General features: G+C 42.6%; 4 protein-coding genes across 4 annotated transcripts in view; 3 read left to right on the top strand and 1 right to left on the bottom strand.

Annotated features, from left to right (window-relative positions):
- Positions 1-9,193: 9,193 nt before the first annotated feature.
- On the top strand, positions 9,194-18,448 carry LOC114241404 (pancreatic triacylglycerol lipase). The gene is made up of 6 exons (XM_028172231.2): positions 9,194-9,298; positions 13,689-13,740; positions 15,388-15,533; positions 16,596-16,838; positions 17,707-18,052; positions 18,334-18,448. Exons 1-6 carry the CDS (start codon positions 9,250-9,252, stop codon positions 18,389-18,391), a joined length of 894 nt encoding a protein of 297 aa, XP_028028032.2. The 5' UTR covers positions 9,194-9,249; the 3' UTR covers positions 18,392-18,448.
- Positions 18,449-26,703: 8,255 nt separating this feature from the next.
- LOC114241359 (lipase member H-A) lies at positions 26,704-31,136 on the top strand. The gene is made up of 5 exons (XM_089727578.1): positions 26,704-26,837; positions 28,265-28,451; positions 29,135-29,529; positions 29,873-30,206; positions 31,026-31,136. Exons 1-5 carry the CDS (start codon positions 26,801-26,803, stop codon positions 31,069-31,071), a joined length of 999 nt encoding a protein of 332 aa, XP_089583704.1. The 5' UTR covers positions 26,704-26,800; the 3' UTR covers positions 31,072-31,136.
- A 14,606-nt stretch (positions 31,137-45,742) lies between these two features.
- LOC114241358 (pancreatic triacylglycerol lipase) lies at positions 45,743-48,789 on the top strand. The gene is made up of 5 exons (XM_028172172.2): positions 45,743-45,877; positions 46,508-46,694; positions 46,966-47,360; positions 48,186-48,519; positions 48,700-48,789. Exons 1-5 carry the CDS (start codon positions 45,793-45,795, stop codon positions 48,743-48,745), a joined length of 1,047 nt encoding a protein of 348 aa, XP_028027973.1. The 5' UTR covers positions 45,743-45,792; the 3' UTR covers positions 48,746-48,789.
- A 993-nt stretch (positions 48,790-49,782) lies between these two features.
- LOC114241334 (sodium-coupled monocarboxylate transporter 1) overlaps positions 49,783-60,948 on the bottom strand; it is a 31,206-nt gene continuing 20,040 nt past the window's right edge. The window contains exons 4-13 of the mRNA XM_089727577.1: positions 60,291-60,342; positions 59,020-59,087; positions 58,591-58,745; positions 58,138-58,278; positions 57,441-57,659; positions 56,944-57,083; positions 55,980-56,107; positions 54,791-54,957; positions 51,150-51,312; positions 49,783-49,900 (exon numbers count right to left, since the gene is read on the bottom strand). Coding sequence (XP_089583703.1) covers positions 49,835-49,900; positions 51,150-51,312; positions 54,791-54,957; positions 55,980-56,107; positions 56,944-57,083; positions 57,441-57,659; positions 58,138-58,278; positions 58,591-58,745; positions 59,020-59,087; positions 60,291-60,342 — 1,299 coding nt within the window. The 3' untranslated portion in view covers positions 49,783-49,834. The remainder of the gene's footprint in view (positions 49,901-51,149; positions 51,313-54,790; positions 54,958-55,979; positions 56,108-56,943; positions 57,084-57,440; positions 57,660-58,137; positions 58,279-58,590; positions 58,746-59,019; positions 59,088-60,290; positions 60,343-60,948) is intronic.

The raw sequence follows: 60,948 nt of genomic DNA, 5'->3' as shown, positions 1-60,948 counted from the left end.
GACCCCGGTCCCGACCCCCTGCTCGGCGGCGGCGGGTTTCTGCGTAGTGAGGAGAGCTTTCCCTCACTCGCCCCGCCGCCTCCTTCTGCGAGATGGTGCACTCGCAGAAGTCGAGCATAGCCTTCCATGACTCATCGCTGCCAAGCATCGACGCCACGATGCCAGGCAGCGACAAGTCAGGTCCTATCTTTGCGACCAGGACACGGCGCTGCACCTCCCAAGCGGGGCAGACAGCGAGCGTATGCTCCGCCGTGTCCAGGTCGTGTCCACAATGGTGACACCTCGTCGTCGGCTCAGCCCCTATCCGGCGCAGGTACTTCCCGAAGCATCCGTGCCCGGTCAGCACCTGCACCAGACGAAAGGTGAGACGTCCTTCGCCACGATTCACCCAGTCATCAAAGACCGGGTAAACCGCCTCGACGGTCCGTAGCCCCCACGTGGGGTTGGCCAATCGCCTCGACCACGACTCGAGCACGGACCGCCGAGAATGGGCCTTCCGCGCCCGCAGCTCACCTTCGGGGAGACGCGCCACGCCCCGAGCACGAAGCTCGCTGCGCCACCGATAGTCGGCAGCGAGCGACTCCGCCTCCAGCTCCCATGGCGGCGTCCCCGCCAAAACACACGCCGCCTCGAAGGAGACGGTGCGATATCCGCGAATGACCCTGATGGCAACGGTGCGCTGCGGCCGGCGCAGGAACCGAGCCATAGTGGCCCGGTTGCGCGGCTCAGCCCACACAGGTGCACCGTACAGGGCCATCGATCGCACCACCCCCGCGTAGAGGCGGCGCACAACCTGATCCGGTCCCCCAATATTCGGGAGCAGCCGGCTCAAAGAACCGGCCGTCCCCATCAATCGGGGGACCAGCTCCGCAAAGTGAGCACGAAAAGCCCACCGGCTGTCCAACACGAGGCCGAGGTACTTCAACTGCACCCCGACCCCTATCCGGACGCCTCCAACCACGATGTGGGTGCCAACTGGTGGCGCCCTCCGCGGCCCGTGAAACCACAGAGCCTCGGATTTACTGAGCGCCACGTCGAGACCCAGCCTCCTTATCCTTCCGACGACGAGGGCCACTCCCGCTGTGGCGAGACGGGCAGACTCCCTAAAATCATCCCCCCGGGCCACGACCAACGTGTCGTCCGCGTAACAAATAACGCGGAGGCCCGGGAGGAGGGCGCCCCTCAGCACCCAGTCGTACCCGATATTCCACAAGAGGGGGCCGAGAACCGACCCCTGTGGAACACCACGCACGACCGGAAAACGATGAAGGGTCCCACCGTACCCGGTACATACGACCGACCTGGCCCCCAAATAGGACCCAACCAGCCGGCGGAGGTAGAGGGGCACTCCATGCCTCTCCAGTGCCCCCCCTATCACGGTCCAGGGCAGAGTGTTAAATGCGTTGGCGATGTCAAGAGACACCGCCAGCGCCACCCCACCCCGAGAAACGGCCTCGTCCGAGAGGGACCGCACGCGAAGAATTGCATCCACGGTCGAACGGCCCTCCCGGAAGCCGTACTGCTCCGCCGACAGGTCAGGCCCCACCCCGACCAGGTGCCGAACGATGCGGGCAGCCAGAATACGTTCCAGCAATTTTCCCGCCTCGTCCAGCAGCACGATAGGACGATACCCGGCGGCTGTATCCACCGGGCGCCCCTCCTTTCTCAACAACACAAGTCTACCCGTCCGCCAGAGCGACGGAAACCGTCCCGACTCCAAGCAGCCATTATATAGCTCAAGGAGCCGGTCCCCCAGGGCACCAAGGGCCAAGGCCAATACCCGGCCGTGGACTCCGTCCGGGCCGGGGGCCGTGTCTTTCGCAGTCATCTTGACAACGGCCACCCGGAGCTCTGCCTCGGTAATACGGGGCACCTCAGCAGGAGCTTGGCCGTCGACGGTGTCAGACGGCCCGCCCATAGCGGGAGGGACAAAACCCTCCCGCTCCTGCGGGAACAACCCCGAAACGATGTCCCGCAGCTGCTGGGGCTGGAGACGCTCAGTCATAGAGGGGGCCCACGGGCGCAACTTGCCGCGTACCAATTTGTATGGGCTCCCCCACGGATCCGCTTCGAGCGCCTCCAAGAGTCTCTCCATGTTCTGCTCCTTGGCCCGCCTGATGGCCAGCCGCAGGGCGTCCTTCGCAGCGCGATATTCGCGGTGCAGCCGAGCTTCCTCCTCCGCGAACGCGACGGGCTCGTCGCGCCGCAGGCGGCGGCGACGGCGGTGTCTAGTGCACCGGCGGCTCGCCCGAATGGAGACCGCACGCAGTCTTGCAATTTCGGGCGACCACCAGGGCGACTGTCGCCGTCCAGAGTGCCGAGGGCCGACCCGGGGCATCGATGCATCACATATGCGGTGCATCGCGCCCCGGAACCATTCGGCCTCGGTTTCCACATCGACAGGTTGTGGGCGCTTGGGCGCCCACGCCGCCACCATAGAGGCCTCCACCAGGAGCTCCCTGTTCAGGAGCTTCAGTGCCCACCTAGGGAATGACCGGGATGCACTCTGCGGGGGGTCAACCCCGCGGGCACCTGCAGCCGGCGTCGGCGCAGGGGCAGAAAGATCGTACCGGATATACCGGTGATCGGACAACGATTCCGCCCCCACCACCACTCTCCAGCCGAGGATGCGCCGTGCGACGGGCGAGCTCGCGAACGTCAAGTCCACGATAGACTCGCCCGCCCACCGCACGCAAGTCGCGATCGAGCCCCTATTAACGATACAGAGACCGACCGCGACCGCCCACTCCTCCAGCAGCCTACCACGAGCGTCCGTGAATGGGGAACCCCAAGCGACAGACTTCGCATTGAAGTCCCCCGCCAGTATCACTGAACGGGGAGCGAGGTGACGAGCGATCACCTCTAGCCCGTCCAGGAACCGCTCGAACTCGACGGTAGGCCGATTCGGAGAAAAGTACACCCCGATCACGACGATATTTTCTAACTGTACCGCGACGATCCCGGGGCCCCTGGTCACCATCGCCAGGGGGGGGACCATCGCGGTTCTTCTGATATGTATGGCCGCCAAGCCATCAACGTCCCCAAACCAACAGTCATCCGCTGGGGGAACGAAGTATGGCTCGGCGACCACAGCCACGTCAATTGACCACTCCGCCATGGTCTGGAGCAACATGTCCTGAGCCCCAGCGGAGTGGTTCAAGTTTCCCTGCAGGAAGCGATAGGTGTGATCCATTAAGACTGAACCACATCCATCGCTCCCTCCCCTACTCCATTGCCCCCGCTATCGGGCGCGAACGCCTCAGCGGGAGACAAAGTGCCAGCCGGTGCTCCCCCGGCCAACCGCTTCTTTTGACGCCGCTTAGCTTGGCGGCGCCGATTTCGTTCTGCATTCTTGCTGGCCGGAGGGCAGGCCTTGCCCCCGGCCCGGTGGTCAGCCTTGCGCCCGGCCGCCGCACATAATAAGCAATGCGGCGCAGCCGAGCACACGGCCGCCTTGTGTCCCGGCTGACCACAGCGAAAGCACAATCCGCTGCGGTCAACCGCACTCGCGCATTTAGCGAGGCAGTGCCCAGTGCTGAAGCATCTGAGGCACCGCCAGGCGCGTGGTTCGAGAAGGCGCACGCGGGCCGCTATCCAGCCCACGCGCAACCTGCCCGGTTCCCCCGACGGTCTCCCGGGCGGAGGAGCAGCCAAGGAGGTGGCCGCCTCTACCGGGCAACGCACCCAAACAGAGCCAGCCCCGGTATAACCGAGGCGCAGCTCGCCTACAGTTATATTCTCCAGGGCGCAGTTGCCCCGGGCGGCAATAGCCGCCGCCACCTCATCCTTGGTGGTGCAGTCGTCCAGGCCGGTCACTCTCAATTCAGCCATTTTGACCGGCCTGTGCACTCGAACCTCCTCCTCAGGCAGAACCGTACGGAGCTTCGCTGCCAGACGCTCCGCGATGCCGGAACTATCGGCACCGGGACACTCTAGTAGCTTGGCCCCATTGGCCGTCAGCCTACAGCGGAGGCCCTCCCCCGCCCCGATCTCGTCTAGATCAATAGCCGCGCGCGCCCGGGAGACTACATCTCCGTATGACACGCCCTTGGCCTCGGCGGCCGGCAGCAGCGTTAAGACCACTGCCGCCGAACGAGGCGCGCGCGACGACTTCTTCTTCGTCTTCTTTTTCTTGGCGGCCACAGGCGCTCGACCCTGTTGGGGAGCAGCCTGAGACGCCGCAGTGGCCGGTGCTCCACCCACTTGGGGAGCTGTCGGTACGGCCCTCTTGGCACCCCGCCGGGCCACCACATTCCACCCCTCGTCCATGTTAGACGGGGGCGGGGGCAGCGGACGGGGTTGAGGCGCTTGCGATGTGCACTTCGCGTTAGCGCCGCCCCCCCGCTTGGCTCTGTCTCGCCCCGGGCCCGCCCTAGTGGCTGGAGCCTGTACGGGGGTGGAGCGGGTCACTGCATCACCCGACACCGCGGCATGTGTAGACGCAGGCCGTTCAGCGTCACTAGCGACAATACGTTTCGCTTCGAGAGCCGCCAGCCCGCCACCCAGCCTTTCCATTACAGCCTGGACGGTGCGATCGATAATCTCGTCCAGGCTGTAGCAATTCGGTTCCGGCAGGCCCACGATCCGTGGCCCCGCGGATCCCTGCTGCCGCTCGACGGCCGTCGCCTCCCTAGACCGCGGCGACGGGAGACGCGAACGCCGCTGTACCGCGCGCGATGGTGGCAGCACGGGCCACGGGTCGCCAGCCGCCGCTGAGGGACAGGGACCCCGAGGGACCCCGGAGACCAGCGGCGACACCGCCGGCACAGATGCCGGAGGAGTCCGCGACCCAGCGGCACGTGGCAACGCGGGCGACGACCTCGTGGCGGCTACCCGCTTGGTAGCAGCAACCCTGCCATCGGGCCGCTGCTGCGCCTGTAGCTGTGCTCGGAGCCTCGAATTCTCCGCCATCAGCTGCACCACCTGGTCATTGGCGGAAGCAACCGAAGGCAGAACCTTCGAGACTCGCGAGACGACTTCCCGCAGCCTGCGGCCAGCAGCTTTGGTTTTGGCACTGGTCGCCGCATACGACTTGACGGTCTTCATGGCCCTGCCTATGACCAAGGCAGGGTCCCGAAGACCGCCCTCCTCCTCTTCTGTCGTCCGCCCGTCCAGCGAGGCGACAGACATCGACGCCGATGACGGCGCCGGTGACGGTGCGCCCTTCCCCCGAGCGGGTCTCCCTTTAGGAGGCGGCATCTCCTCCGCGGCAGAGGCCGAATCGGAGACTACCACCACTTTCTCCGGTGGGGCATCCGTGTCAGAGGACGACGTTTGCCCCTCCCCTTCGCGGGAAGAAAGTCCCCTCGACTTTCTCTTCCGCCTAACTTTCCCTTTCGGGCCAGCCGCCTCACAGTCGCTGACGAGCGCAGAGCGCGTCGAGCCAGCGCTGGCACACCTCGGTTCGACGGGTTTTCCGCTGCCCGTCGCACAGCCCCCTTCATCGTGGCATGCTTTGCCCCCCAGAATACGTGGGGCAGCATGCTCCCACCGAGGTGGAAGCACGGAGGGATTCTCCACCTAGAGTGGTACCCTCCTGGGGTAATTTTTTCGTTAAGTCTGCCATCATTTATTTATTCCTTTATTATTTAACCAGGGGTCGGTCCCCTGGGACGGCCCTCACGACTGGACACCCTCCAGCCACTCATCCCATCACCGGGCACGTCACAGGCTTAGGATTAGGGCATTTTTTATAGAGGTTTGCATCCTCGCGGCCCCTACTAGGCAGCGGCCCCCGCCCCCCACCAAGTGGGGATTACGGTATGGGACAACCCTTGGGACTAGACTCCCTCCAGCCATTCATCCCATCGTCAGGTGTCAAAAACTTGGGATTGGGGCATTTTTTATAGAGGTTCGCATCCTCACGGCTCCTGCTAGGCAGCAGCCCCCGTCCCCTACTCGGTAGGGATTGCGGTGTGCTTCTTCGAAGCCACGCCGGTAAACCGGTACCCCCCTTTGGGGGGCCTTCCCCTGTAGCCGCCAAGAGGCAGCCGGGGACATGGCAACCAGCGACCGGAAGGGAGTGCCCTCCGGTTCACTTCTCATCCACGTGGGGTCTACCATTACTGACAGACCCACACGTCTGACCACGGTGTGGCCACGCCGGCGTACCGGTACCCTCCTCTGGAGGGCCTTCCCCTTTAGCAGCCAAAGAGCTGCCGGGGACATGGCCTAGCATTCAAGAGGGCTCCAGAAGGGAGCCATCTCCCGCTTCACGCACCCTTTGTCCAGCAAAGGTGGGAAAACGGGAACACGGTGTGCAGTCCTCTTTGTTCGCGGCACCCCTGTGCAGACAACGCTGCTCCACGGTATCGGGGTGCACGCTTAAGCCCCACCGCCGCGACAAGGCGAGACCACGTTCGGTGGGGTCCGGTAACCACTTAACACTAAGTGGGCCGTTTTACTGGTGGTAGGACCTCTTGTGAGCCCACACGGGTAGGTACCACCACCCTGCCTATTTCTGCCGTGAAGCAGTAATGCGTTTCGGTTTGAAGGGTGGGGCAGCCGTTGTAACTATACTTGAGACCTTAGAACTTATGGTAGTTTTCTAATTACAGAGCATAATGCGACTCAGTGACGCACAATGCCGAATTATGCTGAAGGTTAATTGGAACGTGAATTAGTTTTTAAATGCATCAGCAGAGTGCGCTAAGTTAGCACAGTTTTTATTAACATTGAATATTTCTAAGAAACTACGACGAAACGAAAGCCTTACAATTTTTTTCAACATTACTAACGATAATATAAACAAAATTTCGATCAATGCCAACTTAAAGAAAAAACACTTGTCAATTTTCTGTCACTGAGTCGGTATCGATTGCGAGTATCACGCGAGAGCAGTACTTTTGAGAGTGCTCGATTGTGCGAAGCGTTGCTGTAGTTGGAACATTCAACGTTGAGCATTATGCCGCATAATGCGCTCTTGTGCTGTAATTGGAAAACTACCTATATCTCAAGGTAGATGGCGCATTTACGTTGTAGATGTCTATGGGCTCCAGTAACCACTTAACACCAGGTGGGATGTGAGCTCGTCCACCCATCTAAACAATATTTAAAAAAAAAGAGCTCGTCTACCCACCTAAGCATTTAATAAAAACGATAATCTATACTTAATATTATAAAGAGGAATGATTTTTTTGTTTTGTTTGTTTGTATTGAATAGGCTCCGAAAGTACTGAACCGATTTGAAAAATTATTTCACTGTTTGAAAGCTACACTATCCCCGACTGACATAGGCTATGTTCTTTTAAAAAAAATAGGGATCCTTACTAAAACTCCAATAATGTTAATATAATAATGTTAATTAATTAGAAAAATAATAAAAAATAGATAAAAACAAATATTATTTAAATGAAAATAAAAGTGCATTAAAATAATAATAATTATTCAAACTACCTTTATAATTTTATATTTTTAGAATCCTGACGCAAATATAAGTGTATAAATATAATGTGTGTGTATTATAATTTTTTGTTTAGATATTTTTGTTAAAGACCCGAGCGAAGCCGTAGCGGGCCGCTATATGATATACGTTTGAGTAGAATAAACATTTCAACGATGCGGCCGCTAGTTTGAAGCTGGACAAGCGGCCCGCTCCGGCTCCGCTCGGGTCTTTACCAAAAAAAACAACGATAACGACAAGATATTTGACGTTGTTTTATTTTTTAAAATAAAAGAACACTTGTTGCGGCATGACTGTAATAGTTAGACATATGCTATAACATATAACGGCCGTCTGGTGTAGTGGTAAGTGACATGGTCACTACACAAGGGGGTTGCGGGTTCGAATCCCGCCAAGGGAGGATATTTGTATGATAAATATAAATGTCTTTTCCAGGGTTATGGATGTATATTAAATATGTGTATGTGTATAATAAAAAATCTTACATTTATTTCCGTTATCTGGTACCTGTAACACAAGTTCTTTACGAACTTACCACGGGACCAGTTAACGTGGCGTGATTGTTAGTAAATATTTATTTATTTATTATTTATTTATTTATGCTGTCGCGACACTTTTTGTAAATAATAATGTGTTCTACAAAGTCGTAGTACATTATTTTATTCTATCATCAGTAGTTTTCGCAGGGCACGCGATGTAAAGAATATATTAAATAAGTCTTTTTTTTACACCTTGGGTTACATTATTGGAGTTTTAGTGAGGATCCCTATTTTTTTTCAAAATATGTTATAGTCTATGTCACTCGGGAATAATGTAGCTTCCAAATAGTGAAAGAATTTTCAAATCTGGTCTGTAGTTTCGGAGCCTATTCAATACAAACAAACAAACAAACAAATCTTTCCTCTTTATAATACTACTAGTATATATAAGCCATCGTTTTTTTCTTTCTTTTTCGTTAAATAGGCCAAAAAGTTCATCGCTATTCAGTTCACACTAAGGTCATCAACTATTAAATGGTTTTCGAAGCACATAGGTATCACAACAGGAAGGCTCACCTTGACATTAGTTAAAAATCCCATTACCTACCATAATATAAATGTTGTCTCACCCAAACAGGTCGGAAGGTAACTTGAGAATCAGTGGTAAGGTAAAAAATATAATCTATGGAGTTTTTTTTTAGTAAACCCTTTTCTATTTTCTCTCTAAACTCATTTCAAATTGTTTTTCTTGTAACACCTTTCAATATAGGTACACTACCGACAATTTTTAAACCTTCGCTTCAACAGAACGAGTCTAAATTGAACCAATCAGTTGTCTTGATTCTTGTGACTTCCAAAGGCGTATGATGTTTAATTATATATAGTTTATTCTATAATTTTAATGCTTAAAAACATTTTAACTCAGATCATAAACAAAAGTACTGATTGTGATAAAAATATATATATTTTTAATGCTTATCTCCACATTGTATCATTGTAATACAATTTTCATCCGTCAGGAAAACCAAAAATTGGAAAATACAAATGAAAAATTAAATCTTATCTAGCCTCGTTTTGGAGTAACAAATACTTTAATTGGAAATAAACAAAACACCGATAAAGCTAATTAAACGCTCATATCGACCATTAGACACTTATCATCGATGTGCATATTAACAAATTGTTATTGAATTGAATGCCTATACACGGTGCGAATTGAAAGGAAGCATGGAATCGATATCTGACAGATTTATTGTTAGTTTTACGTGCTATCAAATATGGATTAAACGTTCCGCGAAAGATGTAATCTTAGATAAAATTTGATAATATAAATTGGTTCTAATTTGAATTCAGTTGCAGATCGTGAAAATGTACGGACTGGTTAAGTGTGCGCTGTTACTGTGCGCTGCTACTGCAGGTACGAGATTCGAATATTCTTCTCAAACGCATCATCATCGAAATATTTACATTATTAAAAACACTAGATGATGACCGAGCTTTGCTCGTTTTTTTTTTTTTGTTAAAAATTGTATTATTATTCGCCAATAGATTGGAAGAGTTGATTATTGAAAACACGAATAAAACAACATTTTCTGAAAATAAATCGTAGCTAGATCGATTTATCGCCCCCGAAATCCCCTGTATACTAAATTTTATGAAAACCGTTGGAGCCGTTTCCGGGATTCAGATTATATACCTATATATATATACAAGAATTGCTCGTTTAAAGGTATAAGATTTACTCTATGTTTGAAATTACTATTAAATTAAATTAAAAAAATAAATTAGGCGTTTTAAAATTACTTTGGACACTCATTACTGGCACTCAAAAAACGGGCATGTGTGAAGTCCTATTACCGTCGTGAAGCAACCGTGTGTTTAAATTTCGCTATTTTGTGATCGGCGGGGTCGTTGTGGACCCTTACGGGGCTTCGGGGTAGACCCCTCTTTATTTTGTGATATCTACAGTCACCGGTAACTGCAACACTATGCAACAGATTCTGAAGTCGTCATGGTCCACAGTAGTGGTGCACTAACTAGGGGTCTCGACCATTGTGGGATCTGCCAGAGAATTGTTGGGGTATAGGGATCTTGGATCTTAGCTCGCAATATACCACTCTCTTCTGGTTCTGATAAAATTAATATGTTTTAATTAGACATAATGATGTTTTTATTCAACGAAATCGAAATAAATGCGCAAAATATGTATCGTATTTGTTTAGGGGTCGCCAAATTTTTTCTCTCTACTGAATTGGTAGTAGTAGTCGAAAAAAGTTAGTGCACCACTAGTCTACAGAATAGGACCGCTGTATTCGTATGTATATAGGTATATATCGTATTATCATGACGCATAACCTTATTCGAAGTACCGTTCTGACGCTGACTTCAGGTGTTGCCGAATCGATTCGAGGCCCAATATGCTTATTGCGAGTTTTTGAACTTCTCAACAGCGCCCATACGTTTGCCGCTAGGGTAGCTGTTCTTACTCCATACAAATTTAAGTCAGCTTTTACGCAATCGAGAACTTAAAAACTCGCATTAAGCACACAGGTCGTCGTGTAGGGCGACGTTTTTCACGAACCACAGTGCTACGACGACTAACCTGCAAAACGTGATTAGAGGGTTTGGGGGTGTCTATGTGTGTATGGGCCGCGTGAGCGAACACCACACTCGCGTATGTTATGACGGGTCGTATACGAATTTTGTAAAGTGTCACCTTATTCCGAAGGGACATTGTACTCCGCTTACAAATCATAGGACAAAGTCTGTCGAGAATAAACGCGACGCGATCGTGGATAGATTTTATGTGCGGGCAGAATGTCATCGACACATCCAGGGAGACTCCCGGGTACTTGACCTTCCTGTCCAAGTTGATTGGCCGAAGAGGGTGGTTGAGTGAGTGAGGTTTCTACGCCTAATGCGGGAGGAGATACAGTTTGAATTCCCCCTGTGAACAACTGTGCAAAACTTTGTCTAACACTTTTGCGAGTTCGAAGAGTTCGAATCGTTCTATACGGGAGTCTTCCCGTATAGAACGATTTTGGTCAGTTAAGCATATGTTAAGGTTACGAGAATGTGCTCCGTAAGGCGGTGCATCTGTTGTAGCCATGAGTTCGTGCAGAATCCGAATTCAGAATAGGAGCTCCGCGGTTCGTGAGGAACGTCGACTTACACGATGACCTTGCTCTCGAATCGATCCGAAAACACATGAAGTCAGCGTCGAAAATTTACTTCGATAAGGTGTATTATAATCGCCTTATCGTTGCCGCCGCTGACTACTCCCCGAATCCTGCTCATGGAGGAGCCAATCACCATCGACGCCCTAGACCCGTCCTTACGGATCCATCAAATACAATAACTATTGCATTAGAGGCCTTCAGCTCTAACACTAGGCAGGCAGGCAGGCTTAGGGACCCCAGTACTCACCGAACTCGACAAAGGGTTCGACGTGCATGCATGCATGAGTCTGTTGGGGTCTCCTTGGAGCAGCTCCGGGCAGCTGTTAGCAAATCCTACCCTTCCTGGCTGAGCCTTTACTCGTCCATCTGTCCCGGTTGAACTGGAAAGGCCTCCGGGCAACCAGTAATCCCCCAAACATAAAAAAACCTCGTTTGACGCCCTTAACGCAAAAGTGGAATTTCGGTGATTTCCTCCAGACCTCTTGTCTTTACGTTTTGGAAGATAAGCCACCACATGATTAGTGGCTCTCCAGAACTTTCAATAACCAATGTATTACAATTAGATTACAATTTAACAGTATTCATATGATATCTAGATTTAATGTTATATAAAGCACAGGTTCAAAAGATATTGGAAATTAATATGATGATAACTTCCTACTGGTTCTTTATACATTTTATCGCTTACAGACAACATTGCTATTAGATTTTCAATAGGAACTTCATGATCATCACATAAGCTAAACCAGATCAGTGTTCTTTTAAATACTTATCTGTATGCTATCAATTAAACATGTCAGTTATTTGGAAATATCTAGTCTGTCTCCATTGTGTAGTGTCAACCAGACCGTAATAAATAAAGCATGAATTAATGATAACGATGATACGTACTGCAATGTCATTATGAAGTTTTATTTTTTTAAATTTTTTATCCAGTGCTTCATATGATTTAAAAATTAACAACAAAATTCTAGTTTTTATTTATTACAACAATTTATATATATATTATATATATATATATATTTATTTATGTGATTTACTTTAACTAGGCGTTTCTGGGACACAAATGGGCATTGTCCTTTACGATTCTCTTGTAAAGCTATTTTCATACACATCACCAGGAATCTCATGATAGTCGATATAATGACGATATCTATAGCTAATTGATACTTATTTTATACAAAATAAGACGCATTAGCTATTTTTAATGCAGCTATCATATAGTCTTACACCTATCGTAATACTTCTGCAAAAAAATATTTCAACATATTTAAGGAATCTTCAGGCGCGTTGGATTTTCAATTTTCGGTTCACGATGCGTGATCACGTGTTTTAAGCAGTTACTTAATTAATAGTTCTCATTGTATTAACAGTATTACGGCACTCCCACCTTTCAAAGCTTTCAAGCAACGGTCACAGTCCTCGTCGAACCCGTCGATTACGACAAAGAGTAACTAACCCCTGTGTCTATACACAGCCCACTGAGTTTCTCGCTGGCTCTTCTCAGTGGGTCGTGATTCCGATCCGGTGGTAAACGCTACGAAACACTGCTACAAGAGCTAGGACTAATGCCCTTAGCCAATTAGCTAACACTAGTTAAAAAAAATCAAAGGAAAAAATATTCTTACAATATACATAAGTATACTATATATACATATTTATTATGTTCCCTGTTTACTTTATGTAGTACCGCACCAGTAGGCGCTTTTTTCCCTATCTATTCTCTGTTCGCCCAAGGGGCTATTCCAGCTACGCCCAGAAGGGTATGAGAGCTCACGGGCTCAACCTGAGAGAATTTGCTATTTCTAGCCTTAGCAAGAGCAGTGCTTCGCAGAATCTACCACCGGATCGGATCGCGACCCACTCAGAAGATCCTGCGAGAAACATAGTTGGCTTATCTTTTGTAAACGCGCTTTTCCATATATATTTACGGAACATATTTTTACGGAAGAGCTTTTACTGTACTTAGTATATTACTTATTTACTACCCAGATACCCAAGAAAATGTGAAAACACAGTTGAAATTACCATAACAAACAGTTTCCTGTCTTAGAAATCATATTGATCTACTTTGGTTCTAATGTATTTTAATAAACGGTCTTTAATTAAACTTACTCTTTCAGAGCAGCCATTAAATTTTTTTAAGAACAGAAGCCTACTAATTATAAATAAACTGTAAATTTAGTTCACTTTACCCTAAAACTCAATATAAAGAAGAGACAAGAAACGAAGATTCTCAAACGTCGGACTAATTAATTGTCAATAATACGATTAAAAAAAATTAAGCGTTATTTACATAGTGAATTTCGCTTTTGTAATATAGTTCAATTTAATTATTTTAATCCAGAAACAACCAAACATACTTTTATTTTTACTTTTTTTTTTATACTTTTTTATTTATTTTTATTTAAGATTAATAAGCTGATCAGTATCTGCACTTTTAATACTTCGTAAAGATAAAATGATTACAATATCTGTTCATAGGTAGAAACAAAGCATAATAATTAATCCAACAAATCTTTTAATCCAAGCAAAATGATATTACGATCTATTATCGATTTAAATTACGGTCAGTTTAATTTGATAATTAATGGCGATGTTTTTAATTTTATTCTTATTTTATTTCAGCGTGCAGTTTCAATTTGGGAGAACGGGATGTTGTATTTCACCTCTTTCATCGGTATGTAAAGGCTTATCGGTCTATCTACTAAATGTATGAAATAAAAAACTTCCACGGTCAAATACATATTATTATGCCTGGAGTGAATGTATCGAGTGACGCATCTAGGTGTTCGAATCTCACCGTTAGTCTTTTAAGAAAACACCTACTTAACATTTGTTCAGGATTGATTTCCACAATGGAGATGGGGGAATGGGTACACCACCTCGCCTATTTCTGACGTGAAGCAGTAATGCGTTTCGGTTTGAAGAGTGGGGCAGCCGTTGTAACTATACTGAGACCTTAGAACTTATATCTCAAGTTGGGCGATGCATTTACGTTGTACATGTCTATGGTCTCCAGTAACCACTTAACACCAGGTGGGCTGTGACATAGTCCACCAATGTAAACACAAAAAAAATTTTTTATCTTAGACAATGCATGATCACTAACCAAACAAAGACTGGTCTTATTCTGAGTGAATGTCTTTAAATACAGAAATACATTTTCGATATAATAGTACTACAATTATTAGATAAATAGCTTGTAATTATCGATATTGGTTTCAGATATACACACATATTTTTGTATATAATATTTATCTGTGTTTAGTCTTAAGTATGACGTCAGCTGATATTGATACTTCAAATCAATTCAGGAATTTTATCCATATCAGGAAAAAAACAGTCGTAATTTTCTAGTATTGAATTCGATTAAGCACTCACACCGCGATGTCAACGAAATGGCCAATTGCACGATGATAAAGTCTCAATTATATTATTTCCTTTCAAGCGGAACACGTGACTTCACTCTATTACCTCACAATGCGCTCTACGACTACGTGAAATCCTCTAAGAGCATTCGCTTATTTTCGGATGTAAATCCACAGGAGCAAACTTAATTACAGATTCATTAAAAAACAAAGATATCTTTCTAGTCTAGCTTTCGTGTGATCGGGGCTCCAGCCTAGTGACCGAGCAAACAACGGGCCACACAATAATTAACCGGATTCTCAACTTGCATATTAGTATATATATTGTAGAATAATTGTCATCTTCTAAATGACATGGCGTGCACGTACATATAACTTCGGGTAGCTTAAAGTTAAAGTGTCATTATTATTTTTTAAACTTTTGAACGAGCTCTTGGCCCATCTGGTGTTAAATGGTTACCGGAGCACGTGGACATTAACAAAGTAAATTAAGCTACACACCTGCCTGCGGGATTCGAACGCCGGTGCAGTTGTATCGCACGATACGAATGCACAGATCGTCTTATCCTTTAGGTCACGATGACTCCATGCTCATTATGGATCCTCCCGATCTATTAACGTTGCTTTTAGGTACCACAAACACCGGTCACCGTCCTCGTTGATCCAGTCGCTTGCGACGAAGGGCTCGACGAGCAAATTGAACCATAGACACAACCCGCTGAGTTTCTCGCCGTATCTTCTCAGTGGGTCGCGTTTCCGATCCGGTGGTAGATTCTGCGAAGCACTGCTCTTGCTATGGCCAGTGTTAGCAACACTCCGGTTTGAACCCCGTGAGCTCACCTACATGCTAGGGTGAAGCTGAATGCCTACCATAATTCTCATCGTCAAAGCCACAAGCTTTTTGAATTATTAATATGAATTAACAATATTATTATTACGACAACCTCAAATTTCAGGGGAAGCCCTCAGGTCAGTGAACCGTTGTTGCTATCCGTCAACTCTATTATGACTTCTTCGTTCTCCCTCGCTCGCCGCACCATCTTCACGATACACAATCACGGTGAAACTGTCGCTGGAAACTTCAACGCTTTCGTCATACCCGGTATGAGATTTTTTGTTAATTTACGGACTACCAATAAAACATCAAATGATAAATAAATAAAAACACACTGTGAATAGTCTTTAGAAGAAATCTAAAATTATATTCTAAATTAAAAAATATTTTAGTATAAGCATTCAAAAGCTACCCATATTACAGGATCCACATCAGATCAGCATAATATATTATTACCATATTATTATTGAAAAATATACAAAGTAATACAAAAATATGCAGAATACTAAGTTTCTTGATCATATAATAGCTAATAGTACTTATATACAGCTAGTATGTAGGAGATAGCTTTCATTACATTAATGAAGAAATTAAATAGCTACATAAGGCAGGCCGCGACTTGCCTGTGCCTTGGCACCGCTGCGTTTATCTACAAAGTGTTTCCATAGATATTTTCTGGCACATACGATCCGACTCTGGAATGAACTCCCCTCCAAAGTGTTGCTCGAGCACTATGATATTTCTTTCTTCAAACGAGGCTTACGGAAAGTACTTAGCGATATGTAGCGGCTTGAGTCTATCTCTTGCTTACCGTCATCCATGAGTTATGACAATCACTTACCACCGGGTGGACCGCATTATCGTCGGCCAACAAAGGCAATAAAAAATAAAACAAAGAAACCATGGTAAAGAGTGTAACAATGGTTAACTTACTCGTATATCAATGAATAAATCTATAAAAGTATTTCTATTGCTATTTGTAGACATGACCAAAATCATCATATCTTCACAATATTGTTTGTTATTTTCATTTTACAACTTCGGACACTGCGAAAACTATAGTATTCGTGGTCACGGATCACGTCAAAATTAGTTTTATTCCTCTTCTCTATAAATAGAGGTTTCGGTTTGAAGAGTGGGGCAGCCATTGTAACTATACTTGAGACCTTAGAACTTATATCTCAAAGTGGGTGGCGCATTTACGTTGTAGATGTCTATGGGCTCCAGTAACCACTTAACACCTGGTGGGCTGTTAACTCGTCCACCCATCTAAGCAATAAAAAAAAAACGAAGCGAAGCTAACATCTAATAAGCGATTTTCTTTTTCAGCTCACCTCGCCGCTGAAGATGTAAACGTAATCGCCGTTGACTGGAGTCCTGGATCGAAATTATACACCGAGGGTCTGGCCAACGCTCGTCAATGTGGTCGATTCATTGCTGAATTCATCAATATCTTGACTACAACCTTCAGCTACGATTCCGAGCTTATTCGCATTGTCGGACTTGGTCTCGGTGGACACATCGCTGGTATCGCAGCTAGAAATTCAAACCAACCTATTCCTCACATTATTGGTACGTGTTTTTATTTTTGTACCTCATTTTTATTCTGCATCTTACATTAAATTGTGTTATTTATTTTTGTCTTAGCTATGTAATCGTAAACATTGACTGAGACACACATTTAGCGTGTTTGTCATAGGTTGTTAAAAGCAATAAATTTTCAAAGAGGATCTAAATGTAATTAGAATCCTATTACTATTCAAACAAGGATCGATAAGTCAGAGAATCTACTCGTAATAACATTCAAATAAAAAAATTACAAAATATTGCAAGCTTTCTCAAGTTACTCCAATCAGAACAGTTGCAGGGGGTCGGGACCGGCGCCCTAAGAACTCCGGTCCGGCGTTTGGGGGACGGCGGGATGGATGTAATATGCTCTGCGTAAACACTGTCCCGGCGTTTCAATAGCTCCACCTGGTCTCCAGCCCGGTACGGAGTAGGGCGCTGGCTGTGAGCGACAGGAGTTTTTAGTGAGGTTCAACTGCCACATATCCCACCCGCTGCGCGGATGGGAATCCGGCGATTTTCTCCTGTGGGAAAAAAATCGGAACAGTTCCCCGCTATCGCTACTATCGGTAGTTTTTCCATTATTATTTAAAGGAATTAATGAGAGAATCATCGATCAATTTTTGCAAGATGAGGGTCAGGATTTCTGCTGTCGTTTCCATAGATAGACTCCGACAACCTATCAATTCGAGGCTAGTCGTGAGCTTTCATCAGCCTATCCGAGCTAGCAGTAAAAATACCGCCACCCTTTGTTATATCACATTGATGTCTAATTGCGCTTAGAATTTAGTTACCAATAGGTAAATATTAATACTAATAAGTAAACCAATAGGTAGTTCAAAGACTAAATTTAATTTTTAATCAAAAATTGCAGCTCTGGACCCATCTCTCCACGGTTGGACTCACAACCCTGAAATTCTCAATCCTGACGATGCTAATATCGTAGAAGTCCTGCACACAACAGCCGGGCTGATTGGTTATGACTATCCTTTGGGAGATCTCGACTTTTATCCCTCCGGCGGTAGCGGTCAAAGCGGATGCCTGGACGATGCCTGCTCCCATTCTTACGCCTATGTTTTCTACGCCGAATCTATCAGGCAAGCAGTAGAGGGAGGTAATGAGTTCGTCGGAACTGCTTGCAATAGCTACGAAGAAGCTCGCAACCTCAGATGTTCTGGACCCAGAGACGCCATCTTCGGTGGAATTGAAGTTAAAGAAGTGTAAGATCTTTGTTGTTATTTTATACTTTTAATTCGAAGCTTATTTGGGCGCAGTACGGCCCCTTATGTGTCATATGGTTTCCTACCAACACCTAACTTCAAGTCGTCATCCTATCTAATGCAAGTATTAAATTGTAATAATTTATGCATTGATCGAATTTTCATTGCATATTGCAGGAACTGTTATAGTTTTACTATCATATTAAATTAATTATATATATTTAAATACTATCGAAAACTATATATAACTGTTACAATAATAGCAATTTATTTGTTTACAGTGAAATGGGTATATACATATTCTTGACAAACATAAGGCCTCCATTCGCAAGAGATTGAGAAAAATACATTTTTTTATAATAATAAGAATATTAAAGATTGTTGCCTAATCAATAATTTTTAGTTTCATTTAATCGTTCATTTTTAACAAGGTAACCCAACAGACTCGCTGGTATTCAAATTTGAAATGAAGCTGCCGTTTACTCCAAAAACATGTTATAGGTATTATCTAAGAGTTTCCAAAAAGTTACAACTTACCAATTTTCTATTCAAAAAAGTATTATTGTGAGTTGTAATATCATAATTAGTAGTATCTAGACTCCATTCCAATTTATTTCTTGATAATTTCACAGCGGTGTCCGCTTTTGTATCGGCGCATAATTTTGCCTCACATACTACTAGGGGGGGGATCAAAAAGTAGTGAGAATGAGATAGAATATAATGACTATTGATAATTTAATAATTTATTTTTCTACATAGTCTCCGAGTCTCTCTACACAGCGAGTCCAGCGCTTTTCGAAGGCTTCAATCCCTTTAAAAAAAAAGTTTTGTCTTGGTCCCGCAAAAAGCTCTCCACGGCATCCATCACCTCATTATCGCCTTCGTACCTGCTTCCCCTTAAGTAATCATTCAATTTGGGGAACATATACAAATCACTAGACGTTAGATCTGGTGAATAAGGGGGGCTGATCAACCAATTCGAAATCAGCTTGCTGAATGGCAGCCATCGCAACTACCGACCTGTGTGCGGGTGCGTTGTTGTGACGAAAGAGCACGCCCCTTCAAAGTTTTTCTCTCCTTTTCTCTTTGACGGCATTCCTCAACTTGGGTATTAAAGCTGCATAATATTGGCCTGTAATAGTGGTTTCACGCTCCAAATAATCAATCAACAATATCTCTTCTGAGTCCCAAAATACTGAGACCATAACTTTGCCAGCCGATGACACGGCACGATACTACTTCGGGGTCAGTGATGATAGCCGTTTCCATTGCGAAGATTGCTGTTTTGTCTTGGGATCAAAATGATGGATCCATGTTTCGTGCATTGTTACGAAACGAGACAAAAAAATTCAGAATATTCTTGAAACTTATCCAACAATGTCTTGGAAATGTCAAGTCGATTTTGTTTCTGACTGTCGGTTAACATTCTCGGCACCCATCTTGCGGAGACTTTTCTCATATTCAAAGATTGTTTCAATATGGATTGAATACTTCCATATGAAATGCTAGTTTCTTGATTAAGTATCGGATGGTTAAGTTCGATCGCTCAATACAATTTTCTCGAAAAAACAAAAGAGAATCGAATTTTTTTTCTTTATTAATATTACAAATATGTATCTGAGCTATGCCTGCCAGTATTTTTTTTTCTTACCAAAAAGTATGTCGTTCTCACTACTTTTTTATTCCTCTTCGTACATTACTATCCAGATGCAATACCTGGATAATATTATTGCATCACATTAGCACATACATCTGTTGTATTATGTATAATATCATAGAACAAGGACCAACAGAACATATTTGACTGGTTATTTTCGTGACGTCAATAATGTAGACGTCGCATCTCAGCCTGAAGGTATTTGCTAACTAACATCTGCCCAAGCAAGGGCAGCGCTTAGCTGATCCAACTAGCACATCGGAACCGCGAACCACTAGGAAAACCATGTCCCTAGTCGGAGAGATGTTCTTACACACACGTACACAAGTTATGTTTTCAAACGTCATTAAAAGTCAGTTGTGGGTAGTTTTATTTTTACGATTAACAAATCATTGTGTTCAACATGCATTTAAGATTCAAATAAATTAGTTACTCGTTTTCGTATTGATGAACATCGATTAATTATGTTGTGGATGAAAGTATAAATAAAATGACGAATCAAACAAATGAAACGCAAAAAATAAATAAATATAAAACAAAACGCATTTTAAGAGAACCCTTCTTTCTTTAAGGTCTATAGAAAGAGTTTGATGCCGTCTGTGGTTTATACCTTACGCTTCACATTCCTAACGAAGTACCCGTCGCGTGCGGACGTGCTCACAGACCGCCCGCTCAGCCTATCATTGTTCACATCTGCCACCCAAGTGTTTCTCGGAAATTTCGACCTACGCCTAATTGTAACCCGCTTACTGCCTGGGAATATTGGAACCATCTTTACAATACCTGGAATCTGTCTACCGTCTACCGGTATTGTAGCCGCTCGGTTGTTCAAACTAATTCAATCGCCGCCCACTTCGTTGGGCCTCACCACAAAGCAAGTGTGTTTAAGTGTCGGGGCAGCCCCCTGGGCACACAGCGATGAAATCAACCAATGCTTTACTCGCAGAATTCATACGAGAAAACTACCCGTCGATCTCATCGGAATTTTCAGATTGTAAAGTTAGTGCCCTGCGAGTTCTTACGTTGTCGCTGTCGCGCCCGCCGTTCCTGCGTCTGCAATACTAAACCCGTGAAACTCCAGCATCGCGCATCGCAGCTTCCATCGTGCCTGCGCCATCGTCTACGGCCTCCGTCGTGCCAACCGTCCCCGCATCCTCTGAAGCATCTACACTTCCTTTGGCTCTGTCCGACTCTGATTGTTGTCCGAGTGATTTGCGCGGAATCCGAATTGTTCATCGATGAGAATGCCCTTGGATAAGAAGAAGTCCCTGAGGCTTTCATAGAGCAGACACTTATACAGTTTGCTTAAAGACATAAGGAGGCTAATCGGGCAGTGACTCGTCGGATGATCTTTGGCTTTACCAGGTTTATGTATGCCGAAAACGTCCGCTTCTTTCCACACCGCGGTAAACATACAGTTCGTCATAGCAGCATTGAAAATAGATGCCGACATCACGATGAGTTGGACGGGTAGAAGTTTAATAACGCGGTTAAGTATACCGTCTGAATCGGGAGCTTTGCGGGGGGACGTAGGTCTTTAACTTCGACTCGATTCGACCTCACTGTCTAACTATTTCTACATGAACAGGCTCCGCGGATTGAGTGCTGGGTGTGCATTGGGCATCCAATGTATCCAGGCCAGCAGCTTTGCTTTTTCGTCATCATCGAAAGCCGCGAGCTGACCTTATTTCTTTTTGTATCCGATTTGAGAGTACGACCTAAGCGGTAGTAAGACAGTTGGGAGGGCCCGCGTCCTTCTAAGAAATTAGACCATCTGGTATCTCGGATTGCGGTGATGCGAGATTTTACATCGCGTTGTAGGGCACGTATTCGAATAAGATTTTCCTCGGTAGGATACCTATCGTAAGTGCGGATCGAGGCGTTCTTGCCTCTAAGGAGTTCCCTAACCTAAGAGTTCCTAAAGAGACATCGTCGCACAATTTGAAGCGATGAAGGAAGTCCTCCGCTACAATTTGCTTCAACGACCTATCTAATGTCGAGGTGATGTGTGATGTTACGATGTCTATGGCTTCAGCGATATCCTGAGGGGAGGAGGTGGAGTCCGCGCTGAACGGGAGTGATGGTGGGTCAGATTCAGCCAGGCTAATTTCCAATATATCCACCACAGTTCTTCTGACGGGAACGGAATCGGGAGCGCGACCGAGCTTCATAATGACGGTATGGTGGTCTGAGTTGAACACTGAAACTACTTCGATCGAACGTATACACAGAGTTACATTTTTAGTAATGCTATATCGATTATATCCGGGCGATGCACGATAGTTAGTGGGTAGTGAGTCGGGGTTAGCGGAGCCACGATATCGAAAGCGAGATCATCAACTAACGCGTCCAGACAGACGTCTACCGTTAGAAGTTGTGGTTTGTGAGTTCCACCTGATGTGTTTACAATGCCGAGCAGCGCCTCGATATCACTGCTTAAAACGATCTTATCAAGTGGAAGATATACGGACGGGACAATCGGCGCGTGTGCGGTCAGTGAGATTCGGCACACTGATGCTTCGAGGTTAGCGAGCGCGGGAGAATCGAGGGGGACGCAATGCAGGACTCTTCTATAGTAAATGACGGTACCACCACCACGAGCAGTGAGCCTGTCGCGGTTTTTTGATCGCGAATGCATCAGTAGGCAGCGGCTTGGCTCTGCCCCTGGCATTGCTGAAGTCCATGGGCGACGGTAACCACTCACCATCAGGAAGGCCGTGCGCTCGTCTGCCTACAAGGGCAATAAAAAAAAGCACTTCGGGGGCGCGCGTGACACTTACGGGAAGAACGCCCGTATAATTGACAATTATGGCTAGGTGTGCCTCTCTTGTGTGGGGCTTCGACGGTGATTCCGGGAAGCCTACAGACCGTTCCGATGTTAAATATTTGCTTACCCCCGGGGGTACGCTGGTGGGCGACGAGAACCATGTTATATGGCTCCCTTCCGCGTACTGTGTGCATGCGGTGCACGGAGTTGACCGGTAGACATTGTTCCAAAAAGTCGATCTTGACGAGCTCGGCATCCAACTCTTTAGGGATGCCACGTATAACGGCACTGAGTTCGCGCTCCTCCCGGAGCGTATACGCATAGAAACTTATACGCTCCTTACGGAGGTAAGAAGAGAGGGCCCTATGGTCGTCGGATGTTTGAACCTTGATTTGGATACCGATAAGGTTACGGGCACACGTAAAATTAAGTCTTTTGGCCTTAAGGGCCAGGGAAACTCGCTCCCAAGCTGCCTTCTCCTGAAGGATTATCGGGAGAGGGGTCTAAGTTTTGGATTGCGTCACCGGACGCGGCGACGGTGTAGCACGCGATGGGGGCGCAACGGGAGTCGGAGGGCGGGGGCGCGACGCGTTCGCGGTTTTGCTAATTTTAGCGGCTACGGAAGCTCGAGACTCCGCGGCGCGCTTCTACCTTAACAACTTCAATAACAAAAACTCACAGAACCAGGATTCATCCACAATGCGTTTCCCGCAATCATTTTTACCAGACATCATCCGACCCTACAGGGAATCTAGCGACGTTTCGTTCCTCAAGCAAGTAATTGTAATAAAGTATCATGTAGTGGATAATAACTTGGCTGTGCCTCTGGAATTTTAAATGGCTACTGGAATATCTGCGATTTTATTATACATATTTGAAAACATTTTATATTATTTGAAAATGAAACCCGCAAAATTATAATTTGCGTAATTACTGGTGGTAGGACATCTTGTGAGTCCGCGGCGATGGGTACCACCACCCTGCCTATTTCTGCCGTGAAGCAGTAATGCGTTTCGGTTTGAAGGGTGGGGCAGCCGTTGTAACTATACTGAGACCTTAGAACTTATATCTCAAGGTGGGTGGCGCATTTACGTTGTAGATGTCTATGGGCTCCAGTAACCACTTAATATCAGGTGGGCTGTGAGCTCGTCCACACATCTAAGAAAGAAAAAAAAAAACTTCAGTTAAGGGAACAAATTAATAAGCAGAATAAAAAATGTTGTATCTATAAAATCGATCTTATCCGAATTACTAAAAATAAGGTTCACTTTAATTAAAACGATAAAAGTGATTCACTTACAATCAATCAAATTTTGTTGGTGCAAGTGACACTAACTACACTTATGTTATCATGTTATCAGCTAAAAATTAAGACGAATTGCTTTACGTGGGTCTTTAGTCCTTCACAATTTGATAAATAATAAATAAAACTTCAAATACCTACAGTAGAGAAACTTGATACTCGATGAATATTCGAGCAAATCATCATAACATGAAAAATTGCAATATATTAGTATTGTACAACATATTATATAATACTATTTAAACTAATATTATAAAGCTGAAGAGTTTGTTTGTTTATTTGGTTGAACGCGTTAATCTCAGGAATTACTGGTCCGATTTGAAAAATTCTTTCAGTGTCAGATAGCTCATTTATTGAGGAAGGCTATAGGCCATATAACATCACGCCAAGACCAATACAAGCGGAGCACCAATAAAGGATGCTTCAAAAATCGGGTTTTTTCCCTTTTCAGAGCTTCCGCTGCGTGCGTTGCGGAAACAGTTAAAGTTTCGCTAAAATAATGTATGACAAATTTGTTCCCCTTTAAAATTTCTAAAAAAATATTTATGTCTCTGTATCTGTATCTGTATCTATGTATCTTTGTATATTTGTATGTCATCTAAGCAATAAAAAAAATGAAAAAAACTTGTCTTTATTTTAAGGTTGACTCACTATAACGTTTTCTTATGATAACAAAAATTGTTCTAAAATAAAGCATTATTTGTGAAGGTGTTTTTATAAAGATAACATTAATCCTCGCCGAAATAAATACGTTATTCATTACAAGCATTTAATTTTAAAGAAATTTGCCCTCACTTCACTTCACAAATCACTTCAAGATAGGCTTTGAAAATAAATATATTTTTCCGGATTTCTCCAGAACCCCATCATCAGATCTTGATGATTACAGAACCAACCGGAAAGTCTACCCTTTCGAACAAAAAAAAATTTATTTTTTTATCAGAATCAGTTCAAGCATTCTCGAGAAATCGGTGAACATACATAGATAAAATAATGGTGGTCAAATTGATAACCTCACCTTTTGAAGCCGGCTAAAAACGTGATTTTGGTACGTTTACCAAAATATCATCATAGACATCTACAACATAAATGCCCCCACCCACCTTGAGATATGAGTTTTATGGTCTCAGTATAGTTAGAACGGCAGCCCCACCCTTCAAACCGAAACGCATTACTGCTTCACGGCAGAAATAGGCAGAGTGGTGATACCTACTCGTGCGGACTCACAAGAGGTCCTACTTGATTTTTATTACACGATGTTATTCCTTCAGCGTGGAAGTCAACCGTGAACATTTGTTTAGTACGTATTTCATTAGAAAAAATTATACCCGCCTGGGATTCGAACACCGGTGGATCGCTCAACACGAATGCATCGGACGTCTTATCCTTTAGGCCACGACGACTTCAGACTCGCGCCCTCCGAACATTCTTACCCCGATTAGCTCGGACTCTCAAATCGAATACGCTTGCAACTGTTCCCCCTCTCGTAGGCCCCTCAGGCTGGCTCGCGGGGTACGATGGCGACCAAAACGCAGAACTGCTGGCTGATACATTGCAAACCCAGTGCACCCCAAGCACTCAAAGTGCGGATCCCATGCATATAGAGTTAGTAGACAGTGAGATCGAACACTGAGCCTTCTTGCGAACCTCGGACGCGTTACCCCGATATAAGTAAAAGACCTGATTAAAGGCCTACGTGCTCGCAAGGCTCCCAGCTCCGTCAGTATATCCACGTTATCAAACTTTTATCCGCTTAACTCATCATGACGTTGGCATCTATTTCCAATGCCGCTATGACGAATAGTATTTTTCCCGCACTGCACTTGCTAGGGTTAGTGTTAGCAACTTCGTCAGGTTTGAGCCCCTACTAAGTTCACCTACTTGCTAGGTTACGCTGACATAGCATCTCAAAGCTAAAGAAATGAATGCCAGAATGATACAGCAGAACACATATTAGCGCGTTGCGCTGCTACGATGCTACGTCCCGGCCCTTGTAGATGGCGGCTTCCCCCGGTGAAGGTCATGGAGCGACCTGATGGGGTCGAGGCTGCGCGGCGATCTTGCAGCACTCTAGCGCTCTGCCAAGGAGAATTATCAACATCCTGATAAGAGAGCAACCGGTTGGCGGTGTATCACGTCCCGACCCGGCAGGCTAGTTTTGGTCCGTCTTAGTAGGCTGACGGGCTGCTGTACCGAGACGGCAGACGTTTCAGAGCCATTGATTCGCCTCCAAGGCTCCGTCGACCGGACGTCCTTGGGGTGAGCTACACCCTCTAGTTGTAGTGTTGACCGCGGTAACCTCCTTACCTCATCTGGATTCTGACCTCGGAGGGGATCGGACGAAAAGAGTGCAGGGGAGTTGCAGTGGGTAAGTTCCTGAAATCATCCTTGGGCCCGCGGTTTCGCAGTCGTGGACCAGCCCCACATACCCCGCGCACCGTCTAGGCGCGGGGACATCGTAGGAGGTTCGGAATCCAGTCCAAAAAAAAAGGAGCCAAGCCAAATACCACTTAATACTCTCCACAAAACTCGTTTAAAGAAGGACATGTCATAGCGCGCGGGGAAACACCATGGAGGAGAGCTTATTCCAAAGACGGAAGTTCGTGAGTATGCATTACATTAGAAAAAAATACCCGCCTGGGGACTTTGAACGTCGACATAGTCATATGGGTCGAGATGAGAATGGGCGTTTTATTCTCTAGGCCAAGACGACTATCATATTCTGTTAATTAAACGATCATTCAAATATTTTTTATGGTACTGCATAAATTTAACATCAACACTCTCGTTTCTTAATAAATTAAATTTTTAATGCACTTGAAATCAGATTACGCCTATAATTTTAATTATTCTTATCAATAAAAGTAATTTTAATTTTAAATTGTTTAATTATTTGTTGATAATTTCGACTCCTAGGAACGAATAATTAACTTAATCAGAGATTAAGTTGTACAGTTAATTAATTTTTTTTATATAAATAGTTGAATTTATTTGATTTCCATACATATACCGTTTCACATCATGAAACTCTTCATAGCGCTTGCTGGTTTACTTACATGTACGTATTGATTTTAATCCTATATACAAATTCTTGTTAATACGCTTTTCAGGATATTATCAAAATAACCCTTCTACTCATATCTGTTCATAAAATATTTATAACTACTGATACCATGAACTCAACGCTTTTTTTACAATAAAATCTATGTTTCTTACACTATTATTAATTGAAATTTATTAAGATTTATTTTCTATTTTTAGTTGGATTTTCTATAAAAGCGTATTTTTTTAGTTCTTTAAACTATTATTTATTTTTCAATTTATTTTGTTATTCTGACAACTGCTTTCGACGCGCACATAAATAATGTATTCAGTCTCCCGTATCTTAAATGGTTACCCGTTGTTAGTTGTAAACCATTTAAGATTATGTTTTAACCGTTTTCGCGTTTATAATTTTTCATGTTTTTGCCAATCATGTCACTATTCGGGTAAGGGTAAAAATCGGTACGTTAGACAGACTCAGTGAGCAATAGGCCGGCGCGATTTTAAGGCTCACCCTTACCCGAAATTTTAATATCTCTTAATTATCCTTCAAAATTGGTCAACTCGGTTTTTTTTATATTTTCTATTTCTGTAAAACCTCTTCACCTTTACACGATACGTCACCGCAATCCTAGAAATCACTGTTTGAACCGCCACCCTGAGATAGGAGGACGATAGACGGATGATCAACTATGAAGTAAATGGTCCCATCTTTCAAACCGGAATACATGACTATTTTGTGGTAGAAATAGGCACGATGGTGGTGCCTACCGTCACACGCTTAGAGATCTCCTGCCTTCAAGAGCAGCCTACCATCAGTATAATATTACATACTAGCTGTACCCGTCCGCTTCGCTGGGCATTTAAAACTAGCATTATTATTTCTCACCCCCACACAGATTTTCATCATTAACGCCCCCGCAACTGGTGTAGGGAGTCCAAAACTCATATAAATATTAGTACTAAATTAAGTACATATATTTTTTAGATGGATACCAAATTTCAAGTCAATCGGATGCATGGTTCAGTAGTTATAACGGAACATCCGTAAAAACCACTGTAGATTTATATATTGGTACAGATAATACATTTATTATTTCTGACTGACTCCATGGTGCAGTAGTTAGCGCTCCTAACTGTTCCGCCAAGAGTCGTGGGTTCGGTTCCCACATCGGGCAAACATTAATGTGATGAACTGACTTTATGTGTTCTTTGTCTGGGTATTGATTATCTATATGTGGATATATTTAAACGTGCATATATTATAAGTATGTATGTCAGTCTCTGGTACCGATAACACAGGGAATCCTCGTTTTGGGCCAGATGACCAGCTATTTATTATTATTTTATTTATTTATTATTATGCCCTACTCATTAACAAAGCCCGTATATGCAAAAGAATTTAGCCTGTAATTCACACTAACGATCCAGCACAAATTTTAGTATGCTCTGGAGTAGCTATCCCTACGATTCCCGGAGACAATAGTCACTATGTAGAGGGAGAAAGCCGTTACATCTGGATGCCTGATGGTGAAGGTGTTCCGCAGCTAGTGGACCTGCATGAACCCATCGACTATGAATTACTGGGCTCCAGAAGCGGCGCCAATAATCAGTACTGGCTTTTCACCAGGTTAGTTATACCAATCAATTTTTAATTTAAATTATTTTTTCTCAAGTAATAATTCATGTATATACATATTATTACTATTCTTATTGGGTCATAATCAAACACAACTTTTGCCATTCTGATAACCATGATAAAAAGAATCGTCCGAAGCTGGAATTGCCTCTTAGGCTACCAGCGAAGAGGTACGGAAAAAAAATACATTAAGTCTAAGCCTCAGTTGCTTAGATAACAGCCACCGTACCTTCATAACCTATTATTGCTTCATAATAGCATTTTTTTTATTGCTTAGATGGGTAGACGAGCTCACAGCCCACCTGGTGTTAAGTGGTTACTGGAGCCCATAGACATCTACAACGTAAATGCGCCACCCACCTTGAGATATAAGTTCTAAAGTCTCAGTATAGTTACAACGGCTACCCCACCCTTCAAACCGAAACGCATTACTGCTTCACGGGAGAAATAGGTGAGGTCGTGGTACCTACCCGTGCGGACTCACAAGAGGCCCTACCACCAGTAAGAGGTAATAAATGTTTTCATTATTATTATTAACAACGTAAATGCCACTCGCCGCCGTGACACCTGAAGCCAGTCTCAATCAAAATGTAAACCAAACAGTGCGAGTCTCTTTTCAATTTCCTAAAAATAAAGGATTCACAATAGAATGACTTTGAAATATTTGTTTCTAGACAGAACCAAAACAATCGCCAGGTGCTTGTGAACGGCAACATCAACTCCGTGAGGAATTCACACTACCGCGCCAACCGAGGTACCGTTGTCATCGTCCACGGATGGAACAACAATGGCAACACTCAGATGAACCCTCTGATCAGATCCGCCTTCCTTGCCGTTCAAGACGTTAATGTCATCGTTGTTGACTGGCACAGACTTGCCAATTCAAACTACAATACTGCCGCCGCTGGCGTCCCGGATGTCGGTCGCGCCCTCGGCAACTTTTTGGTTTGGCTCATCAACAATGCTGGAGGCAATTGGAACCAAGTGCATCTTATTGGCTTCAGTTTAGGTGCTCACGTCGTTGGTAATGCCGGACGCCAAGCCGGTGGTCGCCCCGCACGCGTTACTGGTAATTTTCTTTTAATTAAATTTGTAACATTCAATATACTATTTAAGCATTATTCTATCTATCTTATTTTATAGAAATATTTATTTTAAAACACAAACAAGTATTGAAACCATAAATGGTTATTGAAATAATTTAAATAAGCAGACGATCTCACGGTTCAACTTATTCATTGACTTGGTAACCGAAATCCATTCATATCTAAATAGGAATTACAATTTTCGAACCTAATAATCCTGTTATTAATGACAATTTTTTCACAAAACATAAAAACTAATTTTTATATGTATGTATTTTAAAAAAAAACTTCACTTGCAATTTTACTTATTAAAATTCTATCAACAAGGTTTGGACCCCGCCGGACCACAGTGGGGAGGAAACTCAAACGCACTCAACCGCAATGCTGGTCATTACGTCGAATGCATCCACACGGACGGGCGTGCTCTTGGTATTTTCAACCCCAGCGGCGATGCCGACTTCTACCCGAATGGCGGCAGGAACCCCCAACCCGGATGCCGGATCAACACCTGCTCACACGGTCGCGCCACTGAATTAATGGCATCCAGTGTTCGTACTAACCACTTGGTTGGAAGACGCTGTGGTAACATCTGGGAAGCCGAGCTTTCCAACTGCAATGGCGGAACTTTGCATATGGGCAACGGAAACTTTGGGAAGCGCGGGTAAGATAACTAAGACAGCATTTTATGTCTTGAAACACTAATTGAATATTCTAAGTTTTTCATATAACTATTAAAATTAAGGAAATAAGCAAATGCGGACCACGAACAACACCACGACTTAGGATCTATCGTCGGAGCTCATGGCTACCTTTACATGAACGTTTTCGCCTTCTACGAGACATAAAATTAAAATCCCAATTGTATTTTCAAACTAGAACGGGATACCGTCATTGCGGATCGACGAGAAATAGTAGTAGCAATGGCTCGGGTAGGATCAAAAGCCGAAGAGACAGCTATTTTTAAAATGATCTGATCCGAAATATTTTTCATTCACACACACTTTTAATATATTTTAAAATGATAGCCTTTTTTTGGAACTATTATCTCAAGCTCCCAAACACCTAAACTTTATTAACTCGTTCTTTTAACACACACATAAATAAATCATAATATCTAATATTCAAAGACCTATCCTAATGAAGCTTGTGTAGACAATTCGAAATGGGAATTATGCGAATACAAAAACGGAAATAGCTTCTTTTTTCTAGCTAATTTTCACATTAAATTCCTTAAATATTAACTCCTTTCGAGTTCATAAAACTAAATGCAATCTTAATATATATAAATTACGTGTCACGTTATTTGTCCGCGATGGACACCTAACGTGACGTCCAACGTCGTCAGGTTTGAGCCCCGTGAACTCACCTACTAGTTAAGGTTACGCTGAAATAGCCTCTCAAGGTTATCAGCTTAGGTAGGAAAAAAAGGGTCTGTTAGTAAAATAATATATCTGAGATTAGCCCCTCTTTTTTGTTACAGATCCGGCCTCTACGGTTTGAGAACTCGCAACGCCTGGCCTTTCTAAATCAAATGAGACAAACATATTTATATTATACTTCCAATGAACTAATAAATTATTTTTGATATCAACATTTTTCTTTTTCATTACGGATTACGACGCGCGACTGGAACTCACTTTTTAAGTGTAATTATCATCTATACTACTATATATTAATATTATAAAGCTGAAGAGTTTGTTTGTTTGGTTGAACGCGCTAATCTCAGGAACTACTGGTCCGATTTGAAAAATTCTTTCAGTGTTAGTAAGCTCATTTTTTGAGGAAGGCTTATCTAACATCACGCTAAGTCCAATATAAACGGAGCACTAATAAAGAAAATTTCGGGGTTTTTTGGGATTTTTTTTACCTTTTGAGAGAGAGCTTCTGCTGCGTGCGCTGCAGAAATGGTTAAAATTTCGCTAAAATAATGTATGACAAAACTGTTCCCCTTTAAAAGTTCTAAAAATCCGCGACAGCATATCTCTATATTTTAAGGTTGGCTCACTGTAACGTTTTATATGCTAACCAAATTTGTTCTAAAATAAAGCATTATTTGTGAAGGTATTTTTACGAAGATGATATTAATCACCATCTAAATAATAAGAGTTAAAGTATGAAATTACCGTTTTATTGTAATAAGTACTTCGAATTGACATAGAACCTTCATGGTTTGAGATTTTTGAGTGAAACTTTTTTCAAATGGTACCTTTTTTTTTTTTCCGGTAGCGGGCCGAACCTCCTACGAGGTCCCCGCGCAAAAGGGGCGCGCGGGGTATGTGAGACTCAACGATCTGCATGGTGTTGTGAGCAGACCGCGGGCCCAAGAATTTTAGGACCCACCCACTAAACGACTCCCCTGCACTCTTACACCCGACGTCCGATCCCCTCCGAGGTCAAAACCCGGATGAGGTAGGGGGGCTACCGCGGTCAACACTACAACCAGACGGCGCGGCTCACCCCAAGGACGCCCAGCCGACGGAGCCTTCGAGGCGAATCGAAGGCTCTGAAACGTCGGCCGTCTCGGTACGGCAGCCCGTCGGGCCGCCCAGACGGTGCCGCTGGTGTCCCGGAATACCCCGCTGGACCAGAACCAGCCTGCCGGGTCGGGACGCGATACACCGTCGACCGGTCGCTCTATTTACTCCACGGCAGCGCGCTAGAGTGCTGGTAGCGCGCCGCGCGGCCTCACCCCCTCAGGTCGCCCCTTGACCTTCACCGGGGGGAGGCCGCTACCTACAGGGGCCGGGACGTGCGGGCGTATTCCCGCCTCCGGCCCCCGGCTCGACGGCGATGGATCGGTGCGGAAAGGGAAGAGCTCTCCCTCTCTCGCTCCGCCGCCTCCTTCTGCGAGATGGTGGACTCGCAGAAGTCGAGCATCGCCTTCCAGGACGCGTCGCTGCCGAGCATCGTAGCCACGACGTGCGGCAGCGAAAGGTCCTCTCCAATGACCGCGACGAGGGCGGCGCGCTGCTCGTCAAATCCAGAGCAACGCGCCAATGTGTGTTCCGCTGTGTCTTCCTCGTCGCGGTCCGCGCAGTGGTGGCACTGCGCCGTCGGTTCCCTTCCGGCTATCTTATGCAAGTACCGGCCGAAACATCCGTGGCCGGTAAGCATCTTCGTCAGCCGGAAGGTGAGGCATCCGCGGTCGCGGCCCACCCAGTCCGCGAGAACCGGGCGGACCGCCTCGACGGTACGGAGGCCGGCCGACGGGTCTGCCAAGCGGCGAGACCACGCCTCCAGCACGGACCGCCGAGATTGGAGCCTCCGCGCTCGAACTACTCCTTCGCCGGGGCGCCCTTCCCCCCTAGAACGAAGGTCGCTACGCCACCGGTACTCGGCAGCGAGCGCCTCCGCCTCCAGGTCCCAGGGTGGCGTCCCGGCGAGCAAGCACGCCGCCTCGAAGGAGACGGTGCGGTATCCTCGGATCGCCCTGACCGCGATCGCGCGCTGCGGACGTCGCAGCGCCGCGACGTTCTTGCGGGTCAGGGCGTGGCACCATACGGGAGCACCGTATAGTGCCATCGACCGCACCACACCCATGTAGAGGCGGCGCGCCACCTGATCGGGACCCCCGACGTTTGGAAGAAGCCGGCTCAGAGAGCCGGCCGTCGCCATCAGTCGAGGGCCCAACTTCTCAAAGTGAGCGCGGAAGTTCCACCGACCATCCAGTTCGAGGCCGAGGTACCGAAGACCGGTCACCCCGACCCCGACGCGGACGCCTCCGATCACGAGGTGGGCACCCAGAGGCGGCGCTCGTCCCGGCCCGTGAAATAACAGAGCCTGGGTTTTGTCGAGCGCCACCTCGAGCCCCAACCGTCGGATCCTAGTGACGACGTGTGCCACGCCTGCGCACGCCAGACGGGCAGACTCCCGGTAGTCCCTCCCCGGAGCCACGACTAGAGTGTCGTCAGCGTAACAAATTACGCTCAGCCCGGGGAGGGGACCCCGAATGACGCCCCGCAGGACCCAGTCGTAGCCGATGTTCCACAGCAGGAGGCCCAGGACAGACCCCTGCGGAACACCGCGCTCGACCGGAAAGCGGTACATCACCCCACCGTGTCCGATGCACTGGATTTCAAATGGTACCTATGAGGTTCTTCTTTTAAAAAAATGTGCAACATTCGATTATCGACTTACAGTTGTTTTTTTTATTCACCTTAAACAAGAAAGATGGATACTTCGAAAATTCGAGTGATTTTTGAATATGAGTTCCGACGCGGAACTAACGCTGCAGAAACAGCTCGCAATAGAAATGTTGCGTTTGGAGAGGGGACTGCTAATAAACGTAACGTGCGATTTTGGTTTAAACGCTTTGGTGATGAAAATTTTGATTAGAAGAACGAACCACGTGGAAGACCGCCTGTGTACATGTGAATAACAATGAATTGAAAGAGATGGTGGAAGCCGATTCGAGCCAAACTACCCAGGAATTAGCGACATGGTTTAGCGTTACCTTACCAACAAATTGACTCATTTTGCGTCAAATCAATAAAATTAAAAAATTGAAAAAAAGGTGCCTCATGATTTGACTGAACTGCAGAAAGAAACGGGTTTTGAAACTTGTGTTGCCTTGTTGAATCGATACAGAAATGAAGGAATATTGGATCGAATGTGATAAAGAGTGGATTCTTTACGATAACCGTAAGCGAAAAATGCAATGGCTGACCCCAGGTCAAACGCCGCAATATCTTGCTATGAGTATTGTGATGAGTATGAGAAGATAAAATATCGCAGTTTTAAAATAACATCGCAGCGTAATTTTGATGTACAAGGCGCCGACCGGCCGGTGTGCAGCGGCACAGAATAAGAAGAATAACAAGAAACACCAGAATCGGTTCAAGCATTCTCGAGAAACCGTAATAGATTATTTATCTAATTTATATTGATTGTTTAAAATATTATAAAAGTAGAATCGGGGCACTCAATTAGAATAGAACTAGGTATCTTTTCACTATTGTAATAATTTCTAATCTTTTGCACAAAATATACAATCTTTGCTCTTAAATTTTCATTTGAAAACTCTTCTTTTCTAACATCTCCGTAGCGCCTGCTTTTGAATTGCGGTGTTGTCAGAATCTAGATATATTAAAACTATTTTTGCACTTATCTGATGTATGTAATGTATTAATTGTTTAATTGATGAATTTATTTTTTCCGAGATTACATGGTGAGCGAGCCGACTTAGCCTAATAGGTGTATGGCTCTAATCTATATACTTGTCGGGCCGTAAATACTGCTACAATTAAAAATAAAAATAAAATCTATTGCAAATAACATTTACTACTTTTACAGTGTGTTAGTTTAATGCATAAATATAAAACAATTTAAAGTATAAAAAGCTTATTCGAAGTGGTCTCCATTGGCTGCAATACAGTCCTTTAAACGTTGAGGTCAGTTATCAATAGAAGCACGCACTCTTTCCATGGGAAAATTTTTCACTGCCAATCGTACGGATTGTTTTAGGAACTCCAAATTATCATGGCGTTTAGAGCAAGCCGTACTCTCTAAAACTGACCATAAATCATAATCCAGCGGATTAAGATCGGGACTAGACGACGGCCAGTCTTCAGCTCTAATGAAGTCCGAAACATTCGTTTCCAATCAAGACTGCGTAGACCGAGCTTTATGACCTGGCACCGAGTCTTGCCGGAAGGACCATTCTTGATTATTGAACATGGTGTTGTTAAGGGGCTTCACTACCTTCTCAAAAATGGTATCTTGATACACTTGTGCTGATGTTTTGATACCTTTTTCACTAAAGTATGACTCAGTCACTCCTCCATAGCTAATACCCCACCAAACCATCACCGAAGTCGGATAGTGCTCACGTTGCACTCTGTCGACTAATTGGGAAGCTTCCTTAGAGCTTTGAACATAAATACGGTCATTTTGTTTGTTAAAATGGTGCTCAATTGTAAAAAAAATCTCTTCCGTAAACAAAAATTTTCTATAACCTCCCTTTGCGTACCGCTTCAGTAGTTGTTTCGATTTTACCACCCTATTCTCTTTTAAATTAACAGTTATGAAATGACCAGTACGTCTCTTATAGGCTGCAAGTCCTAAGTCATCTTTTAAAATACTCGAAATGGTTCTAGGTGCTACCTTCATCTCCCGAGATAAAATATATTGCTTTCGGACAGGATTTCTTGGAATTCTTTCCCTTACTGCTTTGACCACCTTTTTCGTACGAACACTACGTAGACGGCCAAATCTTGGTCTGTCACAAATAGAGGAGATCTCATTGCATCTATTAATAGCCCGGTACACAAACATTTTACTAATACCAAGCGTATGGAGAGTTTTAAAAATTGCATTTGGCTCCATACCTACTTTGTGTAATGCAATCACAGCGATTCGGTTCTCTTTATCACCCCACATTGTACAATGTATTGGCGCCAAAATGAGAAAACTCAATGAGCAATCATATAAAAATGACAGATTCCAAATTAAAATGTAATATTTTGTTTATTTTTAATTGTAACAGTATTTATGGCCAGACCAAGTATATAAAAATGAATTGCTGTTCGTTAGTCTCGTTAAAACTCAAGAACGGCTGGTCCGATTTGGCTAATTTTGGTCTTGAATTATTTGTGGATGTGGATATTTGTGGATGTGGATGAGGAGGTTTGAAAGGTAGATAAATACGAAAATGCTCGGAATTAAATAAAAATATCAATTTTGTTTTTCCTATGATGTGTCCCTCGTCGGACGGATTCCTTTTGTTGGTTTTAAGTTTATTTTCTACAAAATTTTAAGTCTTTTATTTCTCGATTAAGGCACTGCGAAGTCTGCCGCGTCAGCTAGTAAAGAACAACGGCGAGCAAAGGCTCAGCCAAGAGGGGTGGGATTTGCTAACAACTGCCCGAGCGCCTCCGAAGGAGACCTAACAACTCAAGAGCAATTGTTTCGCGAATGAATCTACTACCGGATCGGAATCGCGACCCGCTGAGAAGATCCGGCGAGAAACTCAGCGGGCTGATGCATGGGTTAGGTTGCACGTCGACCTCTTTGTCGACTTCGACGAGTACGGTTACCGGGGTCCCTAAGCCTGCCCCTAGTATTAGAGCTGAAGGCATCTAATGCAAAGGTTATTGGATCTGATGGATCCGTAAGGTCGTGTCTAGGGCGTCGACGGTGACTGGCTCCTGCATGGTCAGGGTTCGGGGAGTAGTCAGCGGCGGCAACGATAAGGCGATTATCATGACGCATAGCCTTATCGAAGTATCGTTCCGACGCTGACTTCATGTATTTCCGAATTGATTCGAGGCCCAGGTCGTCGTGTAGGTCAACGTTCCTCACGAACCACGGAGCCCCGACAGCTAACCTGCAAAAGCGGGATTGTAGGGATTGGAGGGTGTCTATGTGTGTGCGGGCCGCGTGAGCGAACACCACACTCGCGTAAGTCATGACGGGCCTTATGCAAGTTTTGTAAAGTGTCACCTTGTTCCGAAGGGACATTTTACTTTGCTTACAGATCATGGGGTAGAGTCTACCGAGAATAAACGCGGCACGGTCACGGACTGATTTTATATGTGGGCGGAATGTCATCGATGCATCCAGGGTAACGCCCAGGTACTTGACCTTCCTGGCCCAGGGTATGGGTTGTCTAAAAAGAGTAATCGGGGGTGTGAGATTCCTCCTCCTAATCCGGGAGAAAATCCGTGTGGAGCTTCCCCTCTGAAATAGCACCGCAGTACTTTTCGCTGGGTTGATGTCTATGCGCCATTTTCGGAACCACTGTCCTAGGGCTAGGGCTGCGCTCTGAAGCTTCTTCGCGATTAGGGACTTATTTCTACTAGAATAGTAAACAGTCGTGTCGTCGGCGAATAAAGCTAAATGGGTCGGCGGCGACCGGGGAATATCGTTGACGAATAAGCTAAATAGGAGGGTGAGAGGACAGAGCCTTGCGGGACTCCAGCTGTGAGAGATCGTGGGGAGGAGCGGGTTCCCTCGACTCGATATCGAAAAGAGCGGTTCGACAAGAAGTCCCGTATGATGAGCACGAGACTATCCGGCACGCCCATGTTGAATAGTTTGAAAATCAAACCATTGTGCCAGACTTTGTCGAACGCTTTTGCGACGTCGAAGAAGAGAGCTCCCGTGTATAACGGTTTTGGTCGATTAAGCCCCACAAGAATGTGCTCCGTGAGGCGGTGCACCTGTTGAACGCATGAGTGATTTGTACGGAATCCGAATTGTTCATCGATGAGAATGCCCTTGGATGAGACGAAATCTCTGAGGCGCTTGTAGAGCAGACGCTCATACAGCTTGCCTAGAGACATGAGGAGGCTAATCGGGCGGTAGCTCGTCGGATGATTTTTTGGTTTACCGGGTTTATGTATGCCGATAACGTCCGCTTCTTTCCACACTGCGGGAAAGATACAGTTCGCCATAGCGGCATTGAAAATAGATGCCAACACCACGATGAGTTGGACGGGTAGAAGTTTAATAACGCGGTTAGATATACCGTCGGAACCGGGAGCCTTGCGAGGACGTAGATCTTTGATCAAGTCTTTAACTTTAACTTTGCTCGCTCCGGGCATTTCAATATTGTAGTAATTGTTACGTTATAATACTCATTGTAAAAAACTCATATTTAAAAAAAATAATGTAATATTAAAAAATTTATAAATAATAATTTATTAAAAAAAAAAAAAAAAACATGCCCGCTGAGTTTCTTGCCAATTCTTCTCAGGACGGAGGCTAGTTGTTGTGAATTGGCGGTAGTTCTTTTGACGTTCAACAAGTATGTACTTTCATTTATGTTGAATAAAAATTTTTTTGATTTGATTTGATTTGATTTGAACTTCCATCGGGGTGACGGGTGGTAACGCATCCGAGGGTGGCAAGGAGGCTCTGCGTTCTACCTCACTGTCTACTAATTCTACATGAACAGGGTCCACGGATTGAGTGCTGGGCGTGCACTGGGTTTGCAATGTATCGGCCAGCAGCTCTGCTTTTTCGTCATCATCGAACGCCGCGAGTCGGCCTGAGGGGCCTACGAGGGGGGGCATAGTTACTACCGTATCCGATTTGAGAGTACGAGCTAAGCGGTAGTAAGACCTTTGGGAGGGTGCGAGTCCTTCTAAGAAATCAGACCATCTGGCATCTCGGACTTCGGTGATGCGAGACTTTACGTCGCGTTGTAGGGCACGCATTCGAATACGATTTTCCGCGGTAGGATACCTGTCGTAGGCGCGTATCGAGGCGTTCTTAGCTCTAAGGAGTTCCCTAATATCGTCGAACAATTTGAAGCGGTGAAGGAAGTCCTCCGCTACAACTTGTTTCGATGACCTATCTAATGTCGAGGTGATGTGTGACGTTAAGATGTCTATGGCTTCAGCGGTATCCTGAGGAGACGGGATAGAGTCCGGGTTAAACGGGAGCGATGGTGGATCAGATTCAGCCAGGCTGATGCCCAGCGTGTGCCAATCCACCACAGTCCTCGTGACGGGAACGGAATCGGGAGTGCGACCGAGCTTCATAACGACGGGACGGTGGTCTGAATCTAACTCTGAAACTACTTCGATCGAGTGTAAGCGCAGAGTTACGTTTTTTAATAACGCTATGTCGAGTATATCCGGGCGATGCGCGATATTTAGCGGGTAGTGAGTCGGGGTTAGCGGAGCGACGATATCGAAGGCGAGATCATCGACTAACGCGTCAAGCCGCCTGCCATTCGGGGTTGTGGTGTGTGAGTTCCACCTGATGTGTTTACAATTTAGGTCGCCCGCCAGAATGACAGAGCTCCCCATACCGAGCAGCGCCTCGATATCACTGCTTAGAACGATCTTATCCGGTGGAAGATAAACGGACGCGATAACGATCGGCGCGTGTCCCGTCAGTGAGATTCGGCACACTGATGCTTCGATATTAGCGAGCGCGGGAGGATCGAGCGGGACGCAATGCAGGGCTCTTCTATAGTAAATGACGGTACCACCACCACGGGCAGAGAGCCTGTCGTTCCTGACCATGTTATAGTTCGCGATTTTAGGGTCACGGCGCGCGGGCTTAAGTAGGGTCTCCTGCACTAAAAAGATATCAATTTGATGGTCACGCAAAAAGTCAGAAACCTGATCACGTTGATTTGCGAGACCGTAAGCGTTAAAAAATCCTATCGTTACGGATAGGGGCTTTATTCTACTTATATACGCCATTGATTACCGGCGGAGTGAGGGGAGGACGTACGTATTTAATGACGCGTATACGTCGGCGTATTCCTGCACAACGGGGATAAAGTGTTGTGCAGTGGCGGCAGCGCGAATGGCGTCGCCCAAAGCGTTAACGCGCTCAAAGTTGATCGACTGAAAGAAGTCGATCGCTAAAGCGAGATTTTCGGACGCGGTCGGAGGGCAAGTCGCGGGAGAGGGACGAGTCGCGGGGGCGGGACGAATCGTGGAGGAGGGAGTTGTAGCCGTGTTCGTGTACGGCAGCGGTTTTGCCCAGGCCGAGACACTGGGCACCGCCGCCGGATTTATTTTAGGGGCTCGGGGGCAACCACGGTAATTCGCGGGGTGACCCGGTGTTCGACACAGGACGCAGCTAGGCGGTTCCGTCGCGGTTTTTTGGTCGCGAGCGCAGAGGGCCGTGGCGTGATCGCCCAAACACTTAACACATCGGGGGCGCGCGTGACAGTTACGGGAAGAGTGCCCGTACAATTGACAGTTATGGCACTGGCTAGGAGTGCCTTTTTTATGGGGGGCTTCGATGGCGATACCGGAGAGCCTACAGACGGTCTGTGTGTTGAAGATTTTCTTACCCTCGGGGGTAGGCTGGAGGGTGACTAGAACCATATTATATGGCTCCCTACCGCGACCGGTGTGCATACGGTGCACAGAATTCACTGGAAAGCCCTGTTCTAACAGATCGGCCTTGACGAGCTCTACATCTAACTCTTTAGGGATTCCGCGTATTACAACGCGGAGTTCGCGCTCCTCCTGGAGCGTATAAGTATGGAAACTTATACGTTCCTTACGGAGGTAAGAAGAGAGGGCCCTATGGTCGTCGGGTGTTTGAACCTTAATTTGAATGCCGTTCGCGAGGTTACGGGCATTCGTGAAATTTATATTTTTGGCCTTAAGGGCCAGGCAAACTCGATCCCAAGCTGCCTTCTCCTGAAGGATAACCGGGGGAGGGGTCTGGGTTTTATTTTGTGCCACCGAACGCGGCGACGGAGTGGCACGGGCTGGGGGCGCAACGGGAGTCTGAGGGCGGGGGCGCGACGCGTTCACGGCTTTGCTAATTTTAGCGGCCGCGGGAGCTCGAGACTCCGCGGCACGCTTCTTACCCTTCTGTACCAGGGTGAATCCATCCGTCGATGAGGCGGGGGCGAGGTCGACCTCCATGTCCGAGTCAGAGTCGGAGCACGAGGAGGCGGGTGCAGGCGACCTACGAGCAAGTGTAGGTGTTTTAGAGGGCGCGACGGAGGCCGCGGATGATCGCTCAGCTGAAACGATGGTCACGGCGGACGACGCAGCAGCTTTTCTCGCCAGTATAGGCGACACGGGAGCGGCAGGCACGACAGAGGCTGCGGTGCTCAATGCAGAAGCTCTGCACGCAGGTACAGGCGACGCAGGAGCAGCGAGCGCGGCGGAGTCCTCGAGAGGGCTCGCAGTGTGTTTGGCCTTGAAGGCCAGAAACTCTGAGGCGAGCTGTGGGTGGCGAAGTCGGAGGAATTCCGCGAATACAGCGTCCATGATCGCTGAGTACCCAGGTGGGGCGGCCCCGGGTGTTGAAAACAAGGCCCCAACGAGGCCCCAACTTCTCGGACCTGAGCGGTTCTATTGAACACAGGTGGCAATGCGGCGCGATTACTACATGACAAAGAAAAAGCACAACAAAACAGAAATTACAAAAAGAAACAAAACAAATAAATACTTGCAGGAAAACACTTTGTCGGCAAATGTTCCACGAACACAAAAATAACTAAAACAAAACAAATAAAAGCTTCCAGGAAACACACTTGGTCGGCAGATGTATCACGAACACAGGCCGCGCGAACAATGGCCGGGCTAACAAAAGCCGGGCGAACAAAGACCGGGCGATCGAGTGGACGATGAGCACGTCCGCACGTGACGGGTGCCTCTATCGGAATAATCTACTAAGTGTTCCCTTATTGAATGTAGACATACCGCCACAAATAGAGAGAGGTCTCCAAGCCTCGCGAAAGCTAAGCAATAAGACATACAAAACCACAACCAACTGAGAAGAATACTTTTATGTCCCCACTCAAACTCAACTGACATTGAGATCTTGCATAGTGATGCCAACATCCATTTTCGAACACGCCCAAATCGGTTCGGACTTAACGCTCTACGACACATATATGATATGCGAATTACGGTTTAATTTAGATATATAATTTCCTATTGATAAAAATATAGAGAACATAGCCAATTTGTCCACGCAAGTTCTATAGAGATCACTTCTATGTACCATAATAGGTAATGATTCCTGTTATGTTACATCACAAATTACAGTGAATCTACTTTATTTATAATAATGAATAACATTAAAGTTACCCTTCATTACACCACGCCAGATTTACTTACCTAATCAAAATAAAATAATTGCTAAGATTATGATAAAAGTATGCAAAAATCGCTGCACGGAAATCAATCAAACAAAGCGTGATTTTCCTGTAATTATGTTATTATATTTACTGTTATCATAATCTTCAAGTCATCATCTAATTAATTTCTTTCTTTTATCTAAAATCTACTAAATTTTGATGTAACAATGACGGTTTTACTGAATTTTGAGACTGCACGGCTTGAGAATGTTTACCTATTTTGAAAAAAAAACTTAAGATACGTTTCTTAAGATACGTATTCCAATGCCTTCGAGATTTTGATCATATGTCAAGACCAGGTAGACTGGCAGTGTGGGTCAGTGATGGAGCCCACACAGTCAACCTCAACCTCAACCTCATTTTACAATTAACAAAACAACAGCAACAACAACAATAATTATATCTGTGTATTAAATTTATTCAATTTTTTTTTTGTTGCTAATGTGGGTGGACGAGCTCACAGCCCACCTGGTGCTAACTGGTTACTGGAGCCCATAGTCATCTACAACATAAATCCGCTACCCACCTTGAGATATAAGTTCAAATAGTTCCCCCGTTCAGATAGTTCAGTTCCCCGATACCCATTCCGGGTCGTGAGGGTGCTTGACGTAGAGTAGACAAATCGGGATGACGACAAGTTAGCAAAATAGCAAAAGTCTTAATTACGTGTTAGAAATAGATTGCCAATGGTCACAGTGAATCGGCGAAAAAGGCAGCGGTAGGCAGCGGCATGGCTCTGCCCCTGCTATTGGTAAAGTACATGGGCGACGGTAACCACTCACCATCAGGTGAGCAGTATGCTCGTCTGCCTACAAGGCCAATAAAAATCAATAAATAAAAAAAAACCTTAGGATACTGAACGTCTCCCAAAGGTATAAGTAATAAGCATGAAAAAAAGCTATTCAAACACACAAAATTGAGATTTTTTTTCTATTTTTTACCGAAGCTCTACCGCTCACTGCTAAAGCACAGTCAACATTGATGAACATAAAAATTTCAAATTTGGACCATTAGACTAACTATTACTTTATTACCTTAAACGTACATGTGGAGATGTTTTTCTTTAAAGCCTCTAAAATTGTGAAATACAAAAGAAATATACCTGTCCGTGTGGCATTTTATTTATATATATTCATTTGTCATTTATCTATTCTTTAAAGTAAATCACGCGTGTTTTTTTAATTTATAATTTAACGCGCACTAAGCCGCGTGGTACACCTGATATCAAATTAACCGCGTGGGACTCGCGTGCTCTATTCCTCATTTAGTGTGTACCTAACACGTGTGCGTGTGTGTGAACGATTCATATGTACAAAGTAGACATAATATCTTGCAGAAAAAAGTGCAAAGCTTATAGATTTCTGTACATTTGCTGTCAGCCTATATGTACGGTACTCAAATACTGATATCACTATAATACAATAGATGCGTTGTAGAGTCCTGTAGTCCATGCGAAGTCAGCGTCGGAACGCTACTTCGATAAGGCCATGTGACACGCAAACATGCCTCAAATTCATCGAGAAACTCATCGCAGCCGCCACTGACTATTCTCAGTCAGAAACCCTAACTTCTGCACCACCGAGCTAGTCAAAGAACGCGAGATTAAGCCATAAAAGTAATTTTAATTAAAAGTTATGATCGAATATTCAAATGCTTTCGACGCGTCCTTTGACTATTGCGCTTAGCGACGCCAATATATAGCGTGTTTCCAATCGTGTTCTAGGTCCAAATCTATATTGGGTGGACGAGCTCACAGCCCACCTGGTATTAAGTGGTTACTGGAGCCCATAGACAACTACAACGTAAACGCGCCACCCACCTTGAGATATAAGTTCTAAGGGTCTCAGTATAGTTACAACGGCTGCCCCACCCTTCAAACCGAAACGCATTACTGCTTCACGGCAAAAATAGGCAGGGTGATGGTACCTACCCGTGCGGACTCACAAGAGGTCCTGCCACCTGTATCTGTGAAAAGTATTTAACGGGTGTTCATGTTCATCGTGTTTTTTTTAATATGAAAACTTCCGCTACGTTACCACCACTTCGATATTTCGAAGATACAATGTATAATTACGAATTCATAGGAGTGGCCAGAGTATAGTAAACTGGAACATGGGTGGGGAGGAAGAAGTGGCTTGAGGAAGTCCAACTCCAGGCCCGGGCTATCAACTTATTCTAAGCAATATCCATTACACACCCATTATTTAATATATTAGTTTTGTAGTTTTGTATTATCGCTTTGCTTAGTTTGATCTATTATCAGCTCTCGTAAAGGAATTGATTTTAAACGAAAATGGAAAACGCTGTATGAACCATTTTTCAGTCGTTCAAAAAAAGGTGAAACGTGATAGATTTTGAAAAATCATTTACAGGTTCGTCCTTGTCAATTTTAACAAAACACTGCTTTGTGAATGAATAATATTTCCGTTTCATTTATTTTTACCAATCGACATTAATTAATGTGTTGTGTCAGGCTTGCTAATCTTTAATCATATCGTTAATCTTAAGTCACCACGATGTCGGATTGGTACTATGCTTTGATTGATTCAACGCGTCATGAACAACAAATTCAAGGTTATGAATGCTTAGTGACTAACCTTTGCATGCAGTATCGCCTGTAAACCTTAAAATCAATTATAAGACTTAGAAGTCAAGTCTATATCGACCACACGCAAAACTTCACATAAGGTCCAAACTTCTAAGTATTCGAAGCATAGCCTTTTCGCTGATGATAAGGCTATCTACTACTCGAGTAGGAAGATATCGTTCATACATAGTAAACAGATAAAACAGGAACAGAAAAAAGATAGTAAACAGATGCAGATCGCGGCCACTAATTTAGGGCAGGGGTTCCGAAAGTGGCGCATCGACATCACCCCGCGAAAAGCACAGACGTGCACTTCAAAAGGGGCCCTCCCGACACCACTGCTAATGTCTTATCCAGAATTAGACACGGTAACTCCATTCCCTGGTGATCAAATTCTCTCAGGTTGAGCTCGTGGGCTCACCTACCCGTCTGCGCGAAGTTAGAATAGCCTCTTTGGCTACTAACGAAAAGGTAAGAAAGATTCGAAATCTCTTTTGCAGTGATAATTGTTGTGTTTTTCGTGTCCAAACTGCTGTTTTTTCTCTATCTCCAGACATTGGTTCTCCAAAAAGACGGTAAAAGCCACGGTTCGTTAGATGGCTTAGTAAAAAAATTCAAAAATCTGTTGCTTCGAGACTATTGAAAATATAAAAAAGGCAACCATTTTATATTTGGTAAAATAAAATCGTTTTATAATTTGAGATTTCAAAATCTAAACATAAAGTATTTTTGACGATAAGGTTAAAAGAAAGTTTTATGACTAAATAAAACAATGTAACGTACCTTTTTTCGCTATTTGTAAAATATTGCACTTTTACTGCTGGTCTTCAGTCAGACTGTTTAAAAACTAACTAACCGGGTCATGATTTTTCCTGGGACTGTCTAAAATTCAAAGTAATAGTCCTCACGAACAAACTAATAAATATCAATTAACATGTTGTTATAGAATTGAATAAATAAAAACAATATAATAACTAAAATTATTATTATTTAACATATTGCGTCAATATGTTCTGAAGATAAAGAACATGTACCTACATAATCGTAGGGTCTTACAGGCAGCACCCACAACTGATTAGATAATTAATTATGAATAAATACTCTTGCCGGCTCCCATATTTCACGATTGCGAGCAACATGAAGCTCCTCCTAGTGCTGGCTGGCTTAATAGCATGTTAGTATCCCACCATTTTTCACCAGTTCCACCACTTTCGCATTATCATCTTATATCACATAATTGTAAATCATCTCAGGATATTTAATTGCCACCCAATGGTCGATCATAATCACTGACATCTCAGTAAATTCATTTTTGTATTGCAATTTCTTTTAGTTTTGTTATTATCGTTTTAAAAAGACAGCTTACATTTTTGTTATTAAAGCTCGTCAGCAGTCCCTCAGTAACATAAAAAGGAAATTGCTTTGTATTTGCCTATTTAAATATTCATACGGTCATGGTATTATTATTTACATTTTAAAGAATCCACAAACAGTTCAATTCTTTCCATTGATCATAACATAAAAATTCGACATTTATTTTCTGAAATTTATCTGAAATAATCGATTATCGCGGGTATATTTTTACCTAATATTCCGTTCAATTTCTCTCTATAACTTTCAATAAACCACATTTTACTGTTTGAGTATTAAGAAAGCTAATAATATGTCCACTCGACATTGCAACACAAATAAACTCCTATATCTTACGGTTACTATTTTCTGGTCGTTTAAAAGAATTCAATAAACTAAAGAGTTGATTTGTCATTAGTCAACGTTGAAACAAATTAAAATTTTCTTATTTTAGTGTCTTCTGGCAATGCTATCCCCATGATCCCTGGAGACAACAGTCATTATGTGGAAGGTGTAAGCCGTTACGTGTGGATGCCTGATGGCGAGGGTGTTCCTCACCTCGTCGACTTGGACGAACCGGCTGAGGAAGACATCCTTATGTCAAGGAACGGTGCAAACAACCAATACTGGCTTTTCACCAGGTAAGTCGAGCATTAATTATTTTGAAGATTAAAAAATCATTTTAAATTATTAACTATCCTTGACAACTAACTATAATAAATTATATAACTTTACATTAAAATAAATTGTCGATTGCTTATTCCCAAACACGCCTAACACGTTGTCGTGCTTATAAGCTTATCCGTTATATAGAATGACCATATTAAAGGTATAAGGTATAAAGTTATATATGTACATACATGTATATGTATTTGATATAGCATTTTGAAAATTGTTACAAATTGTTCGCAGACGTAACCAAAACAACCATCAAGTTATTACAAATGGCAATGTCAACTCTATCCGGAACTCGAACTACAATGGAAACCTGCCTCTCTTTGTTATTGTCCACGGCTGGAACAGCAACGGAAACTCCGCTGTGAACACCATGATCCGCCCCGCCTTGCTGGCCGTCTCCGACTGCAACGTTATTGTTGTGGACTGGCGTGGTCTTGCCAACGGTCTATACAACACTGCCGTCAATGGAGTTCCGAGTGTCGGACAGTTCCTTGGCAACTTTTTGGTGTGGCTCATCAACAACGGAGGCGGGAATTGGGGTCGAGTCCACCTGATTGGCTTCAGCTTGGGCGCGCACGTTGTCGGTAACGCTGGACGACAGGCTGGTGGCAGACCCAACAGGGTTACCGGTTAGTTTGTTTATAACTTAGGAAATTGTCGTAATGGAATCGCTCTGTGAACCAAAACAACATTATTGCCTAAACCAAACAAACGGAAAGCCGTATCAATTTAATTTAACCATAAATATATTGTAATCGTTCTTGTCACGCAAAAAGGAACAATAATCTTCATTTACTTAAAGCGATTACAAGGTAATGCTCGATCTTTGCGAGTCCACAACCTTGCAGAAACGAATGCCACAGAGTGAGCTCTTCGCTAACCGCTTTATATCGCCGTTATCGGGCGGAAAAGTGTTGCAGTCATTCAAAGCCGTGAGCTTGTTCATCCGTCTATGGAATAAAAAATATACTGAGTGTGAGTTAACGGCGCTACCTGTTCGCTGGTAGTCTAAGGGGCTATTTTAGGTATACGCGGATGGGTAGGTGAGCTCACAGCTCAACCTCAGAGAAACCCACTGAGAAGATCCGGCGAGAAACTCAGTGGGCTACGGTGCACTCTAGACGAGCTTAGGAAAACCCGCAGACCGAATAACATTCAAACATAGATATAACAAGCTAATATGAATATCAAATATCATCGCACACAATTAGTAACTCTAGGCCATTGATGTGCATAGTGTGCTGTCATTTTAAGGTGCGATCGGCATCTTGTGCTGTGAGTCTCCTTGTATATATAAATACTTATAAGTTAAAGATTGTTACAATTTAAGAAAAATTACAAAAAAAATGCGCCATTATCAGGGGTAGAGTGACCATTTTAATAGCACTATGTTTCGTAGGCTCCCAACAAATCTCATACTATGTCACCATTATAATAATACATTAAATTTCCAGGTTTGGATCCGGCTGGGCCCAGGTGGGGTGGTAACAACCAAGCCCTGAACCGTAACGCAGGAGCTTATGTGGAGGCAATCCACACCGACGGTGGTCTTCTCGGTATTTTTGATCGCATTGCTCATGGCGACTTTTACCCCAACGGTGGCAGAAACCCCCAACCGGGTTGCAGAGTCAGTACCTGCTCTCACAGTCGAGCCTACGAATTGTACGCCTCCACTGTTCGTCACAATCGTTTCGTTGGCAGACTATGTAACAACCTCAATCAGGCTCAGAACAATCAGTGCTCTGGAGGTACCTTCAACATGGGTAATGCCGTATTTGGTAAGCGCGGGTAAGTTGTAATTACTTTTACCTACCATATTAATTTATTACCTACCATAGAATCTATTAAATTAAAACATTAGAAATGAACCGAAATCTCTCCTTGGAAAAGTCGTAACGATTTAATCGAAATGCTTATTATTGTTCTTTTCAAATTTTAATGTGTTTTTTTTTTCATATTTTATTACAGAAACGGAATCTACGGACTCAGAACTGGCAGCAGTTGGCCTTTCTAAAAATACGATATCTGTTAATTAAATAAAGCAAAATTCGACGATAACATCCATTGTTTTTCATTAATGACACTTACCTACTTGTTAACAATGCACATAATTATGATACGATTATAATTATTTTAAACACAGCGGCAATAACAGATTTTAATAATCGGTGTTATGTAATGGTATATGAATTTAAATTATACCTTTTTTTCTTGTTTAAAACAAAATGGTCACTCAGTGTGCACGTCGCCTCTATCGGTAAAACAATATGAATCAAGTATTATAAGAAAAACTATCGAATAGTACCTTGTATACATATAGTGAATAGTACTTAAATCCGATAGTAGATGAAAGTCTAATTTAATTAAGTTTGTTTTCATGATTAAGTAGATGCTTGTTACATCTCTATTAATATCGAACCAAAGGATTCTTAAAGCAAATAATTCTAGAAGCATTAGCATGAAACCTATCGCTTAACTTATCTTGCATCATATGGACTTATGGAAGATCGAGTTATCGTAAACAAATTGTAGGTAATAACAACCTTCACCATATTTTATTGTAATCATAAATAAGCAATTAACACGATTTTAAGTAACTACAACCAATATCAGTCAAGAGGAAAAATTGAGTGTATTTTGATAAGGAAGATATCATTAAGCATTTTCAATTACCTAAACGATTTTAAACAGTACTCACTGCTGTCACGGTCATTACGTAACATTAGGTTTTTGTTGAATAGATTTATAAAGAATTTTACGTTTTTAAAATATTACTCTACTTAGTTACACTTTAAATTGTTTGAGTTATGAATATCGTTACATAACCATTTAGTTCTTGGGATTGCGTTAAAAAAACTGTGAATTATAATATGTTTATGTTGATGGCCATTCTTAAAAAAATATTGATCTTAGTATAAATGAAGTATCTTCATGATATAAGGGAAGCGGCTATTAGTAGTAGTTGTGATGATAGACTTCAGTAACGGCTTAACATCATATCCGCTGTGGACTGATGTGGTTCAACTAACACTATCAAAATGAAAAACTAAAAATGTTAACTTATTTATTATATGTACAATGTTTATCTACGAGTATCATAGTATCAATTGAAGGCTTCCGGTATAATGTTAAATCTACATTTCTCGTCCATGCTGAAATCGTTTTGTTCCTGAAAGTAAATAAAAATGAATTGCTGTTCGTTAGTCTCGCTAAAACTCGAGAACGGCTGGACTGATTTGGCAAATTTTGGTATTGAAAGGTGAGAAAATATAAAAAAGCTCGGAATTATATAAAAACAAACATATTTTTTTTCCTTTGATGTGTCCCCTTGATGTGTCTTTTATTTATCGAATGAGGCACTACGAAGTCTGCCGGGTCAGCTCGTAATTAATACTTTTACTAATTGATCTCTAATTTGATAATATTAATGTTTTTTATTGCCGTTGTATGCAGATGAGCATACGGCCCACCTAATGGTGAGTGGTTACCGTTGCCCACAGACTTCAGCAATGCCAGGGGCAAAGCCAAGTCGCTGCCTACCGTTAAGAAAAAGGACATGTCATAGCGCTCGGGAAACACCGTGGAGGGAAGCTCATTCCAAAGCCGAATGGTACGTGGCAAAAAGGACTGTGGAAACGCAGTGTGGATGAACGCAGTGGCTCCAGGTAATATGGATGAACTCTAATCCGGTAGCAGGCGGTGCAATAGTAAAAACGAGATGATGGAATCATGTCTGTTCTTCAGAGCACTCCCCATGGAACATTCGGTACAAAATACAGAGAGAAGCAAAGTCCCTCCGCAGACCCAGAGGTTCCAAATGATCCGTCAGAATGATCATCGACATTATCGACAATCCGTAGCTGGTATTTCGGAGCCCGGAGCAATGCTCCACGCGACATGACAATATAATGTTCTTCTAATATAGTAGTATACTTGTAATGACAATATAATTATTTTACATAAGAATATCTTGAATAGTCATGACTCGTCCGGGTTTGGAGTCATTAGATTTGTTTTAACGAATACAATCAACGGAACGTGATTTTTCGTAAATTTAACTATAAATTTATGTCGACCCATACTTTCTGTTTCTGTTCTGAATTCGAGGTTTCGACCTCATGTCTCATGGTGGGTGTCCCAAGATTGATTTACGTTGTGATAGGTTTAAGTACACACATAATATTAGATGGACCCAAACCTCATTCGCCCAACGAGAGAGATAAAAACTAAATTCCGAAGGTTCATTATTTATTACGGAGCGAATCCATTTTTAATGAATCTTCACTACATATGATGTATACATATATGGGCGACGATAGTGACTGCAGCAATTTTAGAGAAAAACAAAAAATCAATAGTGGAACACAAAAACAAAAGAACTCCATTCAATTAAAACAAATGAAAAATAAAACACTCACCCGTTTGTTTAAGTACTTCCTAATAGCAGGAGCAAATGTTCTTATGTCACGTTTAACTTTATTCGAAGTCCTTAACGAAACTAAACATGACATCGTTACGGTCACAATACAACCCAGCGCAGTGAACCATAAATATGAAATACGGTACAAAGCTGGCACCTCGCTAGAATTAAACGCATCAATCTATTACATTAAACAACTTATAAAATACTAGCGAACCGCCTTCGCTTCGCTTCGGAAACATGAAATTTTATTATTGATTATTTAGGACATCACATTAGAAACCTCAAAAATAACAGTATTTCTCCGCTATTTAATGGATTTTATTATACATTTAAACATTCCTCTTCAATCATTCTATCTATTAAAATAAACCGCATCAAAATCCGTTGCGTAGTTTTAAAGAACTAATGGCCATTTTCACCGACATTTAGGGATCCCTTAACTGCATTTAAGGAGCCCCTAATTAAAAATTCGTTTTCACCAACCTTTAGGTATCTCCTAAGTTCTTAAAAGGCTCCCTAAATTTAGGAACCCGATATTTCGTTCCTTAACTGTCTCCTAACACTAGAAGACAGTTTTATGTCTGCTGTCATCTATTTCAATACATAACATTCAAAAGGTTTGAAAACCATTTTTACAATGGATGATGATTTAACTCTATTTTTAGAAAGTTTGGAAGCAGTTGAGTCTTTACAGTTAGTTTCTAGTCATTCTGTACTTAAAAGGCCACGCTTGTATCGTCAGAGAACTGAAGATTTCGGAAAATACAATGACAAAGACTTTGTCTTTAGGTATAGGCTATCAAAAGAAACTGTGCTATTTTTATTAGAAAAAAATATTTTTTTACCCTAAAAATGAAAGTAAGGTTTTTGGAGTGAATGAGTGTTTGAGTAAATTTTAATTATAGCTCTATGGGTATAAAATAAAAACTAATAAATAGCCAATTCCAAATTAATGTTCATTATAGCTCTTGCTACTATTTTAATACCAACTGAAAGAAAAGAAAGTTAATATTTGCAGTCAGGTTTTTATTTATTACTCATTTACCTGTAATCTTTAGTTAAGTAAAAATAAATTATTATTTTAAATTACATTTTAATCATTGATGTAAGACTTCATTCTTAATTTCGACTTCCTTTGCTGCTGCCTCTAATGAGCACTTGTAAAACTTCCTTTTATATTCTAATTCTTCCTGAAGAAGTTGTCTTTTTATGTCTTCTATATCCTCTTTCTTTTTGTTCACATTTTGAAAACTTGTACAAAGCGAAGACATAGCCCCTGTCTTCTCATTACTGAGTGATAATCGTGGTCGTCTCCTTGACCATAGTGGTGTATTATTTGTACTATAATTCTGGAACAATAATAGTAGGTCTTACTATTATTCATACTTAGAATTTTACAGAACATTTGGTGATGAAGGCACAAAAAAATTATTAATGATTCATACTTCAACTGGAATTTGATTTTCTTTTCTGCAACAAACTCCTCTACTGTCGCAGTATTTTCTGTGCACATCTCTCTTTTATTGGTGATTCATTTTCCACCACATTCAAAACATTAGCAGTACAGTCTTGCACGCCTATTATGCCTGTGCAAACTCGGCCGAGAAGTGTACTGTAGACTTGCTCCAGAATAGGATCAATTTTCACTTCTCCAGGACCACCACCAGTTTTAGTTACGCTCAGCTTAGCGGATTGATAGTATAATTTGCTCTCAGTTTTTAGTTTATCCCACACTTTCATCAATGAGTCCTTAGTCCTGAAATTATTTCAACTTTTATATTCGTAGTTATTAATACGATACGGTTTTTTTAGTATTCTGATTATAGCGGTATATCATTAAATACAAAAACTTTGTTGAAATTTTTTATTTATTTACCTGTAAACAGTCGTAGACGCATTAAATTCGTCGGTCACATTTAACCAGGCCCTATTTTTCGCCTCATTGGTACAGCCATCTGTTTTTTTTTTATTTAATATAATTTCTTTGTTGGAAGCCAATAACTTCACAAGTTTATCTTTTTCTTCGGTCGTAAAGTTTTGGCCACGTTTTTTTTTTCCGCCATAATTTGATTTCAAAATGATAATGAAGAATAACGAATTTATTATTATTATTTGCCAGATTAATGGCAATCTGCCGATACTTTCAGCAATTTCAATGAATTAAATCCACAAATTTTTTTTGGTCACTTTTGTTTGAAGTTTTTAGTTTGACATTAACTTTTTAATTTAAACTGAAAATTGAATTATTGACATTCACGACTAAAGTGCGTTATTCAATTTCATATTTATATAACAGATTGGGTTTTTTTTAATAAATTATATACCAGAGACGTATAATTATGATTTATTGTCATTAATATTTATTATTCTTTTATTTGATGGATATTTTAAAGGTAATCGCGGATCACATATTTTTATCGATAAAACAGCACTCAAATCAAAACATTAAAACGTCACCTAACTAAGAAACTCCTTAAAACTTAGCACAAAGCATGGTGAAAATGAATTTAGGTAGGTGGTTGATTTAGGTAATCTCCTGTCTAAAGTGTTTCCTACGTAGGACCACTTTGGGAACTTGTCGGTGAAAACGGGCATAAGTATACCAAGGGATATAGGGACAAAGAAAGCGACTTTGTTTTATACTATGTAGTGATTAAGGCTTGTCGCGACATTTACTGGGGTAGATTTATTTTATAGCATGGTGATAAGAACCGATAGAGGCTTACGATCAGACACCACCGCTCACCCTGAGGTTTGTGGTCTATATTCCAAATATATATACAACACGTAAATTATTCATTTTGCGGGTGTGATTACACGATTACTACACGATTACTACCCTTCATCTTAGAGCTCGCTTGTATACATTAGTTATACACGTATTTCATCAGAAAAGATAGGATCTGCCTATGGGATTTGAAGACAGACACAATCACGTCGTTCGATACGAGTACACCAGTGTGCTTAGTGCGAGTTTTTTAACGTTCTCGATAGCGTAAAAGTTAACTCAAAGTTGTATGTATGAACAGCATCCCTAGCGGCAAACGTAGGCAAACGTTATAACTCCATACAAATTTGAGTTAACTTTTACGCTTACACGACGTTATTCGTTCACCGTGGAAGTCAATCGTGAACATTTGTTAAGTACGTATTTCATTAGAAAAATTGGTACCCGCCTGCGTGATTCGAACACCGGTGCATCGCTCGATACGAATGCACCGGACGTCTTATCCCTTAGGCCACGACGACTTCAAAAACAAACACATTATCGTAATTATGTACGTTTGCTGTTTTTACGGCGATTGTGAGGCCGCACAGATAGTAACCACCGCTCTTTCTATACGGTAGGCAGCGGCTTGGCTCTGCCCCTGGCATTGCTGAAGTCCATGGGCGACGGTAACCACTCACCATCAGGTGGGCCGTATGCTCGTCTGCCTACAATGGTAATAAAAAATAAAAATAAAACTTATATATGTATACCGTGTGCAATCAGGCCTTTCGCTATGATGGATGGGCCATAAGTCGATTATAGAACCGACTGAGATTCGGCATCATATCTGATGGTGTTCAATGGTCAGGTAAGAACTTAAAAAGAATTCATGCGATTGGTGTGCCTGTATGTTAAAAAAAACTGACCTGCTCTCTGTAGCATGAACGACTGCTGATTTAAAAGTGTAACTACAGTTATTAGTGAATCTGATCTTTTCATTATATTTCATTAGGCCTTTTGCAATCGCAAATTGAGACTGTGCTGTTACCCACCAAGCGGATAGCAAACCAATTATCCCACCACACAGTGCATCCTAGAATACAAAAAAAACACGTTGACTAAAGTCGGAATACGTTGTTCGGTAGAAAAGAGGTGTTGTTACATGCCACATCGGAAAAAATCAAAGGTAAAACTTATAGAGGATTTTTTTAACAAAATATGTAATATCTAATGCTTTGAGCAAAAAAAAAAGACAATACTGTGTTCCGTACAGGTTTAACAGTCGTTTTAAAAAAATATCTAATAAGACATTACTAATAAAAACAAATAAGACAATACTGTGCTTCGAACAGATTTAACAATTACAGTACCCGATGGTAAATATTGCACTTCGCCCCTTGGAAAGAGACAATCGGGTAACTTGGGCTTCATAGAGTGCTATCTCTGTCGTACGAAACACTAACAGTCCGACATACCACCGCACCTGAACAACAAATGACAAACGTCTTAAAGGTATTTGCGACAGAGACAACGCTCTATGAAACCGAATTTACTCGGTTGTCTCTTTCAAAGGTCGATGTGCAAAACTTACCGTCAAGTACTGTATATGGTTGTTAAACTTGTTCGGAACACAGTATTTATTGTCTTATTTGTTTTTGCTCAAATCATTAGATATCATATACATATATTGTTTAAAAAATGCCCGGGACTGTAAACTAAGGTAATATGGCTGATACACAAAAATAGTAAATGCCAGTCAAAATAGTCATATTAAAAGACGTTCTAATCTAATAGATGATCTAATTTAACATAAACATTCAATTTTATCGCATTATTATTACATAACATGGGAAAATCTAATGTGTGGAAAATCAAAAATCATTTAACTTTTCTTATTACTACAAATCAATGACGACTTTGTCCTCCTGTATTTAAATAGATAGAGACTATTCTAAAGATGACACAATGCAAATTCTCACCCAACGCAAAGATGTTTTAATCGAAACCAATGCGAAATGAAGCATCAAGCTGTCTGCAGGCTCTTGTATCAGCAGTTGGACATAGCTTTGTTCTATTGATATCAGATAAGGATCACATAGGATCGTGTAAACTTACAGTTGAATCTATAAACGGCAAGAACAGTCCCATCAGAAACACTCCTGCAAGAGGTCCCATAGAAGCTGAAGATAAACTCATCGTTAATTGTAGTACTGAGCCTAGTTTTTCAACTACGAACACTAAACCTAGAAAAAAGTTATATAACTTTAAAAAAATTGTAACATGTATGCAATCAATAGAATAAGGAGAAAAAAAAACAACTAAAAGAATGCTTCATAGTCGTACTATTAACGCAATCTTAATTTTTATCGTGGCTATTCTGGTCAGGACATTCAACCACGATTATAAATTTGTTATAGTTACTCGTATTGTCATCGGTCCTCGATCTGTGTGCAAGTATTCAAGTTAATTGGACGTCTTTAATTTTTCAAAAATTATGTTATTCATATAGATAGATAGATAGATACAGGTCCAGCTAGTAAAATGTTTTAACACTCCGATAATATAAGTAATAAATAAACGATGTCCCTTAAGTTTGCTACGCCGTTTTGTCTTGGACGTATGATTTTTTTACTTTAAATTGTTGGTAGAAATGCTATGCTTAGCCAAAAGAACAGGTATAAATGTGTAAGAAATAAAATATCTGTGGTTAATTATTTTGGATAATATTTACGACTTTTCAAATACAGGACCGAGAATAACCTGTGATCACGAAAAGTGAAGTGTTCGAAATGTAAGAAAGGTAATAGAATGAAAAAAAATAAACGCGAGATGAAACCAAAAAGATAGTCTTAATGAAAACTACAAGTAGGAAAAAAAAAAAAAAAATATGAAAATGTTTGAATTTGGATTTGGATAGTAGTTAAAGATTATATTTGGAATTAAATTTAAAAAACTAAATTTACGAAAATCAAAATGTTAAAACGGATTTTCCTCCTTTTGCTGTATTAAGATTTTACTTAGGTTTCATTCAATTCTCAGAAAGATTAAAAAAATTTAAGTTTTACTTTCGTAAACTTACCAAAACAAATACAGCCGAGAATGATGACGACTAAACGAACAATAATTTGAGATTGTTTGGGTGTCGGTACTTTACAGAAAGGCTTCCAGAAATCTTCTAAAACTACCGCAGCCATAGAATTAAGACCAGTAGATAACGAACTACAAAAATGTTAAAACTAATAAAAGTATATTCTGTTTTAGTGCTTAAGTCTTAGAATACAATATGTTCTATTTAATTTTGTAATAAGATTATCTAAGGTTACATAATTAACAAAGAGAAACAGTTCTTGGAAAAGAAGGTTGAAAAGAAATTTCTCTCTTTCAATGCAAGTCATTTCCTTAGTGTAAAACATAGATGAGGTCAAGAAAAAACAAGCACGCTTATTTTTCACCAAATAAATTTTAAAGTAAGAAGCTCTCAGTGAAAAACTCTTAACAATTTACTGTCAATGCATTAATTAGGTTTTGACTTCTTAAATATTTTTTTTAAAACTTAATAGGTTCCTTCGGGCGTACCTTAGAGCAGCGCTGAATACTCCCGCAATAAAAATTCCGGGCATTCCTTCCCAATCGGCAAATACATCCATCACCAACAACGGCAATAACTGGTCCTTAGCCAGAGCCAATTTAGAATCCAATGGATCGCACTCATAGTACTTAGCATATGCAACCAATCCACTGTATCCACATATAAAAACTATTACGAAGACTCCAAAAAGAAAACCCCAAATTGCCCTAGAATATAATATAAATTTCGGTGTAGATTACGAATGTAATTAATTTAAATAATTAGTTTTTTTTTTATTGCTTAGGTGTGTGGACAGCTCACAGCCCACCCACCCACCTGGAGTCAAGTTCTAAGGTCTCAACTATAGTTACAACGGCTGCCCCACCCTTCAAACCGAAACGCATTACTGCTTCACGGCTGAAATAGGCAGAGTGGCGGTACCTACCCGTGCGGACTCACAAGAAGTCCTACCACTAGTGATTACGCAAATTATAATTTTGCGGGTTTGATTTTTATTACACGATGTTATTCCTTCACCGTGGAGTTTATAAGTGAAGCACTCTTATGTAGGGATATATATGTATTTAGATGTTTTAGTCTTCATTGTATATAACATATACAATACTATAACATAACATGAAACACAGAAATTATGATAAAAGATAAATAATATACAGAAAAACTTATATATAAAACTTAGCCTACCGTTTAGCAGACTTTAGCTCTGAGAGAGCGAGGAACCTCTGCATCATAGATTGATTGACAGCAATATTCCCAATCCAATAGAATGTAGCACCAATAGACACAGACCAGATTGAGTGTCTTTCCGTTAAATCAAAAGTCAAACTAAAATAGAATAAATTTAAAAGATAAATCAATAATAATTCACGAAAGGACGAAGTTACCCGATGAATCAGATTTTGAAAACACAAAATATTTTTTATCAATGCAATTCTTATATATTTTTTTAATGAAGTTAAATACATAAATACATATAATCTATTAGTTGAGAATTGATTTACCATTCAAGATTATGCAAATACAGGCAAAAGAATTTTAACTCAAGCGCTGCTCATGCACCATATAATACTCGGAATAATTGAAAGATATGCACGCTTGCCACTGACTGAACTTTCAAACGCAATAATCTGTACGTACGATGGAAACGCGAGTCTGTCGGTACTCCAGTTTCGTCTCAAAACTTCGTTGATACCTCCCACAATTATTGTACTTTTGAATATAACTAAAATTATAGCTGATACCATTACAATGGTTTGAAGCACATCCGTCCATACAACCGCTTTGAGTCCTCCCTAAAATAAAATGAACTTTCATTTTAAACTCACTTACAATTATCATTTTGATCTAGCAGCAATTTTTTTAATCAATAAAATTTTGTAAGTAACCCTAACGGATAGAAAGTTAGTCGTTGCTTCCCGGATTGAAACTTAATATTTCTCAACTTCAGGTATCATCATAGCATACTTGTTGAATATAACAATATTACAAAGGAATTCCTGCGCCAAAATAGGTCGTGTCATCAAATGTTAAAGAAAAGTAAATCTTCGGTTATTTTAAGTCACTCACCAAGGAAGTATAGAAAATGCAAACAGAACAAATAATCGGTGAAATAATGTGTATGTTAAATCCGGTCACTGCAAAAAAAAAATAGGTCATTTAAGGAACAAGCCAAAGAAGTGACGCCAAACGTGAATGAGGTCTCCTTAAATACAAGATATAAAGTCGAAATTCCAATCACATTAGAATCAAGGCTCTCTCTGCCTTTCTAGCTGGATCGTTCGACAACTTTAACGTAAAATGGAAATGCTATCAGTGATATCGCAAGACGTTGTTTTCTTTTTTTATATTAGTTCTTTTTTTATAATTTAAGTATTTGTATTCAACTCTAACAATGAACTTAAAACTAAAAACCTTAAAAAAGAACAATAATAATAACTAAAATATATTATTAAAAGTAGTCCCTTTAGGCAAGGTTCCGAAGATACTGGCAGCGTTCTCCCTTTGAATAGCTAGACTAATTCTTTGTTCAAGGTAGCTGCCAGCTCTTCAGTCTCCTACGATGTCAACTATTTTTTATTTATTGCTTATATGAGTGGACGAGCTCACAGCCCACCTGGTGTTAAGTGGTATCTGGAGCCCATGGACATCTACAACGTAAATGCGCCACGCACCTTGAGATATAAGTTCTAAGGTCTCAGTACAGTTACAACGGCTGCCCCACCCTTCAAACCGAAACGCATTACTGCTTCACGGCTGAAATAGGCAGGGAGGTGGTACCTACCCGCGCAGACTCACAAGAGGTCCTACCACCAGTAATAAACTAACAGGCAATGCTAGGGATGTAGCTAAGCAAAAATAATGGACTGTATCCAAAAGCCTCCCGAAAGAAGTTGAAGATCGTGTATGCCCGCTTCATTGCTCCAATTACTCGATACTACTAAAGGCGAATGATAGGCTCGGGGTAGTAAACTCTTTTAATTAACAATTAATAATAATTTTAATGGCCCCAAAATAGGATTACGTAAGAACAGCGCCCCAAGCGGCAAACATAGGCAAACGTTCCAACTGAATACAAATTTGAGTTAACTTTTACGCTATCAAAAACGTTAAAAACTCGCACTAAGCACACTGTACTATAGACTCCAGAGACTGATAGTCATACTATTGAAATGTATGAATATATAGATAACACCCACACAAAGAGCCAAGACATGAGACGAATCTTTGTCCAATGTGGACAAAGTAGTTGACTATCGATTATCATATACGATCTTCTGAGTTACATAATATATTATTAAAGAAATTAAATTATTACTTATTTCTACGTTGTCTCGTACCTTGATTGAATGCTAAAGCCGGAACATAAATCACTATAGGCAGCCAAGCCATCTACAAATAATAAAAATGGTATAAAAATTTGTTCCATTTGACAAGAAAGAAAAACTCGTCTTTGTTGTCTGGTGAAAAATCACTTACTTCTATTTAAAAATTGTGCATAAAAAAATTACAAACATTATTCCCAGTAATTACTAGACTAAGGAGGACTGTGATTTGAAAAATAATATCCCCTTAGTCTACCGGAACGGAAGCTGTGGTCTGTATTACTAATAATATGTAACAATTATATTTTCCATTATTACGTCGATTCGATTTTGTATGAAGAAATCAATAAAATTAAAAGGAGATTACATTACACATTATTATTATCGATTTGTGAAAACCTAAACGATTAACTAAACTAATTTTGAATGGATCCATTTGTCCCTAAATAAGTGCAGTAGAATGGCCTCGAGCAGGGAGAGATGGCGGGACATCGTGAAACGCATCAAGTCTACCCCCTCCAACACTACATGACGATCACGACCACTCTATCAAGAGTGCCACGATTGAGAATAAGGGATTTTGATAGTCTTATAGCCAGCCCATGACATTGATTCAAGATCTAATTCATACATGAACTGAACTTTTTTATTTTTTATTGCTTAGATGGGTACA

This window comes from Bombyx mandarina, chromosome 05 (assembly GCF_030267445.1).
Source record: "Bombyx mandarina strain Sakado chromosome 05, ASM3026744v2".
In the NCBI taxonomy this organism is placed as follows: Eukaryota; Metazoa; Arthropoda; class Insecta; order Lepidoptera; family Bombycidae; genus Bombyx; species Bombyx mandarina.
Note: the sequence above shows the minus strand (reverse complement) of the source record. Positions and strands in the feature narration are given on the sequence as shown.

Bases quoted from the DNA above. Each gene is read 5' to 3' on its own strand.
- LOC114241358 (XM_028172172.2), top strand. From the start codon at position 45,793: ATGAATAAATACTCTTGCCGGCTCCCATATTTCACGATTGCGAGCAAC. The intron at 46,695-46,965 runs GTAAGTCGAGCA...AATTGTTCGCAG, and splicing joins CAATACTGGCTTTTCACCAG to ACGTAACCAAAACAACCATC. The intron at 47,361-48,185 runs GTTAGTTTGTTT...TTAAATTTCCAG, and splicing joins CAGACCCAACAGGGTTACCG to GTTTGGATCCGGCTGGGCCC.
- LOC114241359 (XM_089727578.1), top strand. From the start codon at position 26,801: ATGAAACTCTTCATAGCGCTTGCTGGTTTACTTACAT. The intron at 29,530-29,872 runs GTAATTTTCTTT...TCTATCAACAAG, and splicing joins TCGCCCCGCACGCGTTACTG to GTTTGGACCCCGCCGGACCA. The intron at 30,207-31,025 runs GTAAGATAACTA...TTTTTGTTACAG, and splicing joins GGAAACTTTGGGAAGCGCGG to ATCCGGCCTCTACGGTTTGA.
- LOC114241404 (XM_028172231.2), top strand. From the start codon at position 9,250: ATGTACGGACTGGTTAAGTGTGCGCTGTTACTGTGCGCTGCTACTGCA. The intron at 16,839-17,706 runs GTACGTGTTTTT...CAAAAATTGCAG, and splicing joins ACCTATTCCTCACATTATTG to CTCTGGACCCATCTCTCCAC. The intron at 18,053-18,333 runs GTAAGATCTTTG...ATTTGTTTACAG, and splicing joins GGAATTGAAGTTAAAGAAGT to TGAAATGGGTATATACATAT.